Raw genomic sequence first — 60,948 nt, forward strand, 5'->3', positions numbered from 1 at the left:
AAAAAGCCTTCATCTGTGTTTTTTGGTCTTCTCCATTCTGATATTGTTGTGTATAAGCTTAAGTGCTCTGGGGCTTATTGCAGCCTCATAAAACAAAAATCAAGTTACCATATGTTCTGTTTCTTCAGGAAGAAAAATGTAAATGAAAAACTTTATAGCTTATGTAGCAGCTAAAAATGACTGCAATGGTACCTTGGAGTCACTGGGCTCACTGATGATATGGAACAGTTGTGAGGCATGGCATGGAAACTATATAACAGTCAAAGATTGTTTCATAAACCCTATGACTTTCTGGCCAAACATAGGTACTCACACAGGTTGTGGTCCACTCCCAACTTTCACTGAGAGCATTGCTGGCTACAGTCCCATGATGCCATTGGCTCCGCTAATGATAAAGGTATGTACATGACTCCTCCAGTCGGGTTCACATGGCACATAGGTCTGATCAGAGAAGAATTAACTCATGTTTTTAATCCTGTAACATATGCTGGAATTTGAAGGCAACATGTTCCACAAAACTGCTGTTCCCCCACTGCTCTCACCATCCATACCTCTTGTAGTTGACATATTACCCAAGATAATGTACAGTTGCCAGGCTTGTTGGTGCTTCCCAGTGGGGATATAATCACATTTGCCCTCTGTGTGCCCTGCTTCCCTTCGCCAGGTGATTTCAGCCCAATTCTCCTATGTTCATTGCATAAGCATAAGGGTTGACAGTGTAAATACAATAACTAAGCTTAAATAGCAAAATAAAACTGACCATAGCAGGAAATAATACTCTAGTGGCTGGTCTCCATTGTGCACATTAAGGACTGGAATTGGAGCCATAGTTCAGTTTCCTGATGATGTCATGTTGTGGCTTTTGAACATCGCTGTATATATTTAGTCCCTTGAAACCATCAGGGCAAGAGTTCCTGCCATTAGCACAACTGTAAACTGCATTAGCACATCCCCCTGGAAAAATCAAAACTGCTGGCTAAGGGTTAATAATGTTTCAAGGGTAGTCTGCTCTCTGCCATGCATCCTGATCATTATCTTTGTATACTTATTCCTTCTTCAATAACTTTATCAGCTGAGGTGTGCAAAATTCTAGCTCTACAATTGACAGATTTATAATATAGCTATGGCTGCTGTGATTAGAAAATGAATTGCAATATTTTTATCATGGACACAAAACTTTGGTGCAGTGCTCCCCTTTCCCCCCCCAAAAAAGGCTCACTTGCTGATTTTTGTTTCCATGGACTCCCAAACTGACTTAAATAAATCAAGACCACTGTGTTATTGGAAATGTTAACACATTAGCTCTCAATTCTGAATGTCTCCTACTTGCTCACCAAGGCTTAAAATGTAATACCATTTGTGTGAAATAGCTTGTAAATTTCATGTAGGATCTTACTTCTTGCCTCCTAGGTGTTGAAAATAATATGTCTGCTTTTGCATCTGTGCATCACATTTCCTAGTTTTTCATTCAAAATGCTTCGCCCCAGTTGTAAATTTGGCCCTGCACACAGCTCCTTTAATACATCTTCTCATCCCAAAGCATCTTTACAGACACAGGGAGTACAGCACCACCGTTCGTTCCTGTCCATGGCTTATTCCTCCATTAAGCCCAGCCTGATCATGTCCCTACAGATGATGTCCTGATAATTAGTCAGTAGTCAGCCTCTAGGTCTGACTGACCTTGGTTGCATTTGCATTACTTTCTTTGGCATCCTATCATCTATTTGTCTTCTACAGTGTCCCCACCTCATAATATTTTCCATTGCAGTCAATCCCATATCCTGACTTCACATCATACTCTCTTTCTAACCTCTTTTTAAAAAATCATTCCACTTTACACCCGCTATCATCCAAAGAACTCTCCTCTCTACTGCCTCTAGCCTTCTGATGTTTCATTTAATATAACTGCTTCCAAACCATAGAGTAATATCGTTAGTACACAGGTTTGATAACTTTTCGTTTTGGAACCAAACAATTTTTTATCAGTCCATAATTTCATTAATTTCTGTGCAGCACTTGTAGCTAAAGCCCATCTTATTTAAACCTCATACTTGATGGAATCACCAGCACTGCTCAGTCTTCCTCGATGCAAATAAGATTTTACTTGTTCTGTGATGTCACCTCTGCTGCATTTCAACATTTATTTATTATCCCTTTTCCAAGATGCAAACCCTTTTGTTTTCTTGTCATTTAGTGTAAGTCCAAGTTGACTACACTCATTTTCCAAGGGACCAATGAGCAACATAATAAATTCAAACATGTCTGCCAGTTTTCAGATGTCAGATGCATAAGCTAAAGAGCTTAACTCTAGATCACCCAACGTCACACCCTCCAATTTGTCTACCATTCTTAATGTCCAGTTTAAGAACATGATGAAAACCCGCCTTGTTTTACACCAAACTTTGACTTTAACCAATTGCTTAATTTTCTACCAGTTGTTATGGCACCACAGGAGCGGGGAATGGGAGAAGGTTAAGAACTGCTGTGAGATGCACTGTCTGATTATTGGCATACTGTGTTTCCTCACAAAGATGTGCACACAGTTACATGAATTCACCAGGTGGTCAACCAAAAACCAGACTGACCATATTATTAGCAGTAAGAGGCATCGAAGGTCACTGTTGGATGTTAGAGTCTATAGGAGTGCCAAGTGTGACAGCAATCATGAGCTACTAATGGGAAAGATTAACTAAAAAGTCCAAGAAAAAGACAGGTGCAACTGGAGCCAGATTTGATCATCATAAGTTAAAGGCTAGCTCTCTGAGGGAGGTATATAAGAATGATGCTTCGAGGGTGTTTCGGTCCATTAATTTGCAATGATAAAGAAATCTCACCACTGACTGGATTGGTACTGTTCAAGGAAACAATACAAAATATAATGGAGGAAGTTATTAGAAGGCATAAGCAAACAAGGAAAAGCTAGACAAGTAATTAAACAAGAACATTACAGGAAAAGTGTAAACAATCCAAGACTGCTGGAAAGATTGAAGAAATGAAAGTGTTGCATAAAGCAATGAAGAAATCACAAAGATTGCACAAGCAAAAGGTTTGGAAAGAAGTTCAAGAGCTAGAGGAAGTGTCAAGAAAAAAATTAAAACAATGTACCAGAAAGTTCTATGGAAACACAGTCAGACCAGCAATACAAGCAGTAAGAGAGACTACCAGAGAACTGACAACAAATACCAAAGAGGTGCTGGAAGTATGGAAGTAGCATTTTGACCAAGTGATGAACCCTGCCATTCGCCAGATGCAAGCAGTCTAGACATGCTAGATGAACAGTGCAAGGCAAAGTGGTTATCACCACTGAACCACCATCAGAAAAAGAAATAGAAAGAGCAGTGAAGCACTTAAAAATGGGAAAGCTACAGGAATAGACAATATAACAGCTGAGCTGCTAAAATGTGGTGGGACAAGCTCTGTCAAAGCATTAAAGAAAAATATATAAGGTATGAGAGCAGGAGGAGGTACCAGATGACTAACTAAAGGCAATAGTTGTACCAATCCTAAAGAGAGGAGATCCTGTCGATCCAAATAATTGTAGCAGTTTAAGCTTATTATCAGTACCAGGAAAAAATCATTATGAAAGTAATTGTCAACAGATTAAGGCAAGTTTTAGAGGAAATGGTAGGCAAGGAGTACTATGGCTTCAGACAAGGACAAAGTTTCATTGATCGGATATTTGCTCTTTGACAAGTGATGGGGAGAAAAGTCAGAATCATAGGACTGGAAGGGACCTTGAAGGGTCATTTAGTTCAGTCCCCAGCACTCATGGCAGGACTAAGTATTATCCTGACCGTCCCTGACAGATATTTGTCTAACCTCTTAAAAATCTCCAATGATGAAGATTCCACAACCTCCCTAGGCAATTTATTCCAGTGCTTAACCACCTGTCTTCCCCATCTTCCATGACTTTTTGAAGATAATCACTAATGGCCCAAATATGTCCTCAGTCAGCTCTTTGAGTATTCAAGGGTATATTTCATCCGCATCTGGTAACTTGAAGACATCTAACTTGTCTAAGTAATTTTTAACTTGTTCTTTCCCTATTTTGATCTCTGATCCTACCTCATTTTCACTGGCATTCACTATGTTCGATATCCAATCACTAAGTTCAGTAGAAACTTTGCTTTTTGGTGAAAACTGAAACAAAAAAGTCATTTAGCACTTCTGCCATTTCCACATTTTCTATTATTGTTTCCCCTCTTCCCCCACATTGAGTGAAGGACCTACCCTGTCCTTGGTCTTCCTCTTGCTTCTAATGTAGTTGTAGAAAGTTTTTTTGTTACTCTTTATGTCTCTAGCTAGTTTAATCTCATTTTGTGCCTCGGTCTTTCCAGTTTTGCCCCTACATGCTTGTATTATTTGTTTGTATTCATCCTGTGTAATTTGACCTAGTTTCCACTTTTTATAGGGCTCTTTTTTGAGTTTCAGATCATTGAAGAACTCCTGGTTAAGCCAGTGTGGTCTCTTGCCATGCTTCCTAACTTTCCTAAGCAGTGGGATAGTTTGCTCTTGTGCCCTTAATAATGTTTCTTTGAAAAACTGCCAGCTCTCTTGAACTGTTTTTCCTCTTAGACTTGCTTCCCATGGAATCTTATCTACCAACTCCATGAGTTTGCTAAAGTCTGCCTTCTTGAAAGCCATTATCTTTATTGTGCTTTTTCCCTCCTACTATTCCTTAGAATCATGAACTCTACCATTTCATGATCATTTTCATCCAAGCTGCTTGCCACTTTCAAATTCTCAACCAGTTCCTCCCTATTTGTCAAAATCAAATCTAGAACAGCCTTTTCCCTAATAGCTTTCTCTATCTTCTAAAATTAAAAAATAATGGTCTCCAATACAATCCAAGAACTTGTTGGATAATCTGTACCCTGCTGTGTTATTTTTTCCAACAGATGTCTGGGTAGTTGAAGTCCCCCATTCCCCACAAGTCCTGTGCTTTGGATGATTTTGTTAGTTGTTTAAAAAAAGCTTCATCCACCTCTTCTTCCTGGTTAGGAGGTCTGTAGTAGACCCCCTACCATGATATCACCCTCGGTTTTTACCCCTTTATCCTTACCCAGAGACTTTCAACAAGTCTGTCTCCCATTTCCATCTCAACCTCAGTCTAAATGTATACATTTTTATATATATGGCAATACCTCTTCCCCTTTTCCCCCGCCTGTCCTTCCTGAGCAAGCTGTACCACTCTATACCAATATTCCAGTCATGTATATTATCCCACATAGTCTCTTTGATGCCAGTTATGTTGTAGTTGTATTTATTAACTTGCATTTCTCGTTCTTCCTGTTTATTCCCCATACTTCTTGCATTAGCATACAGACATCTAAGATACTGATTTGATTTCCCCCCATGTTCTTTCTTATCTCTCCCTCATCCCTACTATAATGGCCCATGCTCCCCCCAGATTCTGATGAGAATTAAATGATGGGGAGTAAAGATATCTGCTGTTTTCACTGACTTCACGAGGGCATCTGATTCAGCCTGGAAGGAAGCATTATGGAAAGTAGTAAAATTATATGGAGTTCCAGATAGGGTAACTGTAATTATAAAAGTTGTGTCCAAAAACTTCTTTAATACATGAGCAATGCAAACTCTTTCTTGAAAGGTGACTTGCAAATGTAAAACTAAAACACATACCAAGATTACGAATATGTGTTGAATGGTACTAATGATCAGGAGGAGAGGGGCATTCTGCAATGATAGCTGATGACACCTGAAAGCAAGTAAGCAAAACTGACCTTGAAACTGTGATTAGAGCGAGGTTAGAGCAAGGGAGGAAAATCAACACTGTGTGACCTAAAATAGGATTGGCAAGGCCTGCTAGGTCTATCCTACCTGCCTGAAGAGGCTTCACTGCCATTCAGCATGTAATTAAACTTAATACTTAATTTGTGTGTGTTTAAATCCTATGTCCAGTCTTACAACAGAGCACCAGCTCTTTATTTTGAGCTGTGCCACAATATATGCTATGTTGGGGATATATTGGCCAACCACATCATTCTTCTGGAGTCTCTGTACATTAGCAAAAAGAAAAGGAGTACTTGTGGCACCTTAGAGACTAACAACTTTATTTGAGCATAAGCTTTCATGAGCTACAGCTCACTTCATCGGATGAATGCATCCTATGAAGTGAGCATAAGCTTTCGTGAGCTACAGCTCACTTCATCGGATGAATGCATCCAATGAAGTGAGCTGTAGCTCACGAAAGCTTATGCTCAAATAAATTGGTTAGTCTCTAAGGTGCCACAAGTACTCCTTTTCTTTTTGCGAATACAGACTAACACGGCTGCTACTCTGAAATCTGTACATTAGGTAAATCCATGCTTTCTCCAAAAATATACATTTTTGCAAAATGTTTTTAATACTATGTGCACTGTACCATACAAAAATATGGCTATACCATCCTGACTTATAGAAGTCAGTTGTATACTTCATAGAAGGGTTCCATGGTTGGTTGGTATGAAGTCACCTGTATAGTCTGTACTGGGACATTCCTTAGAATGAGAAGGAATAATATGCAACAGGACTGAGCATTGTAGGATGTTGAGACCTCCAAAAACTCTAGGTACAATTTAAATTAATTATGTGATGAGTGGCCCACTTTTGAATAGAGAGGGTCAGATCTGCAGCTGGTGTACGTCCACTGAATTCCATGCTGACTGCTAATAATAGGCTTTTGATATTCATATTGAGAAGTCCCCTTTGTCATTTTGTTTTGTTTTTTAAACTCTGTTTCCCACAATTTTCACTCCAAGATCCTCCCTTCAGCACTTCCTGGAAGTTTCAGTTATTTATATTTATCCCTCAAGGTTCATATTTTACCTCTTGAACAGAGTTAGAGTTAATTGACATAAGCCCAGACTTTTATTTTGGGATTTAATAGGAGGTTCTTATGCTAATTTCACTTTTATGAAGATCACATGTTTGAGACTTCCCAGATGTGCTTCATAAGTGCTTATTCTAGTTTCATATTGCAAAATATATCCACCTAGGGCCAAATTCTGTGTTGACTTCCAGCCTGTACATCATACATTGAACTCATTGGAATTTGCAATGTAAATTAGTGCCGAATTTGGCCCTCAGTGTCTGCTAGTTTATTGTCCTAACTATACTTGGTGTCCTCTTCTAATTGTTAAATCATTGCTACACTCTCTGTTCTGCTAAGAGGTTATCCAACCTCATTCTGCACTCTCATTTTGGCTGGTTTAACTAGCAGATTCATTGCCTATCTGTTATGGTTTGTAATTCTCTTATAATACTGTTCTCTATCTATTTCCCAATATCTGACTTCTCCAGCTTGGAGGCACATAAAGAAGGAGCTATAATACTTTCTACTGAGCAATCTAATTGATTTGATCTATAAGAGTGTGATTCAAGTATAAGGAGGATTAGAGTCATAAGCATTAGATACTTCAAGTCAAGTTCTTGCTAAATTCTGTTTGTCTGCTTCAGTTTCCTCAGTCAATTGTATATTACAGTCATGTATTTCAAGTATCCTGAATTTCAGACATTCAAATATTTGTGAACATAAAAACTAATAAATGTTTGGACAATAACGCAAATAAAAGGAGTACTTGTGGCACCTTAGAGATTAACCAATTTATTTGAGCATAAGCTTTTGTGAGCTACAGCTCACTTCATCGGATGCATACTGTGGAAAATGTAGAAGATCTTTTTATATACACACAAAGCATGAAAAAATACCTCCTCCCACCCCCCTCTCCTCCTACCAGCATTCTTTTTGCGAATACAGACTAACACGGCTGCTACTCTGAAACCTGTTTAAAAAGAGTTAATTCTGAACAGTATTGAATTATTAGGCTCAGTCCTAATAATACTAATTAACTTTACCACTGAATGTGATAGGTCATACATGTTCCAGGAATATTCAGCTAGAAAGCACCTGCGGAGCAGCTGCTGAATGTGCCAGAGATAACCTAAATATTCCATTGTTTTCAACAGAATACTGATGAGGGGATAGGAGCACAGCAGGGAGGAGGATGTTAGTAAGTTACACATCATTAGCTCAGTGTAATTAAGTACAAAGTAGTGGGGCTTGCATTCCATCCCTTTCAGTTTTAAAGAGGAAGTTCAGTTCTTTAAGTGGAACATCAGTGCACTTTAGCATATTCCTGTTTCTGCTGAAGTGGTGCATCAAAAAGAGTAGGGATATTTTGAAATGACATTTGAAGAGCTTCACCTTGTATATGGTGATATTCCCTTGCTCTGCCTTTATATGAATAGGCAGAGTATTGAAATGTATATCCACCCTGCTCTCTGATTTAGGTCAACTCCATTATATTTTACAATGTTCATACTTTATCATTATATTCATTTTAAACTCTCTTGCTAATCAGCTCTTCATCTCATCTTAAATTCAGCTGAAAATGTATCTTTGCCTGTACCTTTTTAGTTCCTCACTCCCTCAACTGGCACACATCTCTGTAATGATATTTTATGCCATTAAACATTCATTTGTATTGAATTGGCTCTATTTATATCACTGCCATACTGGATGGAATTGGATCTGTTTGGTTGTATGTCACAGGCCCCATACTGCTAATGCATTATTATTTGGCTCAAATGGCAGGAGGTTATGATTTTTGGAGCAGGAAATTCTAATCCCCCTTTTTTTACTTCTAATCCTGATGTTACTGTCAAGTTCTGAATGGCCAAGATGTCAAGACAACGATAGCGATGGAGTCATCACAGGCCATGAAGTTGTCACAGTATGACTGATGCTATACAAAATAGAGTTGCACTGTTGCATGATTGTAAACTGAATGCTTCTGTTCTGACATACTACAAGAGATTAACTCTCCAGTTTCCTGAGGACTGGTTACAATTTATAAATGCCTTTCAGTTTTGACTTACTACTAAAATTCTCTCCAGAGGATTAGTCTATGCTATGGTAAAGTGCTAATTCCACAGAAAACATCATCATGAAGGTAAATTCCAACAATCCCTTCTGAAATCTACCATACAATTCTCTTGAGTCATGCTGATGTCTCATCTTTTCTAATTCATTCTCCATCTCCTCTTCTCTTCCACCCTTCTCATTTTTGTATGCAATCACTGTAATATACCATCAAGGCTGACTCATATATCTAGGAAAAAAGCATCAGGGACCAGTTGTCATTATTTATTATATTCCTCCCACCTTCTACTGCTCATCATTATGGTAGCAAGTTCTTTTCCTAGAGTTCTGTCTCTGGTCAGCAGTGTTGACAGAGCTAACTTGGCAACCAGTTAATCCTTCTTAAGAAACACTGGCTTCTTAAGAGAACAACCATTCAAATGAATGAAATGCTAGAGCATATGTTAACTGGCAGACCATATACCCAGCCTGATTTGAAAAGCCCATTTTGTGGATGTACTTGGCATGTCCTGCAGCACTGAAAAGGTTAATTCCTGGCAGAAAATAATATCAGGTGCTGCTTTTGGTGTTGGGCATCAGAAAAAATATGATAGGTACTGTCCTGCTAAAAAACCTTCTCTGTGACTTGTGAGCTCACAGGCACCCTCTGGATCTTTCAAACAATTGCTCTCAGTTCTAAGAAGGTACTTCCCATTGGGTAGCAGCCATGTAATGCCTGATTAGATTACTTCCTGTCAACCCTCCTTCCCTGGTGCTGAGTCACTCTGCCCTGCTTTACTGCCATACAGAATGGCAAAGTGGCTCATGGTAATGATATTGGGAGGGAGGCTGAGCATTGTGTGCTCTTTGCATGCTAATATGGGGCTGTGTTACTGAGCAATAATCGGGCAATGGAGCAGTGAGGCCTTGAGACCTCCAAAATGTGGGTCACGATGAGATGTTGACCTTCAGAAATAGATATGATATTTTCCCCACTTTCTCTGTTTCTGTATCCCATCAACACTATATCCCTATAAGCAGGGTCAGATTAATGCAGGGGCTTTAGGGGATCCAGCCCAGGGCCTTGGGCTAAGGGGGGCCCTGCAGGCCCATGGGCCGGATGCGGCCCACTGCTTCTTTTCATCCAGCCCATGGCAAGTCTCTGTCCCATCGCCCGGACACCAGTCCCTGAGCCTCGGCACCCACCCCCCGGGGCTGTAGCTGTGAACGCCGGCTTGCCGATATGCCCCTGTGGCCCTTGGGTGAGGGGCATTCAGTGAATCTCTGCGCACAGCGCTGGCTCCGCAGCTCCCCATTGGCCGGGTACCGCGGCCAATGGGAGCTGCGGGGGCAGCGCCTGCAGGCATAGGCAGCATGCACAGCACAGAGCGGCCTGGCCCCTCTGCCTAGGGACCAGACAAGCCGGCCACTTCGGGGAGCAGGGCAGCGTGGAGCCGGAGCAGGCAGGGATCCTGCTTTAGCTCTGCAGCACCACCAACCAGAAGCTGCCCGAGGTAAGCACCTCTCGGCTAGAGCCTGAACCCTCTCCTGCACCCCAACCCTCTACCCCAGCCCAGAGCCCCCTCCTGCATCCAAACACCCTCCCAGACCCCACACCCTCACCTGCACCCCAACCCTCTGTCCCAGCCCTGAGCCCCATCCTGCACCCAAACTCCCACGCAGAGCCTGCGCCCCAAACCTTCTGCTGCACCCCAACCCTCTGTCCCATCCCTGGCCCCACCCCAGAGCCCACCCCCCCAGCTGGAGCTGCACCCCCTCCCACACCCCAATCCCCTAACCCAGCCCTGAGCCCACTCCCCCACTCCAAACCCCCAGGAGCCCCACAAAATCTAATAGTCCCGGGCCCACAGGAGAGTTTATTCGGCCCTGCCTGTAAATATAAAGTTACTAGTATGAGTGACTATGAAAATAAGATTAGTATGGGAGTGACTATGCTGATTCTTCTGCAGACCCTAGCAGAAGTGAATGGGGCTTCAGCAGCTTTGTTCTGCTCTCTCTCAGAGATCTTAGTAGGTAGTTGTGGGCAACTGCTCCTCTTCCTGAAGAGTTCTCAAGTGTTGGGTGCCACAAGATGCCATTCTGTCACTCCTCCTGTTTGACGTGTATGGAACTGTTAGGAGGGTTAGTGCAGAGTCATGTCATACAGTGTTGTCAATAAGCTGAGGACACATGCTGGTATATCTCCATTTTGACCAACTTAAGTGATGTGATTCAGCATCTCAGCTGCTATCTGGTTGAGATAGAGGCATAGACAGAGAGCAAGCTGGCTGAAGCTTAAACCCAGACAAGACTGAGATGAAGATGGGTTGGTGAAAGCAACCAGAGGAGATGGTGGAGGTAATAATTCCCTTTCATTTAGGGAGTATGTTTGCCACTAATTAGAAGTGTTCACAATGTAGGAGGTGATATACAGTTACCATCCGATGATCATCTTACAGGAGTAACCCAGTTACCTCTATACCATCTATGGTGGTTAGGAGATTGCAATTGTTCCTTTTGGATGCAGACATTGCCACTGTTATTCTTAAATTTGTTAACACAAGATTAGACTATGGAAAAGTGGCCTGTGTAGGCCTCCATCATAAAATCATTTAGAGGCTGAAGCTGGTGCAGAATGCAGCAGTTTGCTTATTCAGTGGGGCTTTTTTGCTGGAGTTTGAGACACCAGTGCTCAGGGACAGGCACTGGCTTCTTATTGGCCTTCAGGTGGAGTTTAACGTGTTGGTTATGACCTAGAAAGCCCTAAATGGCCTGGGACAGCCTACCTGAGGGACCACTTCTCTCCCCATGCCATAATGCCAAAGGTGTGGCCAGCAGAACCATTCAAGCTGGATCCCCTTCATTATAAAAGAAGGGGTGGCTGGGAGGGCTCTAGGACTCTAGAACTCAGTCTGATAATCTGAAATTGGTGACCTTCTAGGCATGCTGGAAAAAATACCACACATTGTTTGATAAGGACTTTGGAGAATGCTGAGAGGGATGATAAAGGGCCTACAAGAATTTTTCAGTGGCTAGCTGGCTGAGCTTTTGCTGATCATTTCAATGCTGTTGAGATTTAAATTTTGATGTTAGTGACTAGAGCCTTGGATAGACAGCTTTTTAGTTAGTTTAAAATCTAAATAAATATGCTAATAGCTTTAAGCCTCTAAGCATTCACAGTGTGAGCTAGATGTTTCCAGACTGAGCAGAGAGAGACTGGTCTGACTGCTACTGCGGTTAAATTGTTGTGCCTCCTTTCCTGACATGCATGATTCTTGAATTACTAAACATCACACCATCCACTTCTGTCCTATCCTCCTTTGTATTCTCATATGCCCCCTCATGCTTTTTGTTTTCTGTCCCTTCTTTCTCTACCCTCAAGCACAGTAGGAAAGCGTTGATATGAAACTCTCATACAGCCAGGTTCACACCCCTCTCTCCGATCAGTGTTCTATTCCTACACCTACAATAGGTGAGCAGAGTGGAAAGCGGAATGGACCCAAACTCCAGTGTTTCCAGCTCTTGCTAGTTTCAGTGAGTCTCATGTTACTTAGTGTTTTTCTTAAAACCCAGGTTGGTTGCTAGAATCTTGGATTTCATTTTAAAAATAAGTTTCCAGTCTTTGTAATTGCAGAGAAAAGCTTAAAAATATGAAGCAAGTGTTCAGAAGTGTTCACAAATGTTCAGAAACCAGAAGGCAAATAAAAAGAACCCAACCCAAGATTTTTATTTTTATTTTTTAAAACCTCATGGTTTTTAAGCCAGTCTCCTGATTTATTGTACTGTATTTTGGGTTGTGGGCCCTCATTCATGATTTTTAATGCATTTAGTTGGCAATGCACAAATGCACAAGATATATTGATGATGTAATGCATCACATTCAGAAAATTGGGATATACTGCCAAATGCGGAACTCTCAACAGATATGTGACTGTCATTGTCAAGCCAGTGAAGAATATTACAGATGCTGAGGGCCTGAAGATAATGCTATTTTTCTCCTTAAGACTGAAAATCACTCCTCTCACCTCTGCAATCTGGAAACCATGTCACTGGGTATAGGAAAAGCCACCCTCTTCCAACACTAGTTTTGAGGGTTAGTTTTTTTAGAGAAAAGTAATTGAAGCTACAGTTGGTCCATGTCTCCACCTGATGGAACCACGCAGGGAGGAGATTACTCCAGCATGTGCTGTGGATTTGGGATCCTTTGAACACAAGGCAATAACCTTGTTTAAACATGTTATGATTCTATCCTAGTTGATATGCTAAATAGCTTGTCCCTGAGCTAAGTGCCCTTCTCATCTTGTTGCTCTTGATTCTGGAGAATTTCAGTTGCAACCTCATTTATGATTCCTGTTTGTTTGCAGGAGATTTTTTATTTAAACACCATGTCATCTATGAACATCATAATCTTTTAAAGCATTGCTGTGCTCAGTGCTGAACAAGACAAAGATAGTCCCTGCCTCAAAGATCTTACAGTTTTTAAAAATGAATCACAGAACTAATTATTCAGTTTTAGTATTTTTTGTAAGTAAATCTTCAATCAGTTGCAGAAGTTAGGGATCAAGTGGGTTGGTGCCTGGATAACCTTTTAAAATCACCAAGATATCTAATTTAGAAAATGGCTATATTTCACAAACTTCAGTGGTTTTTATTACAATATATACTATGTACAACCTGTACAGTATGTGTACCAAAATACATATTACACAATATAACCATTATCTTTGTCACAGACAGAGGTGAAACATTCAGACCAACTGACACAGCTGTTTATGTAAGCAAGTAGCAGAGACCACCAATTTGGTCGACTTAATGTACCCACTCTACACAAACATACATCATACATCATTTGAAAATGTATGTCTGCTTTCCAGTGAGGTATAAGAACGGCCATAGTGGGTCAGACCAAAGGTCCATCTAGCCCAGTATCCTGTCTTCTGACAGTGGCGAATGCCAGATGCCCCAGAGAGAATGAACAGAACAGGTAATCATCAAGTGATCCATCCCCTGTTGCCCATTCCCAACTTCTGGCAAACAGAGTCTAGGGACACCATCCCTGCCCATCCTGGTTCATAGCCATTGATGGACCTATCCTCCATGAACTTATCTAGTTCTTTTTTAAACCCTGTTATAGTCTTGGCCTTCACAACATCCTCCAGCAAGGAGTTCCACAGATTGACTGTGCATTGTGTGAAAAAATACTTCCTTTTGTTTGGTTTAAACCTGCTGCTTATTAATTTCATTTGGTGGCCCCTAGTTCTTGTGTTATCAGAAGGAGAAAATAACACTTCCTTATTTAGATTCTCCACACATGTCATGATTTTATAGACCTCAATCATATCCCACTCCTTAGTCATCTCTTTTCCAAGCTAAAAAGTTCCATTGTTATTAATCTCTCCTCATACGGTAGCCATTTCATACCCCTAATCATTTTTGTTGCCCTTTTCTGAACCTTTTCGAAGTCTAATATATCTTTTTTGAGATGGGGCGACCACATCTGCACACAGTATTCAAGATGTGGGCATACCTTGGATTTATGTAGAGGCAATACGATATTTTCTGTCTTATTATTTATCCCTTTCTTAATGATTCCCAACATTCTGTTTGCTTTTTTGACTGCTGCTGCACATTGAGTGGATGTTTTCAGAGAACTATCCACAGTGACTCCAAGCTCTCTTTCTTGAGTCGACAGCTAATTTAGACCCCATTGTTTTATATGTATAGTTGGGATTATGCATATTGACAGGTTTCAGAGTAGCAGCCGTGTTAGTCTGTATTTGCAAAAAGAAAAGGAGTACTTATGGCACCTTAGAGACTAACAAATTTATTTGAGCATAAGCTTTCGTGAGCTACAGCTCACTTCATCGGATGTGAAGAAATCTTCCACTGAATGCATCTAATGAAGTGAGCTGTAGCTCACGAAAGCTTATACTCAACTAAATTTGTTAGTCTCTAAGGTGCCACAAGTACTCCTTTTCTAGTTGGGATTATGTTTTCCAATGTACATTACTTCACATTTATCAACATTAAATTTCATCTGCCATTTTGTTGCCCAGTCACCCAGTTTTGAGAGATCCTTTTGTAGCTCTTCGCAGTCTGCCTGGGACTTTACTATCTTGAGTAGTTTTGTATTATCTGCAAATTTTGCCACCTCACTGTTTACCCCATTTTCCAGATCATTTATGAATATGTTAAATAAGATGGTCCCAGTACAGACCCCTGGGGGACACCACTATTTACCTTTCTCCATTCTGAAAAATGACCATTTATTCCTATGCTTTGTTTCTTACCTTTTAACCAGTTACCAATCCATGAGAGAACCTTCCCTCTTATTCCATGACAACTTACTTTTCTTAAGAGCCTTTGGTGAGGGACCTTGTCAAAGGCTTTCTGAAAATCTAAATACACTATGTCCACTGGATCCCCCTTCTCCACATGCTTGTTGACCCCCTTCAAAGAATTCTAGTAGATTGTTGAGGCATGATTTCCCTTTACAAAAACCATGTTGACTATTCCCCAACAAATTATGTTCATCTATGTGTCTGACAATATTGTTCTTTACTATAGTTTTAACCAGTTTGCCTGGTACTGAAGTCAGTCTTACAGGCCTGTAATTGCCGGCTGTGACACAGCAGGGAGTGGGGCGGATTTGACCTGGGAATGTTGCAGGGGAGTTTCATTGTGGATGGGAGACTTCCCTTTAGGGAAGATACCTGAGCCTGTAACCTGAGCCAGGAGGGTGGTTGGGGTGAGGTGACACCTTCAGCCTGGGAAACTGGACAAAGGCTGGAGGAGGAGCTGTGGGAAGGCTGGGTGAGACGGCTGGAGGGGTTTCCAGTTTTGGGGAGTTAGCTGGGGAAGAGGAGGGAGCCCCAAGGCTGGGGTCTAATCTCCCTGTCCCCCAGAAGGGCCTGACTAAGGGATCCTGTTTATGCCTGCAAGCTCTGGTTTGAACTGTGTTCCTGTCATCTCTAATAAACCTTCTATTCTACTGGCTGGCTGAGAGTCACGGTGAATCGCAGGAAGTGGTGGTGCAGGGCCCTGACTCCCCCTCATGCCATGACACCAGCGTCTCCTCTGGAGCCCTTTTAAAAAATTGGTGTCACATTAGCTGTCCTCCAGTCATTTGGTACAGAAGTTGATTTAAATGATAGGTTACAGAGGACAGTTAAAAGAAAAGGAGTACTTGTGGCAGCTTTGTTAGAGACTAACAAATTTATTTGAGCATAAGCTTTTGTGAGCTACAGCTCACTTCATTGGATGCATGCAGTGGAAAATACAGTGGGGAGATTTTATATACACAGAGAACATGAAACAATGGGTGTTACCATACATACTGTAATGAGAGTGATCAGGTAAGGTGAGCTATTACCAGCAGGAGAGAAAAAAAAAAACTTTTGTAGTGGTAATCAAGGTGTGCCATTTCCAGCAGTTGACAAGAACATGTGAGGAACAGTAGGCAGGGGGAAAATAGTTTTACTTTGTGTAATGACACATCAACTCCCAGTCTTTATTCAAGCATAATGTAATGGTGTCCAGTTTGCAAATGAATTCCAATTCATCAGGACAGTTAGCCCTGGTCTACACTAGGACTTTAGGTCGAATTTAGCAGTGTTAAATCGATGTAAACCTGCACCCGTCCACACGATGAAGCCCTTTTTTCGACTTAAAGGGCTCTTAAAATCGATTTCCTTACTCCACCCCTGACAAGTGGATTAGCACTTAAATCAGCCTTGCTGGGTCGAATTTGGGGTACTGTGGATACAATTTGACGGTATTGGCCTCCGGGAGCTATCCCAGAGTGCTCCATTGTGACCGCTCTGGACAGCACTCTCAACTCAGATGCACAGGCCAGGTAGACAGGAAAAGAACCGTGAACTTTTGAATCTCATTTCCTGTTTGGCCAGCATGGCAAGCTGCAGGTGACCATGCAGAGCTCATCAGTAGAGGTGAATATGCTGAGCTCATCAGCAGAGGGAACAGGGGGCCTGATGATATGTACCCAGAACCACCCACGACAATGTTTTAGCCCCATCAGGCATTGGGATCTCAACCCAGAATTCCAATGGGCAGCGGAGACTGGGGGAACTGTGGGATAGCTACCCACAGTGCAACACTCCGGAAGTCGACGCTTGCCTCGGTACTGTGGAAGCACTCTGCCGAGTTAATGCACTTAATGCACTTAGAGCATTTTCTGTGGGGACACACACACTCGAATATATAAAAACGATTTCTAAAAACCGACTTCTATAAATTTGACCTAATTTCGTAGTGTAGACATACCCTCAGTAGTCCTGCAATTTCACATCTGAGTTCCTTCAGAACTCTTGGGTGAATACCATCTGGTCCTGGTGACTTATAACTGTTTAGTTTTCAATTTGTTCCAAATCCTCCTCTAATACACCTCAATCTGGGACAGTTCCTCATATTTGTCACCTAAAAAGAATGGCTCACATTTTGGAATCTCCCTCACGTCCTCAACTGTGAAGACCAATGCAAAGAATTCATTCAGTTTCTCCGCAATGGCCTTATCGTCCTTGAGTGCTCCTTTATCATCTGGATCATCCAGTGGCCCCACTGGTTGTTTAGCAGGCTTCCTGCTTCTGATGTACTTGAAAAAAAGATGTTCTATTACTTTTTGAGTCTTTGGCTAGCTGTTCTTCAAATTCTTTTTTTGGCCTTCCTAATTATATTTTTACGATTCATTTGCCAGAATTTATGCTCCTTTCTATTTTCCTCATTAGGATTTAACTTCCCCTTTTTAAAGGATGCCTTTTTGCCTCTCACTGCTTCTTTTATTCTTTGTTTAGCCATGGTGGCTCTGTTTTGGTTCTCATACTATGTTTTTTAATTTCGGGGATACATTTAAGCATTGAGCCGCTATTATGATGTCTTTAAAAAGTTTCTATGCAGCTTGCATGGATTTTACTTTTGGTGCTGTACCTTTTAATTTCTGTTTAACTAACCTCCTCATGTATAGTTCCCCTTTCTGAAATTAAATGCTACACTGTGGGGCCGCTGTGGTGTTTTCCCTGCCACAGGGATGTTAAATTTAATTATATTATGGTCACTATTACCAAGCGGTCCAGCTATGTTCACCTCTTGGACCCGATCCTGTGCTCCACTTAGGACTAAATCAAAAATTACGTCTCCTCTTGTGGGTTCCAGGACTAGCTGCTCCAAGAAGCAGTCATTTAAGGTGTCAAGAAACTTTATCTCCGCATCCCTTCCCCGGGTGATATGGTATGATGTGAAGCTGACAAATGGTGCTGTTACCACAGAACCGGGAATAAAAATGACACCATCAACATGTTAAAATGACCACTTTGATACAGTTGCATTCATTTGTTAGTTTAATGACTATGTATTTTTTCTAGATATAAAATTGGATTTCTTTGTGACCTCAAAGCATCACAACAAGAAGTGAAAGGGTAAAACAAAATCTAATAATACATTTGTACTGGTATGATTGCACTGGAAAGCTCTGGTGACATTTCTGGTCAACATGTTTATCATCATCTTGTTCATCATTATAATCTCTGTCATCGTCTTCATTGCCTTGGCATGTACATAGTTCTGTGTGGGAAAGATTGTTCTCTTTCATGGATGCAATTTCCACCAGCATGAAGTGGTACAGTTGTATTTAGAATAAATACACTTAACTGGAGTCTTTCTACTTCAGTTTTTGCAGCCCTAGTGATAAACTGCCTCTCCTCACCAGAATCAGACTCTATGAAGGTGTAGTATGTCAATTAAATTGCAAGACCCAAACTCACAAGGTAGCTGTGCAGCAACGCTTATTTGCAGTGGTGTGATAGTTTTGGAACTGTTAAAATGCTATTCACTCTGGAATTGGAAGGCACTTCCTTTGGTTGTCTCATTTGTGGCTGAATTATATGCCTCTTTATCAACAAACTCCTGCATCAATAGGGGCACAAAAATAGCTGATCTCTGTAAACTATAACCACTGGCCTTTAGATACTATTCTGAGGCTTTCTTTTTTGACTGTTTCAGACTGAAGGATTGAGCGGCATTATACAAAAAACACTTGTTCATTTGAAAGCTATTCATCAGGCTCACTTGCCAGAAGAACATCCACAAAACATTTGGATGACTAAGTTCCTGCTTCAGATCACTAGCTGATGGTATCCAAGCTGCTAATGTTATTGTGCTGTATAGAATAACGGTAGACTTGCCTTGTCCACACTGTGCATGGAATGAAATTGGAGAGCCACCGTGTTTTTCTAATCTTTCCTGTAACTTCCTACTGGAATAGCTTGCAGTTCCTACATCTGAAGAAAGTAGGACTTCTATGTAGTAACTTGGACAGGAAAAGAGTTTGAACAAAAGATCATTGTCTATCTCTTCAGTCAGATGATAAAATGCAGTGTCATAAGATGACTGTACTGGTGCAGTGTAACTAGATGGTTTTCTTTTAAGGGTTGTTATACTCAAGTAGGAAGAGAGGCATGTTGAGTGATAATCTGCATCCTTATCAATCAAGTCTTCCACAGATGTTCAGCACATGTTATCTCCTCTTTGAGTGCTGCCTTCCTTAGATTGGTTGCTCTCCAAATGTTTCTATTTTATGATGTTTCTTGTCTTGTGTGTGAGTTATTTCCCTCCCTTCCTCTCCCCCCCTCCACCCCCGCAAGCAAACAAAGCAAAAGGACCAAACGCTGGACAATGTGCTTGCTCTGGTAGCTATAGAAGAAGGTGAATATGATGCTCTCTGATCAGATTGAGTCTGTTTTCTTTCCTGGTTCAATACAAATCTGAGATGTGCCAAATTCAACTTCCTTTTGTATGTCTGAAAGCAACCACTGTGATAGAGTATTGGTAGCACATCATCTAAACCAGAAAACTCATTCAATAGCCCCCAGTACAATGAATCGCCCCTGGCTTCTGCTGCCAGCATCACAAAATTCTATCCAACATTGGTGGCTTTTGAAAACTTTGCATTCTTTTGATTTTCTTGACAAATATTTTTGTGGAGTGTCTTTGTGGTTTGATGTAAGCTTTAGGGGGCTTGTATCCTTCAAGTTTTCATACATTATAGCTTCCGTGTAGAGGTTAATTCCCAAAATATATTGTTAGCATTACCAGCACCCTTCACAAGTAGATAGTCGTGTGCTAAGTTAGATCTATATGTTAGTATCAAAATAACCATTTTTATTTAGGGAGTACTTTGATTGGAGCCCAGTATGAAGCTGTATATTGTCATTTCTAACACTAATACCATCCTGTTCATAACTGTCACTGAATTAAAAAGCTACTTTCTGGAATATTTCAAAGGTTATTACTGCATGCATAGGAAATTACAAATAAAACCTTCTACCAGGTATGTACAAAAGCTTACAACTGGAGAAGCATTACATTGGAAATTCATGTACATTTATATCTACCGACTATACAGTACAAACTATGGGCAGGTAATCTTCTGCTTATGCTGCACTGCCTTCAGTGTGATACTGATTTGGTCAGCAATTTTCAGTTGAAACTATAGAAGTGATTATAAGAGTTTTCTGAGATACTTTGACAATTAAAAAGATGCCATGTGAAAATGTTCCATGTTAATATATTGCAAAATGTTGATATTTGCCATTTTTGCCACTTGCTAAACAGCTTAATCACTTCTGGGGAAAAAACTTGCCCAAGCAAAACCAGTAAAAAATATTTTAATACGTTGTTGTTTGATAGCTTTGACCCATGCATACCACAATAAGATGTTGACATTAGCTCAAACAGTAAAACTGTAGTGATAACCATGCTGCAATATTTCTGGAACTTTGCAAAAAGTGACACTTTCTCATTTTGGGTACCATTATTTCACCTTGCCTACAGATTTATGGCAATCCTTGACAGTGCTATGTCATACCTTATCTAAATGTAAACAAAATGAGCTTTCAAATTATATATGATGTGGGAATGTCTAGGTTGGATGCATTAAACTCCAGAATTATGGCCCTTTTTGAAGAATTGCCACATACTTAAATGTGGTGTTGCTGCACTGTATCCAGGACCTTGTAGGGCTTGTCAGTGTTGTAATAAGCTGGTTTCTTTGTTTCTCTCTGACAGATGCCAAAGCATCACGATGGACAGCTGCTGTTTCCCCGGCAGATATTTCACCTGTGAAAAATCAGGACGAGGGGAAGTATAGTTATGTATATAAGACAAAGCCCCTAATATTGGGTCGTCTGGTCACCCTAGGTACCTAGGAATGACAGCAAGTTAGAGTCAAATTTGGGAAAGATATAGGAAGTACTATTGGGAAGGAGAAAGCATGCTGGAGAAATAACATGTATCATAGTCTCATAGCAGAGAAGCCATAATCAGAATTGAGTCCCCATCATGCAAAGTGCTGCATGAATACATAAGAAACTAGGGCCCTGACCTAAAGGGTGACAAACATATACAACTATTTTAATTTTGGTTTTGTAATTATATAATTAATGGCATTTGCCCACCAGTGCTCAAAGTAGCATACAGCCTTGGGGTAGAGTTGGATTCTTCATTTCTCCTGGATGCTTATTTGCAACATCAGTAAGCTTGCCTTCTTCCAGCTTCACCTTGCAAGAGAACAGCACCCTGTGCAGCAGTGCTTTAGTCATAATGACCCAGCCCGTTACCTCCAGGCTTAACTACTCCTCTACCTGAGATTAAAACGTAAGACCACACAAAAACTGCAGTTTGTCTACGCCAGAGAAGTCAGCCTGCTAAATCCAAAGAAAGTACCAGTACTCTGCAACCTACATTGGACTCTCTTCCACGTTTGGATCAAGTCCTAGGCAGTGGTCCTGATCTGTGAAGCATTCAATAGGTGAGGCCTGTGCTACCAGAGAGACCCTTTCTCCTACATTTTCCTTCCTCACCCCACACACACACTTTCATCTGCAATTGACTGGCACAGTATAGCTGAGGCTTCATCTTGAAACCCAGGCACTCTGAGGGAAATGCTTTAGACTAGGATTACCAACCACTGGTGATTAGGATGATCCCAAATGCTGTGATCACCCCTTGTGTAAGTGACATTCCATATTTGATGGCGGCTGTCCTATGACCTTTATCCAACTTGGAGTCTCAGCAAGCCAGGATTGTGAGTTCAATTCTTGAGGGGGCCATTTAGGGATCTGGGGCAAAAAATTGGGGATTGGTCCTGCTTTGAGCAGAGGATTGGACTAGATGATCTCCTGAGGTCCCTTCCAACCCTGATATTCTATGATTCTATGATTCAATGCAACAATGTAAAAGTTCATTCACTAAGTGTGATTTTGTACTATGAATAAAGCATCCAGAGTATAGTCTCTTAAAGATGCATTTTTTGTAGTGGATCTTTATTTCCTTGAAAACTAGGAAGGTCACCTTAGCATCGTTGTCAATTCTTGCAGTTTTAGTGCACCTCTCACAATGTGGCGTTTGAGACTCTCCTCTTTTTTCATTTCAAAAGGGTTCTTGTTCTTAGCCTCGGAGAGAAAAAGCTTGAAACCATGAACTCAGCTAACCTGAAGGAAGGCCAAATGTATTTTATTTTTTTAAAAGTCTCATGGTGGTTTTAGGCTTGTCTGGTGCCCTAACTCATGATTTGTTGAAGGCTTGGAGTAGGGCTGCCGGTTTTGGTTGGATGTATTTCTGGAGGTTTCACTACATGACACAATCTCTAATTAAAGATTCATTTTTAATTCCTGGAGATTCCAGGACAACCCTGGAGAGTTACCAACCCTAGCTTGGTTTCAGAGTAACAGCCGTGTTAGTCTGTATTCGCAAAAAGAAAAGGAGTACTTGTGGCACCTTAGAGACTAACCAATTTTATTTGAGCATGAGCTTTCGTGAGCTACAGCTCACTTCATCGGATGCATACTGTGGAAACTGCAGAAGACATTATATACACAGAGACCATGAAACAATACCTCCTTCCACCCCACTCTCCTGCTGGTAATAGCTTATCTAAAGTGATCATCAAGTTGGGCCATTTCCAGCACAAATCCAGGTTTTCTCACCCTCTGCCCCCCCCCCCACAAACTCACTCTCCTGCTGGTAATAGCCCATCCAAAGTGACCACTCTCTTTAAAATGTGTATGATAATCAAGGTGGGCCATTTCCAGCACAAATCCAGGTTTTCTCACCCCCCCCCACCCCCCTCCAAAAACCACACACACAAACTCACTCTCCTGCTGGTAATAGCTCATCCAAAGTGACCACTCTCCCTACAATGTGCATGATAATCAAGGTGGGCCATTTCCTGCACAAATCCAGGTTTTCTCACCCCCTCCCCCGCCCCCACAAACTCACTCTCCTGCTGGCAATAGCTCATCCAAACTGACCACTCTCCTTACAATGTGCGCGATAATCAAGGTGGGCCATTTCCAGCATAAATCCAAGTTTAACTAGAACGTCGTGGGGGGGGGGAGAAAAAAACAAGGGGAAATAGGCTACCTTGCATAGTGACTTAGCCACTCCCAGTCTCTATTTAAGCCTAAATTAATAGTATCCAATTTGCAAATGAATTCCAATTCAGCAGTTTCTCGCTGGAGCCTGGTTTTGAAGTTTTTTTGCTGTAAGATAGCGACCTTCATGTCTGTGATTGCATGACCAGAGAGATTAAAGTGTTCTCTGACTGGTTTATGAATGTTGTAATTCTTGACATCTGATTTGTGTCCATTTAGTCTTTTACGTAGAGATTGTGCAGTTTGACCAATGTACATGGCAGAGGGGCATTGCTGGCACATGATGGCATATATCATATTGGTGGATGTGCAGGTGAACAACCCTCTGATAGTGTGGCTGATGTTATTAGGCCCTTTGATGGTGTCCCCTAGCTTGGGGTAAGAGTGCTGCCTCCGCAAGGGAGGCGGGGAAAGCGCCTGAGAGGGTCCAAGGGACTGGGAAGGGAGCAGGGAGGCGGAGAGCCCCCGGGCCTGACTCCCTACTACGCATGCTCGCACCTGCCGGCTCCTCCCGCCGTGGGTCGCATGCGGCACTCAGCGGACGGGTGCACCAGGCCGCTGTTAGGGGCTGCGCGCCTGGGGAGCGGTAGCTGCGGGGCCATGAGGCTGGCGGAGGGGAGCTCCGGCCGGGCGCTCCTTCCCCCTCCGCTGCGAGCGTAGCCGCCGCTTGGGGCAGAGCCGTCCCTTCCCCCGCCCCGGCCATTGATGCAGCTGCCGTTGGGCGGCAGTGGTGGCGCGCGCCGCAGAGGGGCCGTTTGATTCCGGGCCGGTAACTGTCGGTACCGGCCGCTGCCCGTGGTCGGGCCGAGGCCTGGGGCTGCCCCCAGTATGCGATGGGGAACTGCTGGGCGCAGTGGTGCTGCGGCCTCTTCTTGCGGAGAGAAGCGGGGCGGATCCAGCGAGGCGGAGGGTAAGGCGGAAGGAGCAGCCCCCTGGGGCGGGGAGGTGCCGCACCGGGCTGGCTCCGCCCTGGCGCGGTCGTTACCCCGCACTCCCACCCCCGGGACCCCGCGGGGCGGAAGGGCCTGGCAGCTGCACGGCGGCTTGCCGGCAGAGGGGAGGGCGCTGGGCGGGCTGGTCTGTTCCCTCCCTGAGATGGGGCCGACCCCGGGTTGAGCCGGGGGGGGGGGGGCAAATGTGGAGCTGGCAGGGCAGGGCAGGGCGCGGGGCCTGGCACGGGCGGGGCTGGCTCGCGATCGGGCACGGGCGGGGTGTACCTGGGAAGGGTAGAGGGAGGCTGCAGGGGGAGAGGGAAGAGGGCTCGGTGAGGTGGCGCTGTGGCCTGGCGGAAGCTCTGGGAGGTGACCCCGCACCATGCCGAGGGCCTCCAGCCTGGACAGAATCCCACTGAGTGAAACAGTTTCTTACGGCCACCAGCTGGCTGGTCTGTTAAGCCTCTGTCATACCTAGGGGTGCTAAAACTCACCTAACTTGTGTGAGCCTCGGTTCCCGCTTGTTTGAGCTGGCTGGTTTCCTCCTTCCTCTAAAGAGGTAGTGGGAGAACTTGACACCCACGGTTTCAACTTGAAGTCTTAGCAAAACCTTGTGGAAGGCCTGAGGATCTTGTCTACATTTGAAATGCTGCAGTTTTGCCCCTGTAGCGCTTCATTGTAGATGTTACCTATACCAATGGGAGGGCTTCGCCCATAGGTATAGGTAGTCCACCTCCCTAAGAGGCGATAAGAATTCTTCCATCGACCTAGCACAATCTACACAGAAACTTAGATCAGCTTAACTGTGCCACTCAGGGGTTCATGCCCTTGAGCAGTGTAGCTTGGTTGATCTTATTTTCTAATGTAAATTAGCCCTAGGACTCTAATGCTACTTATGAAATTAAACTGAAAACTTTCTATTGGGAATTGGATCCTTCTGGTACTTTCACAAGGTAAATCCTTTGTTCTCCTGCAGTAATTATGACCCCGGGAATAAAAGTAATCTCTGGTAAAGGTGATTTAGCAGTGTCCAGAGAGGGTGTGAATTTAGAATTCTGACATATAGTTCCCAAGTGCCCCTTTGACTGCACAGCTACCATTAGTTTTCAGTAAATTCTTGGAATGCATTGGGGGCAGTTTTTTGTTTCAGAAAGTGGAGGAAGTAACCAGGGAGACAATTTTAGACATGATTCTGACCAGCAGGGAGGAACTGGTTGTGAATGTGAAGGTGGAAGGTAGTTTGTGTAAAAGTGATCATGAATTGACAGATTTCATGATTCAAAGGAAATTAAGGAGAGAGCAGCAAAATAAGGACAGTGGACTTCAAAAAGGCAGAACAAACTCAAAGACCTGCTAGGTAAGGTCCCATGGGAAGAAAATCCCAGGTGATAAAGGAGTTTAGGAGGGCTGTGAGTTTCTCAAGGAAACGGTATTAAAGGCACAACACCTGCAAACTATCCCAATGTGAATGAAAGATCCATATTGGCTTTTTACTATTTTTCATATCAGGAGCTCTTTAATGGACTGAAAATCAAAAAAGAATCTTATAAGAAGTAGAACTATGGATGAATTGCTAAGGAGACGTATAAAAGAATAGCACAAGCATCTCGGAACAACAAAAAAACGGCCAAGGCACAATAAGGCCTTGTCTACACTGACAAGTTTCTGCGCAACAAGTTATACCACTTTTATTCGGGGTATGCCTACACTGGAAACTTCAAAGCTCTGCTGTGGGAACGCTCCCACGGCAGCGCTTTGAAGTGCGAGTACGCTCGTGCGTGAGCGAGGTCTCCCAGTGCTCCTGGTAATCCACCTCCACAAGGGGATTAGCTCCCAGCGCTCAGAGCCTGTCTACACTAGTGCTTACACCTAGCAAGGGACGTAAAAGGCAAAAAGAAGAGCTTCTTTACATACATTAGGAGCAAGAGAAAGATGAGGGAAAGTGTAGGTTCTCCACTTAAGGCTGGAAGGAGACCTAATACAAGATGACATCAAGAATGCTGAGGTGCTTAATGCCAGTTTTGCTTCAGTTTTCGTGAAAAAGGTTAATGATGAACAGATGCTAAACACAATTAACGTTTATGCAAGCCAATATCAGGAAAGGATGGGTTAAAGAATATCTAGATAAGTTAAACATACTCAAGTTGGGGATGCCTGATGAAATTTGTACTTAAGGAACTAACTGAAGCAATCTCAGAACCATTAGCAATTATCTTTGAGAACTCATGGAGGATGGGTGAGTTTCCAGAAGACTGGAGAAGGACAAACCTAACTTTAAAAAGGGGAACAATGAGGACCTGGGGAATTATAGGCCAGTCAGGCTAACTTTGGTACCTGGGAAGATACTGGAACAAATTATTAAACACTTACTTTGTAAGCACCTAGAGGATGATAGGGTTATGAGGAATAACCAGTCAGCAAGAACAAATCATGCCAAATCAGCCTAATCTTCTTCGACAGGGTTACTGGTCTAGTGGACAGGGGAAAGAGTAATTGTGATATATCTTGATTTTTAGTAAGACTTTTGTCACAGTTCCCACATGATGTTCTCATAAGCAAACTAGGGAAATGAAGCCTAATGCAATTACAATAAAGTGGGTGCACAACTGGTTGAAAGACCATACTCAAAGAGTAGTTATCAATGGTTCGCTGTCAAACTGGGAGGATGTATCTAGTGGGGCTCCGTAGGGGTTAGTCCTGGGTTCAGTACTGTTCAATATTTTCATCAATGACTTGAATAATGGAGGGGAGAGCATGCTTATAAAATTTGCAGATGACGCCAAGTTTGGAGGCGTTGCAAACACTTCGGAGGAGAAGATTAGGATTCAAAATGACCTTGACAAATCGGAGATTTGATTTGAATTAAACCAGGTGAAATTTAGTAAAGACAAGTGCGAAGTGCTGTTCTTAGGAAGGAAAAATAAAATGCATAACTATGAAATGAATAACTTTGGCTAGTACTGCCAAAAAGGATCTAGAGGGATTCTAGTGGATCACGAATGAGTCAGCAGTGTGATGCAGTTGTGGAAAAGGGTAATATCATTTTGGGGCATGTTAACAAGTGTTGTATGTTACCCATGAAAGTAATTGTCCCACTGTACTTTGCACTGGTAAGGCTTCAACTGGAGTACTGTGTCCAATTCTGGGCACCACACTTTAAAAAAGATACGAATCAATCGGAGAGAGTCCAAAGAAGAGTAACAAAAATACTAAAGGTTTAGAAAACCTGACCTCTGAGGAAAGGTTTAAAAAAAACAAACTAGACACATTTAGTCTTGAGAAAAGAAGACTGAAGGGGGACCTGATAAGTCTTCAAATACGTTAAGGGCTATTATTATTATTTATTATTAAGAGCATGTTAATCATTTGTTTTCCATGGCCACTGAAGGTAGGACAGGAAATAATGTGTTTAATCTGCAGTCAGGGAGATTAAATATTAAGAAAAATGTTCTAACGATAAAGATAGTTAAGCACTGGAATAGGCTTCCAAGGGAGGTTGTGGAGTCCCCATCCTTGGATTTTTTTATTTTTTTTTTAAGAACAGGTTGGGCATGCACACTCCCCCAAATTCAATAGCTTTAAACTGACTTGGAGTTTAGCTTGATCAAAAGTTAAAACATTTTATGTTTTTATCAACATTTTGAACAACTGTGGCTTTTGGTTGATCAAAAATTCTACTGTGCTTGTATTTAGAAAAAAGTTCATAAATTAATAAACTGACTGTTCAAATTTGTGTTCTTTTGGGGGTCTTGATATCTGCAACGTAAGCCAAATATGAATCAATTAGCATCTGTAAAAATCTAAGTGTAGTCTGTGGGGGAAGATCTTTAATATATTTCTATAGATATTTAATAAATATTTTCCTTTAGTATATGCTGAACAAATATTTTGCCCAAAGATTAAAAATAATCACCTCTCTGCTGATATCCAACATGAAAGCTTTCAGTCTAGAAAGATTTATTTTTTCCAGTAAGATATGAGCAACTGAGAAAGGGAAAGGTAGACGTTAGAAAGTTGTGACTCTTGTAGATGTTTCATAGAACTGGGGGTGGGGAGAGAGAATATTATAGTATAAGTTGAGAAGGTTTAGGAATTCTGAAGACCTCTGTAGCAAATGCTGTGTGAAGTGAATGTTAACTGATAAAATTGGCAGAAATCCCAGGTTCCAAACCATACTGTTAATGTACACAGATCCATACTTATGGGATCTGATGCTGCTCTCGTTGAAGGTAATGGTAATCACTTCTGGGAGAAGGTGCAGCATTTCTGAGGAAATTAGTGCTTCACCTTCATTGTTGTATGCAGTGAGGTCTCTAACTATAAAATTGGAGAGATCTCTTGTAATACTGTTTACTTTGCACTTTAGTGCATTTATATATGAGGCTTGCAAAGACAGACACTAATCTAAATTGAATTTATCTTTGTATGAAATTGCAAATTGTATGAAATTTTAAAATAAAATTGCAAATTGTATGAAATTTTAAAATAACTTTTTAGCAAAATGTCTACTATATGAATTACTGTAGTAATTGAATTCTCAGTGGGAACAACAAGAAAGGTTTCTTAAGCTGCCTGCTTAGCTACAGAATTTGGTCCTTTTTAAAATTACCATTTTTAATTGTGTCCTGAAACAAATTTCTGTTAATATTGCTCTTCAAATAAAACTTAATGTCTGTGGCCTCCAGCTGTAATTAAAAAATAGGTCAGGTCTAGTTTGTCCCTGTCCTCAATCATAAGCTTTTTCTCTTTGCTCCTAGAGAGATCACATCGTTCATTAAAGGCAGCTGTGCGGAATAAGTATAATTGGAGCTCCTGGCATTCTTTTGCTGTCATTTCCATGATAAGATTAAATTATAAACATTTTTATCACTTATGTAAAAAACAAAATCAGTTTAAATTTCCATATGTCCATGTTCTTGCATATCTAATTTTATTAACAAGATTTTAATATAAAAATCCCCCTGCATCAGTACTTAAATAGGATTGTATTTAGCTTATTTACTCCTTCTATGGAGTGTAAATGTGAACCCTGTATGTCTTTTTCCCATACAGTATTTTGTCAACTTTAAAGGTTTAATTGGCTAACCTGTAATGTCAAAAAGGTCATGATTTTGTATGAGCTGCAAGAGATGGAGAAGTGAAACAATACTGAAACCTTTTCTTTTAAAAGTTCTTTCAAGAAAATAATCAAATGTATCTGTATTTAAATATAGAATATCATAACATAATATACATATGCACACTAATGATGTACTAATCTATTCTTTAATTTCAGCTCAAATCAGACAAATAGTAAGGGGTGATGAAAGCAACATTTTCCCCACTCCTTCCTTGTTCACTCTGGGCCCTACCCTGAGAGGTGCCCAGTGCCCTCATGTCGTCCATAACCTTAGTGGGATTTCAGGTCACTGAGTTCCTCAAAGGATAAGGCCCACACTTATCATTTCTGTAAATAAGAGGGAGCAATAGAGCCAAGTGACACAAGATGCTTCTTCTGTTGCTTGTTATCCATCCCTTTAGACCAGTGGGTCCCAAACTTGTTCTGCCGCTTGTGCAGGGAAAGCCCCTGGTGGGCCGGGCCAGTTTATTTACCTGCCCCGTCTGGAGGTTCGGCCGATCGCTGCTCGCACTGGCCGCGGTTTGCTGCTCCAGGCCAATGGGAACTGCTGGAAGCGGCGGGGGCTGAGGGACATGCTGGCTTTCCCCGCACAAGCGGCGGAACAAGTTTGGGAACCACTGCTTTAGACAATTATTCAATTTAAAACAGGAGGTATGCATTCTGGAGACCGTTTTCAAACATGCTGCTATTGTGAGCTGAAAATGAAAGCAACATGGGGGAGCAATTTAAATGGCTTGGGGGTATTTTTTGTTTTCTTTTGGTTTTTTGGTAAAAACAAATCATTAATCTGAGTCTTTTTAAAAATTATTTGGAAACTTGTGCTATTGCAACTTTAGATTAAAACTTAACAAACTAAATAATAATGAACTGAATCATAAATGCAGTTTTTAAAATGCCACTACTGGTAGGGTATGTTTCTTGAATTTTGCAAAGTTGGTATTGGCAGAAATCAAAATTGAAAATTAAGACCCTGATTCTGGAAACACTTCAGGTACATGACTATGCTCATGAATAGTCCCACTGACTTCAGTCGGCCTGCTTGTGCTTAAAGTTTAGCTTGTGCCTGAGTGTTTACAGCATCAAGGCAAACGTATTTTTAGTTAAACAAAAAAAAAAAACTTTCTTAGTGGCATAAAATCTTTTACTTCAAAACAAAATTGCTTCCATGTTAACTATGAAAAGTTATTTAGACTTTAATGTTAAACTTAATGTGAACTTTTTTAAACACACAGGCTGAAAATTTCAAAAACAGGAGGCTAAAGTTAGGCGTATAAGGATTTTCAAAGTCACTGAAGTAACTTAGGGCCCATTGATTTCTAACTGCAAACCCTGATGGAGGCATGTAACCTAATTAATTTGTTTTCCTTCAATATTCTGCCTTCAGTGTGGTCAACATGACAGTTATGTTGCTGATACTTGGCTGAGGAATCTGCCTCTTAAGGGCTGCACTCATGGGTGGGAGCTGGGGGTGGCGGTGGCTGGATCAATTACACTTTTTTTTGTATGCAAAAAAAAAAAGTGGGGTTATGTGGAGTTCTGGGCTGCAGCATATTGTCTGTTCTTTCCAATCCGGTTACATCACTCAAGGAACTGGGCTTTCTTTGGGCCCTCCCAGACTTGTTACAGTCCATTGGGCTTGCTGTAACATAGCTGTTTTCTCACAACCCTGGGAGACCATTCCATAGCCTAGTACATCTCACCGGTCTGGAAGTTTTCCTAGTGTCAGCCTAAATTTTTCTTTTCTTAATTTCACCATTTCTTTTTTAAAGGTGTGGTGTGTGTGCACATGTGCTCTTTCTCTGTGGTGCAGAACATTTTGGGAGCTGAAGGTCTAGAAAAGCTCCTCTGACAATGAATAAGAGCAGTCACGGTTGGGTTACCCTGGAAGTTATTTCTGGACAGAACAGTAGTTTTTATTTACGCCTGTGCTAGAATTTATAATATATTGATACAACCATACCTAAATCAGCAGTGGTCTGCTATTTGAGAGCCTATATTCTGACTTAAGGGGTGATAGCCTGAAAAAGAAGTCTTGGTTGAAAGTCTTGGATAAACTTCAAATTATACTCACCTGACTCATTACTTTGGAGTGGAGAACCTCCTTAAGATATACTTAAGTCAGTCAGTGAATCAAAGAAAGGCTTGGGTTTCTGTAGTTGCTATGCGCAACCACCGTCTGCCAAAAATGTCATTTGGTTCCCAAACTGTGATCCATGGAGAACTGGCAAGTCAAATGGTGCTGGTTTACCAGCTTGTTTCTTGATGCTTTTTTGAATAAATCAGTAATCTTTCTGCAAAAACAAGGGGTATAAAATGTTAGCCCCTTAGCTACATCAGTAAACAGTCAAAGAATGACACTCTACAAGCTGGCATTTGTTACATAGAACACAGCTAGCAGGCATAATGGGTCATACCATGAGCAATGAGTTTTTCAGAGGCTGGCCAGAATCATCTGTCTTGAGGGAAATAGGCAAAATGTACTAAAACTGGTTAATACAGTTTAAAAATAAAAATGCTCAATGGCAGCAAATGCAAAGCGATCAGCATCCTGATACATAAACTCCTTTCCCAGTGAAGGAGTAATTCTTTTTACACCTTCCAATTTGAAAAAAAAAAATTTACATCCTCAGACGCAAGTATTTTTCACACTCCAGTTTGTCTCCCCTGTAATATAGTGCATCAGTTAATATATAGCTCAATTAATAATTGACAATAATAAATTGGCTTAAGCCTTAACATTAAAATGAACTCACAATGGCTTTTGAAGTATTTTGCTCTTGAACCGCTTCTAATTTTGTAATTAAAATGGTACTGATGTAACTATCGGACCTGATTTCATTGTGTCATAAATAATTTTTAGAATATTTTGAGAAGATATTTGAACTATAGAACTACTAACCTGCAATGAAATTATGGGTTTATTTTCTAGATCAAAGTATTTTAGAACATGTTCAACTGGAGAACACTTCACTATAGAGGTAAGTACTTTTTTCCTAAGCCTGGAAAACCTTTTTTTAAACGTTGCACCCCAACCAGACTTTCTGGCACTTGTCATTGTTTGCGTATAATGGAACCTCTTAACACTATATCAGACTAAAGCACTAAGTGAATCATAAAATAGCAATTGTCTTGCCACTTCTCTTGGTCAAGTAAAAAGACTTAGGCATGTTAGTATTCTAAACTGTAATGCATAGAGGAATCAAAGTATTAGTTTTCTGTGCCCTGTCCAGCAACAGATGAGACAGTAGCAAAAATTCTCAAGCCCTGACTTTACTCAGCTTCCACTACTGCTATACTGGGAGTGAAATGTATCACATTTTTGCCATTATAAATGCATCCTAATTTAGTCTGCTGGATCACAGAATCTGATCTGATCTCTCAAGATCCACCAACTGTGGAGGGTACTCTGTGTTGACAGGAAAATCCTGACTTTCAAGCAAGGAAGCGTCTCTATAGTTGCACAATCAAAGACTATCAGTTTAGCTGCGGGCAGAGTCTGTCACTTGCCTAATCTGTCAGTTTCATGGGAATAACAGAGATGAGTGTGTTCATAGAACATGTCAATATAGCACACATGCCCTTGTCCTAAGAACTTGAGGATAGCTCTTTCCTCAAAGGTGGAACCTGGCATTGTTGGGGATAAATTTGTAGTAGCTACAATTGCTACCTTACTTGGTTGTCAGCAAGGGAAATAGAAGGTTATGTGGACCGAAAAATCTCCCCTTCTGCAGCATAAATCTGTCTGTGAGTGTTCCCTGCAGCAGCAGACTGATAGTGGAAAGACGGTTCTGTCCTTTTCATAACCTCCGAGATGGCGTAGACCAGTTTCTCCCTTCCCATTTATAGTAGTTATTCTGTACCTTATAGGAACTCCTACAGTCTGTGCTGGCCACTGATGCTAGTAGATTGACTCCACTAAAGATGTAGGAAACAGCGCTGGATGGCTTCTGTTGGTTTTATTTTGGTCTTTGTGTTAGGTCAATCTACTGCAGTGGCTTGTGCAACTTACAAGACTGCATATATTTTGAATTCAGCCTTCTGTGCTTAGATCCCTTTTTAAAGCATCCTGATGTTTTTATGGGCTCTTATTCTTTGATATGCAAAGTTGTCACCTTGCTTAGAATCCTGGCTTCTGTTTCAAGTAACTGATTATTCCACCTGAATTTGTTACAGTATATCCCCAAAATGGAAAGGGATGAATCAAGGTCTCTCTGGGGAAGAGATACACCTATGCTGCAGCTTTTCAGGAGGCAGGTTGTGGGAGGGGAGACTGGGACTGTGTTAGGATCCATAACTGGAAGAGAGGATTTTCCATCTTTGGCTGAGGAAAGCTTGTATTTATTTCTTAAGAGATGTCAACGGTGCCTAGAGCTTTAGTATAGGCAATTTATTTGTTTTTATAAGTTAAAATAAACTTCATCATTTTTGCCCTCTGAATATTTTTCAGAAAACATGTCATGAATTTCATTTATTTTAATATTTTAGTGTTAGAGGTAGTTTGCATTACAGCTTTTGGCTTTGGTGCACTTTTATACTAATACACAGTACTTCTGTGTCTGTAGTGCCTATGACTGATAGTTTTACGGCTCTTATTCATATCAGAATACATGACTAAGAGAATTCATCAGTCGTTAATTAATAAAACCGTAAATTATCCTCCCAACAGAGTTGCTTGGGCATTGTATAATATCAAATGCAACAAAACTTTTTATTCTAACTCTTATCCTCTTAATTATTACATTCTGTATAGAAGAAAACAACTTACAAGCAATGTTTGTAGGGTAGCTGGTCACACTCCAAAAGCAATAGCTCTTCACAAAGTAGAAGATTTGATAATTGAATATTATTGTCTTCAGCTTTAATTGGAGCAGTGTTTCCACAAAATATGCCTAATAGGTAAAGCTGTTGTAATTATGCTGATTTTTATGTGTTCGTTGAAGTGCGGTGTTTGTATCACAATGTCTGCTTGTCAGTAACCTGGTATACTCTGTGTTGTTTTTCTTTGCAGTTTGAGAATCTAGTGGAAAGTGATGAGGTAAGTACTTGGGTTTCACAGTACAGCACTCAGTAATTCAACACACTTTCACACTTCTGTTTGTAGTCCCAAGAGCCACATCTTGCTAACCCTTCTGGCTGCAGCTAACTTCTGCATTGGTCTCTTCATAGAAGAGTTGCTGGTATTTCTTTGATGCTATCAGGCTTGATTTTCTTCCTCTAGGATAGTAGTAAATAATATTCCTCTGGTTGCGGGGGATGAAGAGAAGTGGGGCTGCAAAGGGAAGTGCAGGATTATTATAATTGGAATTATGAAAAAAATTATACATGATAAAGATTTAGTCTTTAGGTGTATCCTACATAAGAGTAGGAATACTTGGCTAACTGTAATCTTTTTGATAAACCACAAACATTCCCCATTCCCCAAAATTGAGTGGTGGCAGTACAGCATGCTTTTATACAGAGAATTTGAGTTTGGCACCTGAACTATTATAAGCTCTAACTTGAACTGGTAAAAGCGCTGTAGTCAGTGTCTTTAGTCCCATCTAGGAATGTGTGCATTGGAGTTACTCTTTGGTAATGCTCCCCTTCATTTCTGAAGCCTAACACAAGGAAGTAGTTCACCAGTGCTACAATTTGTTGCTTTCAGTCCATCCTTCATTGCAACTTAAGGTTTTTGAAGGAAAGTAGTAAAGAGAGGATTTCTGTGTCAACAAGCCTCTTTTCCCAACTCCCTGGCAACTCCAAAAAAATAAAAATAAAGACACAATAAATACCATTCGGGAGGTACAGTTATAGAACTTCTCAGGGACCTGGAGGTAGTTGAACTCTGTCCATGTGACCCAAAATGCATTTGAAAACATGGCACAAGAGTGAAATTACTGCATATAGGGTATACAGACTACACTTGCTCTGCTAGTTTTTGCTATCTAAGAATGAACTTGTTCAGATTTTGGTAGTGCGAAATTTAAATAGTAACCCTTACTGGTCTCTCTTGCACCTTCAGTAAACAGGATTGGCATCCCTTATGGTTCCAATGTCTGTACATAAGCAGTAATCTACAAGGTGTGGGTTTATAATGGATACCAGCACAGTTCAAGTGTTCTGAGGAACTAGGTCAAAAGTGGCATTTTTCAACCATCTGTGAAGAGCAGATAGTTCTGTGACTGCTGCTTAGAAGTGTCCTTGCACAATGGCTTTAAAAAAACGTTCTTTAAAAAAAAAAGTGGCATGTGTCAGTCACTGGCTTCTGAACAGCTCACCAGTTTTCTCAAATGGAAAATTGGAAAATGGACTGCTTCTGGCATGGCTTAGTGTTTTTTCTTGTCAAGTTTTTAAAAAAAGAATTATAGACCTTTCTAAAATTAATCTAATAGGTTCTTTAGTGCCTCTTGAGGGCTAGTAGCCCTAGAACTTGACAAAACTTGTACGCCATTTTGACTGGAGCAAATCTCTCTCCTGGGGTACTACAGTGGTTAGCTTCACTGCCCAGCCTCAGTAAAGGTGTTATGCTGGACAAACAGCAAAGGAAAAAGCCAAAAAAAGAAAATTTGCTTCTGATGCAATTCTTCCCTCGTGAAATTCCTAGGCAGAAATATGCGCCTTTCAGTGACTGAGGGCAAGTCTACACTTAAAAAGTTTCAGCTGTGCTGCTGCAGTGCTTTAGTGAAGGGCTTCTCCTGTCGGCATAGTTAATCCACCTCCATGAGAGGCAGTAGCTATTTTGATGGAAGAAGCTCTCCCGTTGACCTAACACTGTCTATGCTGGAGGTTAGGTCAATATAACTGCGTCGCTCAGGAGTGTGGATTTTTCACACCCCGAATGACGTTATACCAAGTTAAGTTTATAGTGCAGACTGACCTGAAACAAAGACCCAAGTTGCTGAGGTCACCTCCTCCCAGGCTAACGCAGAATGAGGTAAACATATCACTGATCTGGTTGGTACAGAGTAGAAGATTCTGGTGCTGTATCCAAGCCAGACCAGAATATGAAAACGTGGAAGTTGCTGTCTGGGCAACACAGTGGGGGAATGCCGATTCAAGTTTTATGCAGTTCTCTCACCCTGCTTGTACATAAATTGGCTCAAGCCACAAACCATTCCAAAGGACCAAAATAGGCCTCACAACTTCACTTCCGAACAAGCACGTGCTGATGATGATGGACAATATGTTGGCCAGTCATGTCAACAAACACGGAGGTCCCTAGGTCCAAAACGCTTCAGAGGGAAACTAATGTGTTTTTCACATGGGCTGAAAAACACCCTTTTCCAGCAAGAGTGCTTCACGTCTGGGAAAAGGGTGACGTAAGGGGAGACTAGCTAAGCTGACAGACTAGGAAGAATGGAATCTTCACCATGAGGTCTTCAGGAATCTGAAGTTTTTCAGGCAGCAGCTATGGAGCTGTCTTCATCCATGGACAGTACCAAAGTTGCCCAGGTTTTACTCCTGGATAAAGAGCAAAGGGTGGTAATAAGTTGTGCTATTTAACAAGTGGCCGATCAGCCTGCTCTGTATGTCCCATGTAGTTTCTGCATTTTGCTGCCTATCATGTAAAAGGGAAAAGAGGGTTGGGGGAGAAACCTAATCCCACAAACTCTTTAATGGCCAAAACAAGCTGGAGACCATAAGAGAGCTTGTGATCTACCTATACTGCCTTGTGATCTACCTATACAAGAAATACCCTCCTTCCACAGACTGCCAGCATTCTATCACAGTGCAGACAGGCTGAAACTAGCTGCCTGTTACTCAGAAAGGTGAAGATGGAAAAAGAGGATGCTTGTAGCTCATTCTGTTGGATCTCTAATTACATTTGTGTATTGCTGATCTTTAAACTGTTGTCTATGAAAGTTTGGTGGTGGTGTTTTTTTTTTTTAAATAAATGTAGATGGGTTAGTTTATATATTAAGAAGTAGGTAATGGATTATCTTAATTACATTAATTTTATTTGTAATTTAACAGGGAGAAAGCCCAGGAAGCAGTCATAGGTAAGACGTGTTTCAAGAGCTTTTTTTAGTAGCTTATGTCCTCTTCCACCATGTCAGTCAAGTTACATATGACCAGCAAAATTCATGCTGACTTTTCACTTAACTGATGCTTGAAAATTCTAATGCCAGACAGTTACCCAACTTCAGTGGATAACTGTGCACTTACAAGATATTAATACTTGTAGTGGTAATTTATTTTAATATAGTTTAAAATACTTTTTAATGGAATTTAGTCAACAATAAATCCCTTATTTTTTGTAACCCACCTGATTTTTATATTTAATTCTGAAATGATGAACCTACACCTTAAATCTACTAGTTTTGCAAAGTTTACATTTATGTGGCATTCACAACCACTTGGATCTGACTAAAACAACAAATAGCACCACAACCACAGGGGAATGTTCTTCTTCACTGCCTTTGGGGCACATGAATAGACTGTGCCATGAGGATGATAGGAAGCAAGACACAGTGACCTTGAATGGGCGAGGATGGAGGGTCCCAGAGCTCGAGCTCCAGCCCCAGCTCAAACATCTACATAGCAATTTAAGACCCACAAGCCCAAATCAGCTGACCTGGGTCAGCCACAGCTGTGCCATGGCTCTTTTATCCCTGAGTAGTGTACCTGTAGAGTGCTCTGTGCAATTGTGGCAGCCTGGGGCTTGGGTATTGAATCTAGCACCCTAGACTCTGCAGTCAGTCACCGGAGTTTGCCTGCTGTCAGACTATCACTGCACAGCCTGCGGGGGAAGAAAAGCCAGAGAGGCAGTGGCAGAAGAGGACAGAGAGGGAATGCAATGGAGGAAGATCATCTTAGGAAGCAGGTCCAGGCCCAGGTTTGGCCAAGGTAATTAAGGACTTTAGGTAGCTTTCCCAAGACTGATCCTCCCCTTCTCCATGCTTGAGAGTGAGGGTAAAGAATACAATAAGGAGGGATATAGAGAGGTCCCGGTTTCATGGAGGTGGGGAGGCAGGGTTAGAGGTCCTGGACTGGTTCTGGAGGTGGGGAAAGGGAAAGGTCCCAGTTTCTGGGTGGGGTGGGGGGACAGTCCCTATTGCTCTAACATTCACAAAAGTGTATCTAAAATTCACCACAAGCATTCAAAGTGCTAGACTCGACCCCCTACCTGTATTTACCTTTGGCACTGGCAGCTGATCCAAGCAACATCCTTAATTGTTTTCATAAACACCCCTAAAAAATCTCAAAGCAAGGTTGGCATCTGAGTCAATAGAAGGACTTCAAATAAATCGGTATAAAGTAACAACTTTTTTTCAGTAGTCTAGAACAAGATATTTAAGATTTTTCTGAAGTATCCTTCTAAATTTTAAAAGTTTCAACTTCTTTTAAAGGCTATGACACTTGGCTTTTCTTTTCCTCACAGGTATTCAACTTTATTCACAGTGTAGATATTTTCTAAAAGTATATTTCAGTGATTATGCATAAAAATATTTTTAAACTTAAATGCATGTTAGTAAATTAATTGACGGTAGATCTGTATAATATACAGCAAGATTGCTGATGTTTGAGTTTATTAAACATATACTTTATTTAAACTACTGATGCAAAGTTAAAAGCAAGTGGCCTTTATTTAGGCATACAAAGATAAAACAATGCAGAAGCTTTGTCTGCATTTCCTTTACCTGACTTTCGTAAATATCTTGCCTTTTTAAACCTGTAGCTTTGGGTTTTGTACTTTAGGTCAGTTTAAAAAAAAAAAAAACTCCCCTTCTAACATCCCACAAAAATTAGTTTATTGACAAACATTCCACTAGTTGTGGTGGAAAATCTGGACCACGTACAAGGTTCCAGTGAATTCTCCACTGCTCTATAATCCTACAGGCTTATAGCACTCACTCAATCTTAACTTGGTCCCCTAATATTTGCAAAAGTATATACAAAAGTTACAATAACAAGTTCCTAAAATTATAAAATCTTTCTATTCCATGAATTCTTATCCAACATGCTATAACATTTAATATATCCTGCAACATTATCACTTGATTCTGCAACTTCATCGGGCGCAGTGTTGGCACAACTTGTCTTCAAGAGTGGGACCTTGCTCCCTGTGAAACACAGTGTTCATTGCTTAGTTGCTACATAATACATAGTGCACATACGTTTACATAATTTTAATCAACATGAAACAGATCTTCCATTCCAATTCTTTAATAAAAACATTGTTCTGCTTCTCCTACACTTTGATCTGAGAGAATATTTTGAGCTCTGATATAACTTCAGTTACCCGGGGATTACTTTCGTTTTGAAATCTTTACTACGTATTAAATAATGTGTAATAAAAGATATGTCCAATATTTCTATTAGAGATTAGAAAAAGGGGACATAATTAAATAGGATGGGACAGCAGTGAGTGAAAGGTCATACTGCACTGAGAAATTAGTTGGAATCTTTCAATCTTAATTTTGAGGCTTTTATCCTTCTCTTAAAAGGGGCATAATTTTTATAAAGGGTGAATTCTTTTTTGGGGGAACGTGATTTCATTTAAATACACTTAAATCACATTGCCTTCAATAAAATGTGTTTTCGTGGGGAATATATCTATGTATGTAGAGATAAATAGTAATGCTTGACAAGCTGGGGTGTAAATGTACCTTGCTGTGCGTTAACTGTCTGTGTTGGACCACACTCTAAAAGTTCCCTAGAGTGTGCTTTGATCTACTCCTATTTCACTAGGGAAGATTTAATGCACAGTAACGGGGTCCACGTGACAGTTAGTGCATGGCATACTAGTATTAGGTAGATTTACACCCCAGTTTGCTCTGCATTAACTGTTTGTTTAGGTAAGCCCTGTAACTTTAAACCTTGTTTTAGATATGAACTGTACTTTCAGCCTGCTCCTGTGTTTGGATTAACTGTGTCTGGCCAATCCAGTTAGAACTTCAGGTCAAAAGGCTGGCTGAACAATTTAGAATTCTAAATTAACTGCTTCCTTCTTTCCCTCATTAGTGTACTTCCATTTATTAGCCTTGTCTTATTAGTTCCCGGTCTAACTAATAATTTACTAAAGAGTACCTCTGTTTTTTCTCCCTCTTCAGACCTCTGACGGAGGAAGAAATTGCTGCTCTGAGAGAGAGACATTATGATTCCATTGCTGAAAAACAGAGAGCATTTGATATGAAACTTCAGTCAGAGGTAGATAATTGTGATGGTTCTATGACTTGGATAGTTTTATGATTACAAATAGTGGCCTATTTAAAAATGAAGCAAAACAAGTTTTAACTTGTGGCAAATCATTGTTCTTGCATTTATCAGTTAACAGGATTTTTAGTTGTCCAGGTACTGTAGCTGTGCAATTAAATGTGTATGAAAGATGATCACTTAATTCTTTTACTGCTTAATTAAATGGAAAATATAATAAATAAGGTAGATAGTCCTCTATAGAGAGCTGTTAAATTCAAACTATGCCAGCCTTTTTTCTTTGGAAAGGAAAAATGTGCTGTGTATTTTATTCAGCTTATTTAGTGGAGAGGGGCGAAAACTTTTTTTTAAATGAAAGAAACTAATTCATCATGTCTGCTTTTAACATCATATCCCATTCACTAATTTCCATATCATATTCCATTAATTGTTATCACTTCCAGATAAACACCTCTTTAAATACAAATGCATCTCATGTTTAAAACTATTTATATAATTTATGTGGTCCTCGATAAAACGCTCTTATTTATTTAAAACAGCTCACTATTTTCCCAGGAGTCTTTGTTTTAACAGGGAAATGTATATCCGACTCAATTTCAATAGTTGTTTGAAAGAAGAAACTTGCTGACTCGCAATACTTTGCATATAATTATGATCAAGAAAACGGTTTCTGACTATACAGTCTGATAGTTTGCTTTTTATTTGTCTTTTTATGAGTAACTTTTTCTTTTAATTTAGTAAACTTACGTTTTTATTCATAGGAAGATAGATAGGTTCTGCTTTTGTTAACCCTTATTATTTTGTTCATATACAGTTAGCCTTACAAGAGGAGAAGTTAAGAATAGAAGAAGAGGCTTTATATGCTGCACAGCGTGAAGCAGCCAGGGCAGCAAAGCAGAAAAAGCTCTTGGAGGTGAGGGGAAAAAGACCCCAATACATATCAGAGCTTCTGTTCTATATTTTTTTGTACATGGACTGTCATAGTTTCATTTATTTTCTCAGAAGTAATTTCTGAGATGCAGCTTGGTTTGTAGTAGTGTCTATTTTCATGCATAGTCCCTGAAGTCTAGTATCAAGTATTTTTATAGCAGAGTAGCACATGTGTTGCATAAAACATTTGTGCCTGTGAATAGTAGCAGTGTTAAATGCCTAGTGCCTGTTGCTATTGAGATTGGGGTCAGCTGATAACACTTAGCCTGGATGTCTTAAAAAAGAAAAATGGCTTTTTGTTTTCTGTTTATCCAGTAGACAGTTGCTGGTCTGTCTTCTGTGATACTTTGACTTCTTCATGCAAGTGTGATTATATGAATAATAGTGTATTTTAACCCATAAGTGTTAGTACATATATTTTTCATCTCAATTCCTTAGCTAAAAGATGAGTATAAATTGTCTAATTATATGAAGTGTCTGCAAATTTAAAAGAACACTTAGAACTGTATGTCTAACTTTTTTCAACTTCCATTTAAATGCTGTTTGTGGCAGCGGTTACGGTATGCCCAAGAGAACAAAACTTCCCAAACACAGTGTACATGTTAATTACAGACAGTTTTAAAAGCCCCTCGGTAGACTCACTGAAGAAAGTAAAACTCATGAAAAATTAATCCCTGCAGTCAACAAGATATTAGGTCGGAGCCCATTTTAGGACTAACTACCATTCAACCTTTTCTTATTGAAAAGTTAATGCAGTAGTTCACTAAATGAACAGTGTTACCAGCAAGAGTCTGACATGACCATCATGGCCAGCTCACAGTGCATGGGACACTGTAGGGCAAAGATGAGATTTAGTTTTCTTCCAATATCAAATGTTCTCAGATCATTTCGAGATGCCTTTCTGTTCTGCATTTCTTTCCTCTTTTTTTTCCTATTATTGTGTTCTCTATTCTTTCTCGATGGGTTTTTCTCACCTTCTGCTTTTTCTTATTCTTCTGTATTTAGTCTCTTTCAGGTCATCATCAGTAATTTTGTTTTATGCATAGGACTGTAAAAGTTCTTTGGGAGAAACCCTACCAAATGCCCTGTTCTGAAAACTGGTCTTTCTTATCCAGATCCTAGGACATCTATAATATACCTTTTTGTTTTTAAACAGACTACCTTGTTGAAAAAGGTTGAATGACATTAATCAACGGGGAGTGGAGATGGGGAGGAAATTAGTTAGTATCTAAATCTTATTTTTGTTTTTTTATTTAAAAATATAGTCATGTGGCTACAATTAGAAGAAAACAGTAGAGTTCTAATCTTGTTTTAGCCATCTTAAAAGCACATTTCAGGGATATGAGCTCAAGTTCTGACATGGTCCAAATAAACTAGAATTCAGTTATATAAAATTCACAATCCAACTCTGCCTGCCTGAAACTCCATGCTTGCGCCAGGCATCAGTCTGTTAATTCAACAAACAGGTGAATCATTGGAAATATGGCAACATCTGAACCTGATTTTGACCACTGTTGCTTATGTTAAATACATCTTGTATAGTTCAATTGTTTCCAATAGAAATAGAAGCTAAGGTACTAAATTGAGTACAGGTGACATAATCGAGTTCTGCAAAACAATAATTTTGAAATACTTGCATATCCTGGGACTTACCTACTAACTTATAGAATAAGTTTAAAGATGGATCTACTTCATAAAGTAGAAACCAGACATCCAGTTTGGCTTAATATATGTGATCCTTTCCTTCTTTTAGTCCACTTTCTCTCATTCACCAAGTATCAATAAGAAATGCACTTTCTCCATAACTTCCCAGTTCATCACTGCATTCAGAATCTAGTTGTGCTAATACTTTACATGCCAAATACTCCACAGTGGGAAAATGCTTTTGTGCCAAGAAAAGGCATTGTCATATTAGAGTTTTGTATTAAATAAAAATTTTCACTAGACCCATTCAGCTGTTCAGAAGGAGTTCTACTACAGCCATGTAGTGCTTGAATGAATCTTTTGTTTTACTACTTGCACTTTTTTGTCCTTTTTCTCTCCTTTATGTACCTGAGAAAATATATTTGCTACACACCAGGGCTCTAGCTACTAAAAATTAAACTTGCTCATTTCATTTCAGCTTTCAATATAATTAAAGTGAAGTCACACAGATTAATTTAATTAAATCAGTTTTGAAACTGCCCAGCAGGTACCTGGATCGCCTTACATTTTTATCCCCAAATTTTTCTCTCTGGGATTGTGGGGATGTAGATGTTAGTCATCTTAAAACCAAAAACTGTTCAAAAATGAGTGAAACCCTATGCCCATAATATATACATCTTGAGGCCATAAAAGGAATCCTATTACTAGTTTGTATCTCATTCTCAATCTGTTTACACATAAGGATACAAGGAAGGCTTTAAACTGTAGAATTTAAAGGAACCAACAAATAGTAACGTTTTTGTTCATGCAAATCAAACACTTTATCCTGGTATAGAAATATATGTGGCAATATTCCTTGTCCTGAGGTAATGTAAAGAAATAAAATTGCTTCTCTAAAAGTAGATTTTTTTTGTCAGATTAAAGATGTTTTCTATTGAACACATACTAAGGACTGAACAAAACATCCAAATCATCATATCTCAACTGCTTTTAGAAAGTACTATGCTGAGATAAGAATAACTAAGAAGGAAAGACGCTATGGTGAATAACCACTCCTATATTCATGTTTGCAAGTAGGATGGTGCCTCATGATCACATTTCTTGTGTGCAAAATTGGTTAAAATGAAGAAGGCTCTTTCCCTTCCAGTTAGAAGGGACTGATACTGCTGTGGAGAGAATATATTCATCCTCTGAGATTAGAAAGAAAAAGTTATTTTTATCTAACAAATACTTCACCTACTTAAGAATCTGTATTAATATAATCAAAGTCCTGTCTCTTTCACAGCTGAATTGGGGGAACCGGGATAACATTTTTAGGCCTTGTAATAGGGAGGTAGTCAATCCCAGGAGGTTGAAACTTGTTTTAATATTTTTAACGATGATACGAAGTGTATTAAGTCTATTTTTTCAGAGTGATTCTTGAAAACTTCCTGATATATGATAACTTACACTTTGTTTGGTAGCCACATAGAGTACAGAGGATTATGCAGCGAGCACCAGCAGCTAATAATGGAGAATATCAAAGGTAAGATGTGAAACAAAATACTGTTTTTTTTATTAATGACTAGTAGTGGGGGAGTTTTCAGCATCTGAGGATGTATTTTTTCCCATCTTCCCCCAAACATGTCATTTGAGCTCTTCTCCAGAGCTTCAAGATATCTGGCTGTTTCAAGTAAGGGGATATTTTAATTCTGAAAATGCTGTTTTCCGCTCGCCACTAAAAAGTAGCCATTCTTGCATGTTGTCATCATATTTACACGCCATATAGCAAGGATAGATTGCATTCCTACTGCCATCTTCTGGAGTTACTGGAATAATGCATTCAAAATGCTATTCCAGTCTAGAGTTATGCGAGTTATCCCTTCCTCTGATGTCTTTCATGATTCAAGTTTGAAATCTGCATTATAAATGTAAGTTAATCAAACATTAATAGAATAGTGTCAGAGCTTTGTGCTCTCTGCTGTCACAAAACATTTTGTTTCTTATTAGCACTAGTTTGGGGAGAGGTATGTGGAAGAAATCAAAGAAACAATATTGGGAGCAAATGGGCAAAGAAAGTGAGCCACGCAGCCACATTTTGAATGGATCAGAGGGGAATTCTATACTTGTTAAGGAGACCAGAGAGAATATGGTTGCAGTAATCACAGTGAGAGATGAAGAAGGCCTGAACTAGTTTTAGTTTTGTGCATGGGGTGCAGGAGTGGGGATTTTTGAAATACCATGGAGGAAGAAAATGAGGATTTGGATACTGGATGTATAGGGTAAATGAGAGAGGGAGGAGTCAAAGATAAACTGCTAGGTTATGGGTCTGAGATGAGTGAGATGAAGGTGGTGACAGAGAATGAGGGAAGAGGAGTGGATTTGGGAGGAAGGTTCAGGGAGTCCAGTTTTAGCCATGTTACCTTACCTCCAAATTATCAAAGGAGATGTTAGAGAGCAGGGATGCAGAATTGGAAGGAAGGAGACAAATATGGAATGGATTGTAATTTTGCAAGTCATCTGCATAAAGATGGTAGCTAAAACTGTGTGAGCAGACATGATTTCCTAAGGTTAACAAGAGGGTGCCCTCTACAATGCTCTGTGAGATATGAGAACCTATTGAAAGATGCTAATTCATATAGACTTTTTAAACTGGTGAACCTATAAATATGCTAGAAAACTGTAAATGCTAGGCTTTATCACTGATACATACCTCTGGATGTACCGGTAATAAGCAAAATGTTGTTTTTACAGCTCAGTGGCAGAGGAGGAGTTTGATTGTTCTTTGAGAAATATAAAGATCCACTATGAAGCTTTTCGAAGTAGCAGTAAGTGATTTTCAAAATACATTTTGAAATTAGATGTTCTATAATTAACTGTGGAGCAAATTGTGTTTGAATATCCTTCTCCGAAGAAAAATCTCCTTGTTTTCCCACGTTTGGGTCTATATTTCTGTATAAGACAAGGTAGGAACTTCTGTTCCTCTTGGATTTTTGATCTGTGGAGGCATCTGGAGATGTACCTCATATACCCTTCAGACAGGTGCCTATACTGTACCCAGCACTCAAAGTTGTTTCATCTAATAAAACGAGTTTTGAACTAGCACCCAAACTGAGCTCCTCAGGCTGACTTCTACTGGCTATCCAGGGTTTTCTAGGCACTGAAGCGGCAGTGTCCCACAGAGACATACAGAGAGCACCTAGGTGTTGCAGGAGAAGGTCCTGTATATCGGTGGTTTTCAACCTGTGGTCTGCAGATTCCTGAGGGTCCACAGACTATCTAAGATTTCCATTCCAAATTTTTTAGGGGTCCGCAAATGAGAAAAGGTTGAAAGCCATTGCTGTATATGGTACTCTCACCCTTGAATCAGTTCTGACCCAATACCCCCTTCTTATTAATGGGCTCTGCATTGTTGGAAGCTCAGTCTCTGAAGTATTAAAAGAGTATCTGGCTGCTTGTAATTCAGGATCCCGTAGAACTGTAGAAATCCTTGTTAACCCTGGCCAGATTCCAGCTTGGATAATTGCATTCTACATCTAAATCCCTGTATAGTTTTAATTGGATACAGTATTCTTCACTGTCCTACCTTAATTGTTTAATGTTGTGAACTGTTAAAAAGCTGCTGTATGCCCTCCCAAAGGAGGATACATTTCATTAAATTGGTGGATGGAAGCGATTCATCAAATAGTGATGCTGAGGCTCAATTTTAGTTAGTTTGCAAGGTGCTTAGATTTTAAGTAAAAGTTGCTGTGGATGTGTGATAGTTTTGGCTATTAAATCTTGAACCCAAATATGTATTTGAATTAAAAACACCTTCTTGATGTAGGACTTTCATCTGATGCTACCATTCTGACACCAAACACGGAGAGCAGCTGTGACTTAATGACCAAAACAAAATCAACAAGTGGAAATGATGACAGCACTTCACTAGATTTAGAGTGGGAAGATGAAGAAGGTACTTACTCTGTCATACAGTAGTGTTTGTCATACACTCTTATATAGGTCAAAAACTTTAACCATTTCAGTGACTTATGCATTGTATGCAGTTTGACAACACCAAAAAATGCTGTCTCTTCTAAAGAAGAAAATGGCTTAAAACATTTTGAGCATGCTTTTTTAAATATGTGCTTTATTCTCTTTTAAGTTCACACTGTTGGTGAAGATGATGATTTGTCATAGGAAGATTAGCTTAAACAAGTTTATTAGAATAACTCTAATATTTTCACCTGTCGGAGCAATGAAAACTAAGTTCCTTAGAGTCTTTAGCAAATTTGCTTCAGGTTTCAACATTGCATGGTAACCTTACTAGTAGTAAACCTGCAACAAAATATAACAGTAAAGAAATACTGCCCCCTTGTGAGCAAGTAGCATCAGGAATCTATTACTGCTGCTTGCTTTTGTTGTTACACTACCTAGGATGTAAAAATAATTAATTTAACGGGTATGCACATGGGTATGTACTGTTTAAAGGTAAATATATTCCTTACCATTTATGTGGGGTTTCCATTCTTCACACGCAACCCAAAAATGTAGTGATCTGGAGAAGATCTACGACTTGGTCTTAAATTCACTTTTGAAAGGCAGAATTTTCTTTGAGCTCTCTAAAAATATCCAGGTTCATATTTGAGCATATTTCTGTATTGGGGAATTTCTGCTGAAGTAACCTGAGCCTAGATGACGATTTTTTTGTATATAGTATTAAGTACCTTGAACTTCATCCATTAGTGGATTGGCAGCCAGTGCGGAGAGTAGGTGTTATTTGCTCTCCTTGGCCTGCCCCACACAGAAGGCAGGGGAAAATTGCATTTTGGACTTCCTCAAGCTTCTGGATTCCTTTTACAGTCTTTGGTAAAGCCCACTGCTATATCCAACCAAGTGACTACAAAAGCATAGATGAACAAGGTGGGTTACATCTGAAGGGGAGGTGCAATTTTCACCAGCTATAGTTGAGGGGGGAAATGCTGTTGTGGTGACTGAAAAAATGTTGGCAATCTCCAAGCAATAAATCTAACTAGACCACAAACTTGTGGACTGCAATGGTTGGCAGTCTTCAACTGATAAAGCAGTTACAGATTAAGCTCTCATTTTATTACGACCCTTGCCAGAAACATCACTTCCATTTTGATTGTGTTGATATCTAGCCAGCTGGCTAAATAATGGAAAATTTATTCACATATAATTTGATGAAAAATTGCCAACATTCAAAACTAAGTATTCAAGTAGTTATAATTGAGATCCCACTTTTTGCCAGTCATTGAGTGATTCTGCCAATGGTGGTATCTGGAACATATGAAAGGGGAGCGTATATTTAAAGTTGAATGTGATGGCTGATCACACATATCATTGCATGGGCTCCCCAGTCGTGTTAAATCTTGAATAGAAAAAATGGCAAGGTGGACCCTTGAGAAATCCCTGCAAGGGAGGAGGCATAGTTTCAGTGCTCTGAAAACAATTAGAAAAGACTGAGCATGACCATCTGAATGGAGTCTATCCACCCCGTCCAGGTCTCTCAGTTGTCAGCACCACTGATGCACTGTGGATGAATGTCTGAGAAGTATCAGCAAAGATATCTGTCCATTTGCCCCGCATAGGCTGTTTAGGTACTGTGTTCATGGGTGCTATCAAAAGACGTGTGTAAGGGAGAGACTTGATCTCATACCACAAAAAGCCAGAAAGGTTAGAAGGGTATGGGAAAAACTTTGCGTGCTCAAGTTCTTATATATGATCTGGTTATACATTTTTGCTCTTAATGAACAAGGGATTGTTTGATTGTAGACCAAAAGTATACCAATTTTTAAAATGGGTCTCTGCCTAATGGCCACCTAACTAGAATAAACCTTGGGAGGGAATTACACTTTGCGTGACCAAAAGAAGTTTCCAAGTTAGGGAGCTCTGAACTAAGGCTTCTGGAAATGTCTAAGTTTGTCTATGTACCTTTTTACTTCATCTTCAAATTAGATTAGTAGTGGTGGTAAATATTTATATTATGATAGTGCCCAAAGACACCCATTGGGATTGGGGCAGCATTGTGCTGGGTGCTCTACAAACACAAAAGAGAGAATCCCTGCCCTATAGACGAAGAGTAGACCAAGGGAAGGAGATGAGGATACATCATAAATCAGATGAGTACCATGAAGAATAGGCAATATAGTAATGTTGTGGTATCACTGTATATATTTGCAGCATATTTAATCCTGTTTGGTATAGTAATTTGGTAAAGTGTTGCAGCCACCGCAGGGGAATTCTAGATAAAGAGAAACTGATCTCAGAAGTAAAAGTTTACAGCTTAGGTACAAGTGATCATGACTTGATCACATTTATAATGTGCAAACAGAAGAAAGTCCAGTCTAGTAAAAAAATAAGAAACACACACACACACACACACACACATATATATACATTTAGTTAGTACTTTAATAGGGTCAATTTCACAAAGCTGAAAACAACTGTGAGCCAAATCTGCTGGGAGGAAGAATTTAATTAGAAAAATGTGAATGATGATTGAGAGTCATTTAAGAACTTTATTAGATGCTCAAAAATCCACAACTGAGGAAGAAGGCTGTCCTGGTTAAAAAACCAGCGTGGTTTAATGGAGAAGTGAAGACAGCTATAAAAAAATATTTAAAACAAATGGAAAAAAGGGGGAGTTTCATAGTAATGGCTACAATCAGAAATTAGGAATTGTAGAAAATTTGATAAGAAAAGGTACGAAATTTCTCCTTGTATCCAGGGCCAGCAGAGTTAAGGAAAATAAGGAGTTTTTTAAAATATATAAAGAATCCTGACAAAGGTATTAGTCCATTACTAGAGGGAAATGGTAGCATTATCAGTAATAATGCAAAAAGGCAGAGTGTTCAAGACATATTTCTGTTCTGAATTTTGGGGGGAAACAGATGATGCAGTTTCATCTTAAAGTTACTCCTGGGGGGATTCTGTGCCAAAAAATTAAGAAGTCTGTGCACAATATTTTAAAATTCTGCATATTTTATTTGTCAAAATAACACAATATAATCACACTAGTTTCAATTATTTTGGTAATTTTTTTCAAAATACCTGTCAGCAAGTATGTCTGTAATAATACAGACAACAAAAAAGATTCAGGAAATGTTTTTGGACAAATAGATTTACTGCACATATTAATACAGAACTTTAAGTAATTAATTTAAACTACAATACAGAAACTTATTTCCTGGACCCCTCAGAAGCAGTGCAAAGACTTAGGGGGAGTCAGGGGTAACGGAGGAGCTGATAGAGATGGAAGTAATTGCTGGGAAGGAGCCTGGAGTGAACCTGGAATGTTGTTGGGTGTGGGTGGGAGAAGTATGGAACGGGGTTTTTGTTTTTGGGGGGAGGGGGGGTGTTAGGGAGTGGAGGATCCTTCTCTATGCAGACCCTGGCTGACCTGTAGCCTCTCCTATTCAATCAAGCACATCTTCTCTGTCCCCATGTGTCCCTGTCCCCCTCCCATATCCCATGCCTTCTCACCTGGCCCCACAGGCAGGGAACTGTGAGGAATGCAGCCTCTCGGCCTTCCTATCCACTGCTTCCTGCTACATCCAGTGAGCCGGCTGTCCTTTGTTCTGGTGCCACAGCAGCCCCGGTAGGCAAAAGATGTAACTGCAGTGTCTCTCCGGCAGAATGTATTTTCTGCAGGGGACATGAATTCTGCATATGTGCAGTGTTGCGGAATTCTCCCAGGTGTATACAGTATACAGTGATGGTAACACGCTTTCCATTTCACTAATATCTTTGGAAGTTGTTAAAACAGAAGCTACTAAAGCTGGACATTTTTAAATTACGGGTCTAAATATCTTGCATCCAAGAGTTTTAAAAGAGCATGCTGAGGAGCTCATTAGACTGTTAATGTTGATTTTCAATGAGTCTTTGAATACCAGGGAAGTTCCAGAAGACTGGAAGAAAGCTAATTTTTAAAAAGGGTAAATGGGATGACCTAGGTATTCATAGGCCCATCAGCCTGACATCAATCCCAGGCAAGACAGAGTAGCTAATATGGGACTTGATTAATAAAGAACTGAAGGAGGGTAATGTAATTAATGCAAATCAGTATAAGTTTATGAAAAATAGATCCTGTCAAACTAACTTGACATCTTTTTTTGATGAGATTACAAAGTTTGGTTGATAAAGGTAATAGTGTTGAGGTAATATATTTGGACTTCTATAAGGCATTTTACTTGGTATCGCACAACATTTTGATTAAAAAACTAGAATGGTATAAAATTAACATGGCACACATAAAATGGATTACAAACTGGATAAATGATAGGTCTCAAAATGTAAGTATAAAAGGGGGATCATTGAGTGCGTATGTCTCCAGTAGGGTCCTGTGGGAATTGGTTCTTGGCCCTATGCTATTTAACATCTTTATCAATGACCTGGGAGAAAACATAAAATCATCACTGATAAAGTTTGCGGATGACACAGATTGGGGAAGTGGTAAAAAATGAGGAGGACAGGTCACTGATCACGAGTGATCTGGATTGCTGGAGGCCAGTTTACCAAGCAAACAATAACATATAGCCATATTAAAACCCAAAATGTATATGACAGGTTCGATCACAGAAACCCTCGTGGGACTGTCACCTGATGTGCTGACACTACCTCTGAGCCTGTTTTCTCTGCCAGTTTGGGCTTCCAGAACCCTGCCTTGTCGAGCTAGACATGCCAGTCTGCTACAACACAGACCCAGGGTCTGAACCACATGCCCCAAAGCTGAGGCTTAACTGAAAACAGCTTAAGAAGTGCTCCTGTCTTTAGCACCCAGACACCCAGCTCCCAATGGGATCCAAACCCCAAATCAGTTTTACTGTGTATAAAGCTTGTACAGGGTAAACTCATAAATTGTCTGCCCTTTATAACACTGATAGAGAGAGATGCACAGCTGTGTGCTCCCCCAGGTATTAATTACTTACTTTGGGTTAATTAATAAGAAAAAAGTGATTTTATTAAGTATAAAAAGTAGGATTTAAGTGGTTCCAAGAAATAGACAGAACAAAGTAAATTACCAAGCAAAATAAAACAAAACACGCAAATCTAAGCCTAATACAGTAGGAAACTGAATACAGGTGAATCTCACCCTCAGAGATGTCCCAACGAGCTTCTTTCACAGACTGGACTCCTTCCTAGTCTGGGTCCAGCAATCACTCTCACCCCCATAGTTACTGTCTTTTGTTCCAGTTTCTTTCAGGCATCTCTTGGGGGTGGAGAGGCCATCTCTTGAGCCAGCTGAAGACAAAATGGAGAGGCTTCCAGGGCCTTTTATATTCTCTCTCTTGTGGCCAGAAACCCCTTTGTTCTTCTGTGCAAAGTCACAGCAACAAGATGGAGTTTGTAGCCACCTGGGCAAGTCACGTGTCCATAAATGATTCAGCTTTTTGCAGTCCGACTCCATTGTTTACATGTTAGTTTGAACGTTCTCAGGAAAGCTCAGATGTGGATTGACGTCTCCCGAAGTCCATTGTCAGTTAAGTGTTTCTTGATAGGGCACTTACTGAGAATAGTCTTTTCTCAAGAAGCTGACCAAATGCTTCATTGAGGCTACTTAGAATCAAACACATTGAGATACAAGTACATAGCCAATATTCATAACTTCAAATACAAAAATGACACACGCATACAGACAGCATAATCGTAACCAGCAAACTACAGCCTTTCCATAGACACCCCACTTGACCTCCTCTGTACAAGAGCTGGTGCAATCATAAGACCCTGGTTGCAATAATCTATACGGTCACAGTTCATGTCAATAACGTCACAGTATACATCTGGAAACAAAGAACATAGGCCATATTTATGGGAGGGGGAACTCTATTCTGGGAAGCTAGGACTCAGAGGGATCCTGTGACTGAAAAAGATTTGTGTGTTGTGGTGGATAATCAGCTGGATATGAACTCCCAATGTGACACTGTGGCCAAAAGAGCTAACGTAATCCTGGAATGCATAAACAAGGGAGTCTAAGGTAGGGGTATAGATGTAAAATAACTTTTGTATTTGGCACCGGTGCAACCACAGCTGAAATACTGTGTCCAGTTCTGGTGTCCATAAATCAAGGAGAATATTGATAAATTAGAGAGGATTCAGAGAAGAGCCATGATAATGAAGCTCAATATATTTAGCTTAATGAAGAGAAAGTTAAGGGGTGACTTGATTACAGACTGTAAGTACCTACATGAGGAACACACATTTAATAATGGGTTCTTCAGTCTAGCAGGGAAAGGTATAACATCATTCAATGGCTGGAAGTTGAAGCTAGACAAATTCAAACTGTAAATAGGGCTAAACTTTTAATGGTGAGAGTAATTAACCCTTGGAACAATTTACCAAGGGTTTTGGAGGATTCTACATCACTGATATTTTTAAAATCAAGGTTTGATGTTTTTCTAAAAGATTTGATCTAGGAATTATTTTGTGGAAGTTCTATGGCCTGTGTTATACAGGAGGTCAGGCTAAATTATCACAATGGTCCCTTCTGGCCTTGGAATCTATGAATTTACTGATATTTTCTATTCTTGCTCTGAATATCTTTATGGTAAACCAGTTGTTATATACAATTAACATGGAACTGCAATAAAGTTACACTGTCATTTCACCCTGTTAACAGTATAACTTGTTAAAGGGTATTGTGTATCTTTATTGATGACACCTTCTGTGAAGTATCAGTAGCAAAGGAACAAACACATTGAAATATTGCTAAACTTCACAAGTACCCAGTGAGTGTATGTAAACTTTTTCCTGGAATCTCAAGTGATAAAGGATGTTTATTATATAAATAGCATACTGAAGCAGAATCACTGCAGTAATCCAAGTTTAAAATGAGAGGGATTTAAGTAGGAGGGTAGGGTAAACCTGACCATGATGAGAACGGAGGCACAGTAAATCTTTTATTGCCTCTGCAAGCTTTCACTTCTTTCCATTGGCAGAGGAGACCAGTTTATACACCTCTGGAGATGATTCAGCATTGCTAACATCCCTTTCTTTTGAAAAATCTCTAACATGTTATGCAGATTTCTGATCAACTTGGCTTAGTTTGTGTATGTATCTTGAATGTGTCCTTTTTGTACAAAGCAAAATGATATCTATGTCTAGGGAAACACAATTTCTGAACTTCAGAATCTGTTTCACTCGGTGAAGATTTCTTCTGATATCACTGTGTCAGGAAGCTACAAGCAGATACATTACTACAGATCATATGATTTAATAGGAGTTAGTAGCTTTCACAGAAATTTCATGGAACCAGAAAGTTTTTAATATGTTTGTATGTGTTCAGAATACATACATACCTATCAAGTAGAAAGGGCAGCAGATTGGTTAGTGGGAAAGACTATCAACAAAACCTGATCCTATTTAGCCATTCTTCTTGCTTTCTTTAATTTAAAAAAAAAAAGGCTAGAAAATGGTTTCATTATCAAATAGGTAATCAATTTCCTTGGCCAATTAGCGACTAAAGAAGGTATTGATGCCCTTACTTGCATTGACATGAACAAGACTGCTTGCAGAGTGAGGTACTAGTCAATAAGAGCAAAAGTATCAGAATCTGGCTCTAAATGTGCTTTTGTTAGCATTTAATATTTTAGCAAAAATGAGGTGACACATTCTCCTCTTCCCATGGTGTCCTGTCTCTCCCCAACCCCCCGCCCAAAAAAAATAAAGTTATGGCTTAAAAAGTTATCTTAAATTGCAGGCATGAACAGAATGATTCCATTGAGAGAGCGCTCTAAAACAGAAGAAGATATACTCCGAGCAGCACTAAAATTTAGCAGCAAGAAGACAGGAAGTAATCCAGCCTCAGCTTCTGATGATTCAAATGGCTTGGAGTGGGAGAATGATTTTGTTAGTGCTGAGATGGATGATAATGGCAATTCAGAGTATGCTGGATTTGTGAATCCTGTAATAGAACTGTCTGTGTCAGACATAAATAAATCCGATGCTGATCAACAAGACAGATAGTGAAATTGTGTGGCTGTTATTAATGGCAAAATGTTTAAAGTTAAATGGAGTGTACAGAATTTGAGTCTTGTGTAAGAAAAGGAAGGAAACCATATTGTAATGCTCTTTACCAAGGAATTGGAATGATTGGTTATCTGAGTTACTTCAGAAATTAAGTGCAATTTTATCATCTACCTTATGTTTATGAAAATACTGGGTTGATTCTGTCTTGTATATTTCTGGAAATTTGGGATTCGTATAAAATTATCTGCACTAATTTAAGATTCTCAGCTTGACATAAACTATATTTTAAGTAGCCACTTTGTTTCAATATATTTCTCCTGATTTTGTTTTACATGTTGTCATTGGGCTAATATTTATCATGAAAATAAATATTCTACATAAGTTATCTTAATACTTGAATGTATTAAGTGGTGGATAAGGTTCTGTGGCCTGCAATATGCAGGAGGTCAGACTAGATTATCATGATTGTCCCTTCTGACCTTAAAGTCTGAGAATGTGAAAGCGGTGAGAGATTACTTTTATAAATTGCCTTTTTCCATTATCTATTTGATTTGTTCTTTAACATAGGGAGGCAGAGTCAATAGTTTATCACATGTGAAATTGTCCATTTGCAATTGGTTTATTACCTCAACTTATTTCTTACCTTTTTTTATTTGAATTATTTTCTTGTACCAATCATAATGATTCCAATGGCATATCCAATAGAAATTTTTTTTACAAGATTTATCATGTAAAATGATGTATTGTGTTTAGTGAAAGTATGCTACCTAAAGATTTTTTATAGCTGCTTTTCTGTACTTTAACAGAAAATTTTGAAATTTGAAAGTTAAAGGAAAATTTAGAGGACCAAAGGTTCAGTTTTTTTCACTTACAACTCATCAAATGCTGCTAGTACCAAAGTGTTTAGAGACATTTTTAACTTGTGGAATACTTACAATTTCTTCAGCTTTGTATGAATAATTCTTAAAGGCAGCATTATGTGAACAGACTTGCAGTATATGGAAAAAGAAAAGGAGTACTTGTGGCACCTTAGAGACTAACCAATTTATTTGAGCATAAGCTTTTGTGAGCTACAGCTCACGAAAGCTTATGCTCAAATAAATTGGTTAGTCTCTACGGTGCCACAAGTACTCCTTTTCTTTTTGCGAATACAGACTAACACGGCTGTTACTCTGAAACCTGTCAGTATATGGAAAAAATCACTTCTCTGCTAGGTTTGAAAGAAAGAGATCCTAAAACAGAGTTCCCGTGGCTATATTAACACAAACAGGAATACACATCCTTTCCAGTTACAAAGCAGTACATTGAACTTTTCGAGCTTTCCTGTGCTTTGTAACTGGATAGTTACCATCGCTGATATGGGCTGAAACTTAAGCAGGCCTTCAGTTACCGCTGACCATGTGGAATCTGATGCATAATTTCCCCTTACATTTTGATTATGAATTATATAAAACAAAAACTAACTGGAGAAACTGTGTAAAGCACAACTGTAAATGTGTTTTTTCTGAGCTAGCAGTAAAGCTTTACTCTCCTAATGTAAATTGTATGTTCCTCTATAGCGTCTTTCTGAATAAGGATTTTCATGTGTGGCTCTTTATTTTTAGCATAAAGGCAATGCACTTCCTCAAAGTTACAAAAAGCTACATCATCAGAAATAACTAAGTATATATTGTCTAAAGCGTGTCTAAAGCATTTAGATTTCTGAGCCCCTATAATATGGCAGGTTCATGGCAGTTTGATCTTCCTCATGCCTTTTATCTAAAATTAAAATACCAGACGCTTTGACTAAATATGTACATACAATGACACTTTAGGAAACAGCTAAATCTTTTAATGTATTTAACATTCCATTTCTTAATTTAAGTTGTAGCTATGTTGTTGGAAATATTTTAATGTAATATCTACATTTGCAATGCCGCTAATATGTTTTTTAAGAGTTTGTACACATCAAATGTATATTTTTGTTTTGGTGTAAGCAACTACTGTGTAATGTTTTTCTTGACATATTCATATATTGAATTCTAAGGAAGGGCAACTTTCTCAAGCTGTAAATAAACTTTTTTTTTTTTTTTACATGAAAACTAACCCACACAACCTTTGTCACTTTCTTCTGTTTAAAAACCCTGTTCTGCAAACCATGGTCACAAGAGAACTACTGTTGATGACAAAGGGTCTTGATTGCTTAGCAAGTAGAAAATAAGCAAGAAGGGGGAAGATATAACTTGGACTACAGATTATTTTATTATAGTGACACACATACTTTTAACCATGGTTATTAGTAGCATTCCACTTTCACAGTTAAATGAGTCACAATCATTTTGACTTAAAAATGACAGTGGAGTCAGTATTATTCTTAAAATAATTTAAGAAAGATTGCTGAATGAGACAAACTGCTTTTAAACAGCCATTGAAACAGCTCTGCAATATGTATGCTCACACCCTTGAAACTGTATAAATTTAAACAAGTATAATTTAAAATTGATTTTTGAAGGATGGAAATATCTTTACTTCATCATGTCAGTTACCGACTTCCTCCTTTTGTCTCTGTTTTAAGAGTGAAGCTGATCAAGTGGTAATGTATTTCTGCTTTTTTTAGAGAAGTTCTTTTTGTTTGAGTAAGTTACCAAAGTCATCTTTATATATGGGCTTTGGGTAAAAAACGGGAGAGGGAGTTTCCACTAAATTTGGAAAATGAAAGTAAAGTCGCTTTTCACTTTTTTCTTTATAGGTTATTTCAAGTCAACTTGAAAGACTAGTCAATATTGTAAACTTAAGGTTGCAACTAATAGTTTGTGGGGTTTTTTTTAAAAAAGTGTCCATGAGTTTTTATTGTAATGGGAACATTTCTAATAGAAGTCCTGAACTTGGAGTCAAATTTGAACTAGTAGTGTCTCTTCAAGATTCACCCTTCTTCCTGCAGGAAGTATTGTAGGTAAATTAGCCACTGCAGATTAAGAAAGCAGAGGGATTTTAGTGTGTTGCCCAAAATTGCACAGCGGTAGAGCAGTGATGATACACAATCACCTTGACTTGCAATTTCCTTTTGTAACTATTGGACAATACTGCCCCGCATAGTGAGAGAGCTGTTTGTGAAAGGAAAGTCTAACAAGATGCAGTAGTAGAGCAATAAGAGGGAACATGCGCAGTCTTAGACTGCAGTGTTCCTTTGTTTTAGTCACTGTTAATACGTCTCATAATTGCTAAAATTCACTGTTGACCCCTTCCCATTTCTCTGATCTACTAAATTCTGCCAAAAGCTGTCATCTCTGCTATTACAGGGGATTAGAAGTAGCCAAAGCGGGTGGATAATCCTGATCTTGTGATGCAAATATCACATTGTCCTTACGTTTTTTCTCAGTAGGATGTCAGGTTCACTGACTTAGGTGACTGCCTGAAAGAATTTATGTTGGAGATTAGTGTTTTAGTCGGAGGAGTTTTATTTTCAATAAGTTAGGGCGCAGGTGATTGCAAAGGATCACCACCACCCCAATTTTTGAAGACCATTTTTAGTTGGTGGTTCAAAGGTGGTAGATTTTTACTGTAGAACCACCCAGGCAGCCTCATCAGGACAGAGGATCAGTTGTGTCACTTTGTGGTCAAGTTGCTGCGCAGAATAATGCAAGCAATTCCACCAGTAAACCAAACAGTTTCCGTTCAAAAGGTTTATGCTATGTGCTTTAATAAAATCCCACAGATACCATTAAACCACTGGTCATGTGCACTGGACATATTCAGCACTGTCAACTAGACTTCATAAAAAGAAAAGGAGGACTTGTGGCACCTTAGAGACTAACAAATTTATTTGAGCATAAGCTTTTGTGAGCTATAGCTCACTTCATCAGATGCATGTAATGGAAAATACAGTGGGGAGATTTTATATACACACATAACATGAAACAATGGGTGTTACCATACACACTGTAACAAGAGTGATAAGGTAAGGTGAGCTATTACCACCGGGGGGGGGGGACTTTTGTGGTGGTTTTCAAGGTGGGCCATTTCCAGCAGTTGACAAGAACGTGTGAGGTGAGGGGGGAATAAACATGGGGAAATAGTTTTAGTTTGTGTAAATGACACATCCACTCCCAGTCTTTATTCAAGCATAAGTTAATTGTATCCAGTTTGCAAATTAATTCCAATTCAGCAGTCTCTCGTTGGAGTACATTGGCCAAACTGGACATTCTCTACGTAAAAGAATAAATGGACATACATCAGACGTCAAGAATTATAACATTCAAAAACCAGTCGGAGAACACTTCCATCTCCCTGGTCACTTGATTACAGACCTAAAAGTGGCAATTCTTCAATAAAAAAACTTCAAAAACAGATTCCAATGAGAGACTGTTGAATTGGAATTATTTGCAAACTGGATACAATTAACTTAGGCTTGAATAAAGACTGGGAGTGGATGTGTCATTACACAAAGTAAAACTATTTCCCCATGTTTATTTCCCCCTCCCCCCTTACTGTTCCTCGCAAGTTCTTGTCAACTGCTGGAAATGGCCCACCTTGATTATAACTACAAAAGGTCCCACCCCCCCACCCCCGCTCTCCTACTGGTAATAGCTCACCTTTCCTAATCACTGTCATTACAGTCTGTATGGTAACACCCATTGTTTCATGTTCTCTGTGTATATAAAATCTCCCTACTGTATTTTCCGCTACATGCATCCGATGAAGTGAGCTGTAGCTCACGAAAGGTTATGCTCAAATAAATTTGTTAGTCTCTAAGGTGCCACAAGTCATCCTTTTCTTTTTGCAGATACAGACTAACACAGCTGCTACTCTGAAACTAGACTTCATGTGAGCGAAGTTGTTTTGGTGTAGTGATTTTAAAAAGCTGCTAGCACTCAAAAGTGTTCAGTATTGGTATTCTTGATGTTGCAATCATCAGTGTAGCCAAACCAAGACAAGACTCAAGAAACTGTCATGTGGACCCCCTATGTTTCTGCATTACTAAGCCAAAAATGTAGGGCAAAGCTTTCCTTCAAGGGGCTTATGGCAGTCGTTAGGGACAAGGATAGGGAGGTTCCATGAGTCTTTCAGATCTCTAACAAAGCTTTTGTAATGTCCGTTGTTACTGTTTTACTTTCACTATTTTGCTCTGTGGGGGAAAAAAACAACTTAGTGTATTTCTAAAAGAATAGAAGAGTATCTTTAAAACAGCCACATACACTCCTCCAGGACAGAAGATTGCAAAAGTCCTTGGGAGTGGGGTAGGGGTGCCGTCGGGGTGGGGCCGGACTGGGGAGGTCAAGCACTCACTGGCACCGGGAGAAGTTGGCGCCTATGTCTGAGGGAGGTACAGCAGACCCTTCAGGATTTGCCATTTGAGGGTCCCATTCTTCTTTTCAGAAAAGGTGGATGATAGGCTGCATAGCCTGAAAGATTCCAGGGCAACAGTGAAGTCGGGACAACTGGTTGGTGAGAGGCCAGTCCCAGTTTCAAGTGCTGTCCAGCATGGCTGTCATTCAATTCACCTTCAATGCACTGGGGCTTTTACTCAATCTGGACAAATCAGTTCTAAAACCTGTGCAAAGAATAGAGTTTATCAGAGCACTCTGTGATGCTATAAAAATCAGACTGAGCCCACCTCCACGTTAATCTGCTTGAGTCACCCTCAGTGGAATGGACACGTGCAATCACAGTTACCTACCTTTGTGTAACTGTTCTTTGAGAGGTGTTGCATGTGTCCGTTCCATGACCTGCCCTTCTTCCCCCCCCTCCATGAGAGTCTGTCTGGTAAGAAGGAACTGAGAGGGCTCGGAAGTGGCTCTGCCCTCTTATACTGGCACACAATAGCACATGGCAGTTTGTCAGTGCTCGAGCCATCCTGACGGGTACCACTGAAGAAAAAAAGTTCTCCGACAACTGTGCATGAGGCATGCACATGCCTACAGTGGAATGGATGTATGCGACACATCTCAAAGAACA

The 60,948-nt window shown here is 39.9% G+C and overlaps 1 protein-coding gene across 1 annotated transcript; it reads left to right on the top strand.

Moving 5' to 3' along the window:
• Positions 1–23,840: 23,840 nt before the first annotated feature.
• Positions 23,841–57,099, top strand: AP1AR (adaptor related protein complex 1 associated regulatory protein). The gene is made up of 10 exons (XM_077815142.1): positions 23,841–24,217; positions 32,288–32,336; positions 34,367–34,393; positions 37,312–37,337; positions 40,392–40,488; positions 41,309–41,407; positions 44,532–44,593; positions 45,802–45,875; positions 46,874–47,002; positions 54,746–57,099. Exons 1-10 carry the CDS (start codon positions 24,141–24,143, stop codon positions 55,009–55,011), a joined length of 906 nt encoding a protein of 301 aa, XP_077671268.1. The 5' UTR covers positions 23,841–24,140; the 3' UTR covers positions 55,012–57,099.
• Positions 57,100–60,948: the final 3,849 nt, after the last annotated feature.

Source organism: Eretmochelys imbricata, chromosome 4 (genome assembly GCF_965152235.1).
Source record: "Eretmochelys imbricata isolate rEreImb1 chromosome 4, rEreImb1.hap1, whole genome shotgun sequence".
In the NCBI taxonomy this organism is placed as follows: Eukaryota; Metazoa; Chordata; order Testudines; family Cheloniidae; genus Eretmochelys; species Eretmochelys imbricata.

Coding starts and splice junctions, on each gene's coding strand:
- AP1AR (XM_077815142.1), top strand. CDS start 24,141: ATGGGGAACTGCTGGGCGCAGTGGTGCTGCGGCCTCTTCTTGCGGAGA. Junction 37,338..40,391: donor AGCCCAGGAAGCAGTCATAG/GTAAGACGTGTT, acceptor CTCCCTCTTCAG/ACCTCTGACGGAGGAAGAAA. Junction 47,003..54,745: donor AGAGTGGGAAGATGAAGAAG/GTACTTACTCTG, acceptor CTTAAATTGCAG/GCATGAACAGAATGATTCCA.